Genomic DNA, 72,089 nt, shown 5'->3' with positions numbered 1-72,089 from the left:
ATCGAAGTTTTATTGGATATCTGTTTCTGTAACGTTTGAAAGCCCTTCTTTATGATGTATGTTGTTTTGTAATGAACATTATATTGGTGGATCTGGGAGCCGGATAATTTACTGTGTGTTTACTGACGTTTTATGGGATACTCATTTTTTATACGTCTTTATGGATTATATCTATCTTTTATGGTTACATTTTAACCGAATAAAGATTTATGCTACTAATGGGACTCATCATGCTGTTGCCATATCAATTGAACCAACCAACCAGTGTGTTAACTCATGAAGCTGCCACCCCTGATAATTGCCTTCTGATTCTCCTGCACTTAGCTTAATCGCTTTATCCAACCTCTTTGCCAAAATCCATGTGATGTATTTATAATCACAACTCAGCAAAGAGATCAACCTTTAAGATTCTCATTCTTGTGGATCCTTGTTAGGCTTCAAGATAAACGCGGAAGAGTACCACCCCCTGAAAATATGTCCTCCACCAATCGAGTATGCACCGGAAGGATCTCACCCTCCAGGGCTGTATACAACTCACTTGGCAAACAATCAGGGCCTGATACTTTACCTTTTTCCACTTTTCTCAACAATTATTTGACATCATCTTGTCCTATTTCCGGATTCAGGAGGACTATCATCTCTGTCTAAAACTTTAGTAATGAGTCCTCCTCTAACCATTCTTCTATGAGATCATCTACCCTCGTTCTTCCTCTGTATATAAGTCTTGGTAAGAGAAGGAGAAGAGGCCTCTTCTATATCTCCATCATTGATTTGCCTTTGCCCAGTCACCTTATCTTCTATCTCTCCAACAAGATTCCTTATACTAGCCGCATTTTATTTCCAGGCTAGAAGCTATCCACAACCTTCTCCATACACAAAGTGGGCCAACTTGCTCGCTTTCCACTTTCCACATCAGATCCCCTCCACATGATATGATAGCTACTCCCTAGACTCTCGCAATTCACTGTTCTGTGTATCACACTTCTGGGTTCCACCCTGTAGCCCAGACTGTAGCCTGGCAAATCTCTCGATAAGTTCTCAATGTTTTTTCTTAGCTACATTATTTGGCAATACTTCCAAACTCATAATACTGCCTCTTCTAAAAGCCTTAAAAGAATCCCAGACTTTATGGGAGGAAGCTGATCCTTCATTTATCTTAAAGAACCATTCAGTGTCTCTTTTTAGCTTATCATTACAAGAATCTTTATTTGGTTAAAAAAACCATAAAAGAAACATACAATTCATTGTAAAAATGTCATTAAAATCGTAATTATAAATTTCCAAATGTTAAAATATCCATGATAAGTGACTTTAAATAACAATATGTAAGAACAACTTGTCTTTAAACCATGTGAAAATATCAGAAAAAGAACTACAGTTGTCTTCCTCCTATGGTTGTGGCAAAGCTATCGCAATAATAAATTTGCAAAATGTTTAAGAGCAGCTAACACTAGCAGCTTAACATGAGCGGGCTCATTTTGTAACATAACTTATAGTGTGTGCATAATGCAACTCCCGGTATGTCCTACCATCAATAGACCATAGGAAAATGCAGAAAGGGACAACTTGCTTCTCATATGCTGCTAGTGTAGCTGTTTGATTATAATTACTTGCCCACTACTTTACGCAACCTTGTGGAGCCACAATAAATCTAACCTTCCCTTTAATTGGCACATGGCGAAAGTAACACATACGATAAATGAGAAAAAAAATCATCCCAGCAAGAACAACAATTTTCTACAGAATGTGTGCAAGTCAAATTTCAATGGAACCATGATCGCTGGACTGCAGATAATTTGGACCTTAATCTCCACATGCATAGCAGATACTGTGAGACGGCAAACACTATGGGTTGCCCAGAATCAGTTCTCAAAATCCTTTTCCATATCCATACTAATATAATAAAGAGCGAGCCCAAACCTTTGAGGCGGGTAATCTCAGGAACCACAGCACCAATCACAACACCCAATACAGCGTTGGAAAGGGCAGTTGCAGCAGAAGGACATAGGCTATGCAGACGCCCACCATGTGCATTTAAAAGGTAAAAGAACCGTGCCAGCAAAGCAGTCCCTTGTGGGCGTGTCTGCGTTGTGCTGTGGGCGTGTGCTCGGGGCGTGACAAACGCTGGGGGCGTGTGGTACGTTCCGCACTTCATGCCGTGTCTCATATCGTGTGCTAATCCCACCCTTCTCCCTTTAAATACCCCTGCACCCCATAATCATAAAACCACCCTTACGCCTTAAAATACCCCAAAACCCTATAAATATACCCTGTACTCCAAAACCCATACCTATCCCTAAACCTAAAAATACCCCTGTACCCCAAAACCCAAACCTAGCCCTGAACCCTATAAATACCCCTGTACCCCAAAACCCAAACCTAGCCCTGAACCCTTAAAATACCCCTGTACCCCAAAACCCAAACCTACCCCTGAACCCTAAAAATACCCCTATACCCCAAAACACAAACCTAGCCCTGAACCCTAAAAATACCCCTTTACCCCAAAACCCATACCTATCCCTAAACCCTAAAACTACCCCTGTACCCCATAACCCAAAACTATATCTGAACCCTTAAAATACCCAAACACTCCAAAACATATACCTCAGTACCCCAAAACATATACCCCTATACACATACTTACCATATCCGAACTTTTAAAAAAACATGCTTTTACCATTCATGCATTTACAACAAATTTTGTTGTAAATGTATGCGTGGTAAAAGCATATAAAATATAATGCCATGCGTTATAATGGCATTGCGGAGTCATGGTACTTTCGTAATGAAAGTGTGCGGAGTGATGGTTTGCAGAAAGAGAGTTGCGGAATAATGGGTATTTACCCTCCCCGGTAAGTACATTGGTGGCACGTCGGCCCACATCTCCAGCAACATACTCATATTTTTTCACCAGCCATTGGAAAAATGCACAGGTCTCTCTCATCGATGGCCAGCACCGACATACACTTTTAGACACACCTCCCGCCACAAGTTCTAGAATTGCGAACTTTAGAGCTGGGGAGCTACGCTCAAATCTCGGCATCAGCTCAACATCCTGTGATTCCAGGCAAATCGCTTTGTCTCCCCGTGCCTACCACAAATGAATGTGTTCTTCTGTAATGTAAATTGTGCTCGTGCCATGTTGTCGAGTCCGCGCTATATAATATTGCAAGGAAAAATAAAGTAGGGAAACTCGAGTTCACACACTACTGAACGCGAACTCTTAAGTGCATCAGCAGTGCACTGTGAATCTGAGCGTTTCACAGACCTGTCACAGATAAGAAATGCTATACTACTGGCCGGCTTCAATTCATACCCGGACAACGTCGGGACGGGCTGCTAGTTACTGTTATATAATCTTGTATGCCCAGGAGCCGGCAAAGTGGAAGTATCTATTTCCCCAATGTCCCCTGTAAGCAGGGCAAAAGAGCAGAACATTTTCGATGGGTTCATTGGATCCAGCACCACGAGGGCAAGTTCCTTTCCGATCCCTGTAAACTTACTGCCATTTAGAAGTAAAAGAACATAGAGCTCCCATTGCAAAATTTCAAATATAATGTCTTAGCTGATAGGGGCTCAACTTCATCAAAAAAGAGTTCCAGTTTAAAATCTACCTTAAATTCAAGAAATACAGAAGATAGATAACCTATTCCTGCTTGCCCGATGTAAGTGTCTTGTGCTGCCAGTACGAGCTCTTGGTGGCAGCCTTAGTGACCCCACTGAGGTCTGTTGGAGTGGTCCAATGATTCGCACAGCCTAGTTGGGTAAAGGATTGTTGGATGTACCTGACCCATGGTATTTTTAGGGCACCAGGTAAGCTGAGGACCTCCTCTAGGCCCTGCTGATGAGCTAATAGCTCCTGTGTCATCCACATTCTGCACCAATACAATGAAGGTCTAAGCCCTATTTTTTAACTTAACTTATCAACCACTGATTGATCTAACAATAACTTTCTGTCTAGTGTCTACCTGGTGGATTCTCCCCCTTACTCAGGGATATTTTATGCCTTATGGTTGAATGATCTGATTGATGATCTGGTAGATGAGCCACCTTCTTAACCTTGTTAATCGTCAAAAAATAATCAATTTGTGAAAAATGTCTACATTTCTTGTTATGGAATGTGAATTCCCTGATCCTGCTGACTTTTAATCTCCATATATCCAAAGCCCCGGGTACCTAATCAAAAGCCTGACCTGTGAGTGAATTTTTGAAGACCTAATTGCACTCCTTGCAGTAGATCTATCTAACTTGGGATCTTATAGTATAGTGAGATCCCCCCTACAGTTATCGACACTGTAGCTTCTAATAAGTTTAATGTAGAGCCTGCAATGGGCTTGGATGATCTATATCTGGACAGTAAATGCCTACAATTACAACCCAAAAGCAATAAATTAAAACTAAAGCCATTAGCCAGCTATTTCACTTGTACTCTACTATACTCACCAGTTTCGAGGTCTTAATAATATGGCAATGCCCCTTCTTACAGCATGCCTGATCTGTGCAGGCAAAGCTTCTAATCAACCTCTGAGCTCTAAACACTTCATTGCACTCCTTTAAGATACTGTGCCTCTTCTAATATTATGATATGGACATCTGACTGTCTTAGATACTCTAAAATCCTCCTTGTACTGCTTTTCAACCGTAAACCATTAGCATGCCCTGTAAATATGCATAGAGGATATTCCCTGTTAAGACCTGTCATTCCTGCTGTTTCCTCCTCTTCTAGAACACTTTTTCATATTTTTCTTGTGGCCTAAGCCAAATGAAGACAAAGTTTTTATTCATAGGTTTTATATAGCATTAGCTAGACCTAAAAATATCAGAGCGCTTTACATAATAGTGAGCAAGACAATAATCAGGTAGCTGATCATATGATGCGAGACATATTAGATTCAGGTACACAAAAAAAATATACAAGGAAGATGGTTAGGCAATGAGGGTGGTAATTGTAAGTGGTTAATTTTCTTTCTTTATTCCTTTATTTCGACAATTTGTTTGTCATAAAAGAGAAATTACAAACATTTATTACATCTAAAATAGTAAAAACGAGGATTAAGAATTTAAAACATTCCAACCAATCCACATACATTAAAAAGTACAAAGTGCATAATACATAATCCCTCGTACACCACAGAGATAAGAGGGGACAACCCCCTGTAGTCCAGTCAAATAACCATATTTCAAGTCTCAGAGGGTATTTAACAGTGACCTTCTCATGTTCCACATTGCTGCTAAGTACTTAGTTACAGCAAAGACCACAACCAACGAGACATCGGACTTAAGAATCCTGTATGCTTGGGCACAGTGAGTTAGCCCCAGATTTTTACATAACGGGGCAACCCACCTCCTCCTTGGACTAACCTAGGCAGGGCAGAAAAAGACAACATGGACCTCACTTTCTAGATTGGCGCTACAACCTGGGCAATTCCCAGGGAATTAAGTGCTCCACTTTGAAGTCAGCGCTCTAATAGGGAGAGAGCCGTGCCACCATTGTAGGAAAAGCTTCCTCGCCAAGGCTGGACCAATATCATCCAAAACTTGCTCATAAAAATAGCAGTCCTTTATTGCTAGAAACGTGGCTGTAAGTGTTCCCGTTTGGATGTTGGCCAGTAAACGCGCCCTTTTATTTTCCCGGTACAGCTGGACCATCTTCAATCTCGAGGTCCCTGCACATGCTTGCTTTGGGTCGGACCACATTGCCTCAAGACCTAGATTCTCAAGTTCCCCTCTGACATGCTTAAACCAGGGTAATTTAGCAGCATTGGTTAGTTGCAAAATCTCAGTTAACTCTCCCCTGTATACACTCAACTCCGGAGAGGCCCAGAGCCGCCTCCAAAAAGTTAGTGGTCTTAGGGCCAACTCTTCTTCTATCTGCCGTAAGCCCAGGTCAAGTCTTAATGGGGACCAGGGGCGTGCTTGGAGGTAGAGCTACCAACTGCCTAAGAAATCTGTTTTCAGCAATTGCAATTCCTGGAGCAACCTTGAATCCCCACAGCTCCGCCCCATAGTCAAGTCAAGTCAAGTCAAAAATGTATATAGCGCACTACATACCCATAGGGTCTCAAGGCGCTTGAGGAAGAGGAAAATTACTTGTCGAATATCCAAGTTTTAAGTTGCTTTCTGAATGCTAGGTGGTTCTGAGTAAGCCGAAGGTGAGTGGGGAGAGAGTTCCAGGTCTTGGCTGCCAGGTAGGAGAAGGATCTACCTCCCATGGTGGCTTTGTTGATGCGGGGAACAGTGGCCAGGGCTTGGTTGGAGGAACGTAGTTGACGGGAGGGGGTGTAGAAAGACATTCGTGTGTTGAGTCATTCGGGTCCGAGATCGTAAAGTGCTTTGTGTGCGTGGGTTAGTAGGAGGAAGGTAATTCTCTTATTCACAGGGAGCCAGTGGAGGTTTTTCAGGTGTCCAGAGATGTGTTCTTTACGTGGGATATCCAGTATGAGCCTGGCTGAGGCGTTCTGGATGCGTTGGAGTTTTTTCTGGAGTTTTGCGGTGGAACCGGCGTATAGGGTGTTTCCGTAGTCCATGCGACTCGTAACAAGTGCGTGAGTGCCCGTTTTTCTAGTTTCGGTGGGGATCCAGTGAAAAGTTTTTTTAAGCATGTGAAGAATGTTGAAGCAGGATGAAGAGACAGCGTTGACTTGTCTGGTCATTGAGAGTGAGGAGTCCAGGATGACGCCCAAGTTCCGTGCGTGGTCTGTCGGGATGGGTGCTTTTCCAAGGGCCTCTGGCCACCAAGAGTCATCCCAGGCGGAGGGGGAGGTTCCTAAGATAAGGACTTCTGTTTTGTCTGAGTTCAGTTTCAGACGGCTGTGCTTCATCCACTCGGCTACTTCTTTCATTCCTTCGTGTAAGTTGTTTTTGGCGGTGTTAGGGTCTTTGGTGAGTGAGAGGATCAGTTGGGTGTCATCAGCGTAGGAGATGATGTTGAGATTGTGTTGGCGAACGATGGCTGCGAGGGGGCTCATGTATACGTTGAAGAGGGTGGGGCTGAGTGATGATCCATGTGGCACGCCGCAGATGACTTCAGAGGCCTCTGATTTGAAAGGAGGGAGCCTGACTCTCTGAGTTCTACCGGTGAGGAAGGAGGTGATCCAATCCAGTGCTTTTCCTTGGATTCCGATGTTACTGAGGCGCTGTAATAGGGTGCTATGGCAGACTGTGTTGAATGTTGCGGAGAGGTCAAGGAGGATGAGGGCGACTGTTTCTCCATTGTCCAGTAGGGTTCGGATGTCGTCTGTTGCTGCGATGAGTGCGGTCTCAGTGCTGTGTTTGGCTCAGAATCCGGACTGTGAGGGGTCGAGGGATTTGTTGTTTTCGAGAAAGGCGGCAAGCTGGTTGTTGACAGCTTTCTCAATGACTTTGGCCGGGAAAGGAAGGAGCGAGATGGGGCGGTAGTTTTTGAGTTCGGTGGGGTCAGCTGTGGGTTTTTTCAGAAGGGCGCTGAGTTCTGCGTGTTTCCAGCTTTCCGGGAAGGTGGCGGAATTGAGGGAGCAGTTGATGACGTCTCGGAGGTGTGGTGCTATGATGGAGTCTGCTTTGTTGAAGATGTGGTGAGGGCATGGGTCAGTTGGGGATCCTGAGTGGATGGAGTTCATCAGACGGATGGTGTCCTCAGTGGAGATTGGGTTCCAGATGTTAAGGATGTTCAAGGGGGGAGGAGGTCCTGCAGAAGAATGGGTGGGTAGGTCTTCGGGTCGGTTGTCGAAGCTGTTGTGGATGTCTGCAATTTTGTTGTGGAAGAAGGAGGCTAGGGAGTCGCAGAGGGTTTGAGAGGGGGTGATGTCGTTGGAGTTTGCTGATGGGTTGGTAAATTCTTTGACGATGTTGAATAATTCCTTGCTATTGTGGGCGTTGTTATCTAGACGGTCTTTGAAGGCGGCTTTCTTGGCGGACCGGATTAGTTGGTGGTGTATGCGGGTAGCGTTTTTGAAGGCGTCTCTGGTGTTGGAGTTTGGGTCTTTTTTCCATGCTTTCTCGAGGGAGCGGCAGAGTTTCTTGGATTTCTTAAGATCATCGTTGAACCAGGAGGCCTTCTTGCTGTTTAGTTTGTTTTGATGTTTTTTCAATGGTGCTAGGATGTCGGCGCTTTTGGATAGCCATTGGGTGAGGTTAATGGCTGCTTTGTCGGGGTTAGAGGAGTGGACAGGAGGGGTTTGGAGGAGCGATGAAGAGATCTGGTCGATGGTGATTTTGTTCCAATTTCTACGTAGGGTGGGTTGATGGTGGTGGTGCATTGTGGGCTTATTGAAGAAAAAGTGAACGCAGCTGTGGTCCGTCCAGTGAAGAGCTGTGGTGTGGCTGAAAGAGACTTAGTTGCTGGAGGTGAAGATAGGGTCGAGTGTGTGACCTGCAATGTGGGTGGGGGACGTGACAAGTTGTTTAAGTCTAAGGTTTGCGAGGTTGTCCAGAAGGGTGGTGGTGCTGTTGTCATTGCTCTTTTCCAGGTGAAAGTTGAGGTCTCCCAATAAGATGTAGTCCTCGGAGGGGAGGGCGTGTGTGGTGATGAAGTCAGCGATATCGTCATTGAATTGCGCCCGGGGGCCGGTAGAGAAGGGTGCCTCTGAGTGTGGTTTTGGGGTCAGTGTGGATCTGGAAGTGAAGGTGCTCGGCGCTGGCAAGGTTGTCATCTGAGCTGGTTGTGATGTGAATGGAATTCTTGTGGACGATGGCGATGCCACCTCCTGTATGCTTGACGCGGTCCTTGCGGATAATCTTGTATCCTTCAGGGATGGCAATGGTGATGTCTGGGGCTGATGAGGCATTCATCCATGTTTCTGTTAGGAAGGCGATGTCTGGTGAGGTGGTGTCTAGAAGATTCCAAAGGTCGATGGCATGTCTGTGGATTGAGCGGGTGTTGAGCAGGAAGCATTTTAGGTGGTTGGTGTTGGGTCTCTGTGGCACGGTGGTGGATGGGGAGTTGGTATTGGAGCCGTCGAACTTGCAGGAGTAGCATGAGAAGGGACCATGGGTGTGTCCAGGAGCGGCTTGGGCGCAGGTAAGGGAGCGGCCGGAGTTAAGGGCTAAGAGGGTGGCGGAATCGTAAGTGATGCGAGTGGGCGGGATATTAAAGGGACCAGGGGGTCTGGCACTGGGCGCGGTCCAGGCGCGGAAGGGCGTAGACAGGCTTACCTTTGGCGCACCTTCGGCGCGGCCGTAGCGCGTGGACGCTGCGCGTGGGACCATCTGGCTTAAATGGATGGTGGAGGGGGCGGAGCGTGGGAGGGTCAGCTGGGAGGCGGGATCAGAGAGGCGGGTCAGGGGAGAGGAAAACACAAAATGGAGGGCAAAAATTAAAGTAAAAGCAGCGAGGGCACAGCACAATGATCGTCAACAGGCAGCCAAAGGCTCTCAACTCCAGCAGAATACCTCTGCCAAAGCGCCACTCACAAAACTACCAATGTTGAAAGTACAACACAGCAATGAAGTGCAAGTTATAAACACAGAGCGCCAAGCAAAATTGTACAACCAGGTTTCAAAAGCGCCAAGCGACAATCAGCTTCAAAGCGCTAATGCAGAAGCTATGCCCCCGGCTACCTGGGTCAGCTTAAGTTGTGCTCTTACTTGGTGGTGAACCCAATTAAATGATTCATTGATGGTCAACCTGAGGTAGTCAAAGGTATAGACCCTTTCAAGCTCTATGACGTGGTTTGGGCGGGTTTTGGCAGGCGGGTTAAAAATCATAAATTTGGTTTTTGTGGTGTTGATTTCAAGACCCCGGTCCTGGCAAAAAGAAACAAACCCGTCCAGAACTCGCTGAATACCCATCGGGAATTTTGATAATAACAGGGTATCATCCGCAAACATGATTGCGGGAATCCTGGACCCTGCAAGCTTTGGGGCATCAGTGTCCGCTACGGACTCCAGGTGTGCGATTACCCCGTTGACTTAGAGGCAGAACAGGGTCGGTGCCAAGACACAACCCTATCTTACCCCCCTGCCAACGGGAAATCGAGATGTTAAAGACCCAGCACCACCACATCTAACCTGGGCGTAATTTCCTGCATGGAGGCGGATCAAGATATTTAAAAGTGAGGGCGGGATCCCTAGTTCACCCAATACAGTCCACAGCTTCTGGCGTGGGACTAGGTCGAAAGCTGCGCGGAGGTCTACAAAGACTGTATAGAGTGAACCTCCACCGGCCTTCACAACCTACCAGTAGAGCATATTCAAGCGGAAGATTTGGTCTGTTGTGGATACATTCTTTTGAACCCGGCTTGATAGGGGCTCAGAATAGATTGTTCCTCGGTCCAATCCAATATGCGATTTAGGATTAGCCTAGCAAAGAGTTTTTGAGGCACGTCAATAAGACTAATCGGCCTATAGTTGGCTGGGAGCAGAGGCGACCCCTTTTTGAAAATAGGGACGATCTCTGCCCCCAGCCATGTATCGGGCACCGACATGCCTCCCCATATTGCGTTAAAAACAGATGCCAGATAAGGTGCCCATACCCCTGGTTCATGTTTTAGAAGGTCAGCAGGAATTCTATCCAGCCCCGGGGCTTTCCCTGATGGTAAACTTAGAACCGCCATCTCCACCTCCCCAACGGAAAATTCACCACCTCTAGTACTACTTTGATGAGGGGGGGCAAGTACCAGGCGCTCAGGGTTATCGGAATCATTATCGCCCTGGTAAAGAGTTCCAAAATGCTCCTCCCAAACCTCCGTGGCAATATTGGGTGAAACGGCCGCCACAGGGTCAGCCGATCCTGTGTTTACAATTTGCCAGAAGTTACGGGCATCTTTCGCTGTCAGCGATGCAACCAGTTTCACCCAATAGTCCACCTCCCACTCTTTTTTTGCGTGATAAATAAGATGGCGATATGATGCCCTTTTGATTTTAATTTGATCTCTGTTTTGGTTATTCTTCAGAGCGTGAATTAGTTCAGTTTTCGCCTTCCTGCATGCTTGGTTATACCAGGAGTGTTTTCTACCAGGCCTAGTCCCTCCTCCTATGGGGTTAAAAATCCCCTGCAAGGTTAGATGTCAAAGCCTGATACAGTGCCCCCAATTTGGCATACAAGGAAGGGGAACTGCCCCTGATAAGCAAGGCACCAGCAGCTTCCAATGCTGTAACTACATGGCCATAGATCTCAGCCAACAGCTCTAGGTGGGTCACTGCTTTATCCCATCTTATCCTTCTTCTGTTATTAGATAGGGTTGTTCGGTTGTCCAGTCCATTCTCACACTGGGGGCTAGGAATAGCATTGGTAGGGAACTGAAAAAGTAGTATTAATGCGTTGTGATCACTATCACCTCGTTCTTCCACCCTAAACTCCTTGACCCTGGCCCATGCTTTGGTCTCTACAAAGATATAGTCCAGGCACGCCTGCTGTCTAGGCTTGTTATAGGTGCACCTGGCTTGGATTTCTGGGGCTACCCGACCATTGCATGCCCTAATTGAATGAGCTAAAGTCAGGGAAAGTATTTGTACATTCAAGGGCGCCCAGGATTTTGGCGGTGGGCCCACCACCCGAGGGATTTCCCAGTATCCATCCTCTTGGGGCGACATAATGAATTGACCCCGTCCCCCCATGATGCCTTAACCGGGCCACCCTCGTCCAGCTATCTTCCCTCATACTGTCAGATACATTGGCCGGAGGAGGGTAGAAATACACCAGAGGTCGGGTCTGGATAGAAGTATTCCCTGCAGCCCCCGCCCAGTTACAAATATAGGGGACAATACCTTCTTTCCTAAAATTGACCAGAACACAGTCCCCTTTAATATTTTTAGTGGTACGTCCCACCCATGGTACCCTTCTGACCATGACTATTTCAGTCGCTTTATGTGAAGGGAGGGGCCTGTGTATATTTAGCCAGCTAATAACTTTGTTCTTTAGGGAAGGAAAGGATTCTGGAGCAGAGCCAGTAAGCTCAGGTACTCCGGTGAGTACCACTACCAAAGGGGCAGCTCCAGGGGGTAAGTTGACAACCTTGTTCCACCTCGCGTTGCCTCCCTCAGCTATGGAACACACCTCCTTGTGGTTACCCATGTCCGTACTGCCACCGGAGTTGGTCCTATCACCACCAGCCATCGCCGGGAGCACGACGGAGGTATCCGTAGTGCCACCGGAGTTGGCCCTATTGCCACCAACCGTCGCTAAGGCCACGGTGGAGATAGGGGGTGAAGGCCCCTTTGCTACTTGAACAGAGGGTCTAGGTGCAATCAAGCCCTCCCCTGTAGTATCTTTGGGCCTTTGAATACTAGGTGCTGAATTAAAATGATTCAGCATCTCTCTGGATGCCTTTTCCAAATTTTTGAGGGTGCATTCGATGTGGGTAAGTCTATCCGCCACGGGTTTGAGGAGGGCTTTAAGCGTATTACCCATTACAAGTAGTAAGTCACCTCCCACCTCCCGAGCTAAATCCCCAAATCTAAAAGTAGTAGGTGGAGTTGTCAGGTGTACTTCCAGTGCCGGAATTGAAGGATCCTCACTTAAAATGGGAATTGCCCTGTCTTTTTGAGTATCTGGAGGGAGATCTACTTCACCTCTTATGTTTATCTTTGCTTCCCCCCCCCCCCCTCATCTGTGGGCCCCGTTTCCTCTTTTGGACCGCACCTTCCCTTATACCTCGGGACTGAGATTTTGCAGAATCCACCCTATCGCTGGGAACCCTTATAGATACACTGGGAGTTATAGGCGGTGGTATTGCCTCTGGAATGGGTGGTAGTGAAGCTCTGGTACCCCTCGGACTGCTATCAAGATCTTGAAGAACGGCAGTAATAGCTTGATCAATGCTATCCAAGAGGGCATCAGCAGATCCCCCCTCCTTATCAGGCATCCTAGCACTTGCTAGGAGGCCAAGTGATGATCTCCTTGCACTATCTATGCCCTCGGACAAACGTTTCTCCACCACAGTAAGCTCATTGTCCAATATTGAACTGGCCCTTATTAGGAAACTGTCCAGAGTACCTGCAACCATAGTGCTAGAAGCCGTGGCTTTACTTCTCATCTCACGGGTAGCCATGTCTTCGTCAGCGACTGATATCCGCACTCAGGTGGTCCTGGAATCCTTGGAGTATTCAGAGCCAAGAGGGGTGGCCCGGTCCGGTCCTGCCCGGTCTGTAACAGGCTTAAACGGGCCCGCCCTTGGCTCGGGCTTCGCCCGGGCACGTCTCGCGCGCGTCCCGTGAGCGTGGTAGTGGGCGTGCTAAATAGGATGAGGTGGAGTCGGGAAGAGGACCAGCTGCGGCAGGTGAGGGGCCACTAGTCACACTGGTCCTCGCAGTCCCGTAATTGTAGGCACCACAGTGTCCGGCCCAGAAACAGTACAGGCAAGGGCACGGATTCAGCCCTCCGCCCCGTCAGCAAAGCACCCGGTCAAAGTTTACAGCGTCCTCCAATGACCGCAATCTCCAAGCAGTGACGGAGGCCGCGAAAGGTCTTAATCCTGGGAGGAGGCGGAGTCGGGAAGAGGACCAGCTGCGGCAGGTGAGGGGCCGCTAGTCACGCTGGTCCTCGCAGTCCCGTAATTGTAGGCACCACAGTGTCCGGCCCAGAAACAGTACAGGCAAAGGCTCGGATTCAGCCCTCCGCCCCGTCAGCAAAGCACCTGGTCAAAGTTCACAGCGTCCTCCAATGACCGCAATCTCCAAGCAGTGAGCGGCCCCTGCGGAGCGGGGGCCGCGAAAGGTATTAATCCTGGGAGGAGGCGGAGTCGGGAAGAGGACCAGCTGCGGCAGGTGAGGGGCCGCTAGTCACGCTGGTCCTCGCAGTCCCGTAATTGTAGGCACCACAGTTTCCGGCCCAGAAACAGTACAGGCAAAGGCACGGATTCAGCCCTCCGCCCCATCAGCAAAGCACCCGGTCAAAGCTCACAGCGTCCTCCAATGACCGCAATCTCCAAGCAGTGAGCATATACACAAGGTATATATCAAATATATATGTATTTATTACTAACACAACCCCTCTGCACTCTTTATGAGGTCAGAGTTCGAGATACAGCAGAAGTTACTCAATAAGCATACTATAAGTTGCACAAATAAAATTCTGCCCTAGGGGCCTCACGAACCATATGCTAAGTAAGTGGTATAAGAACCACTTCAGGAAAGGTGAGTAGGCCTAGGGCCTAGGAAATCGCTGGGGCTACACTGAACAACCAAAGGTTAGGAAGTAGGAGTCCCACAGGATGTGTGCAGTGTCTAAACACACAATCGGGTGACCATAGAGTTTCAATGGGAACGTAAAAGTTACAGAGTTGTAGATTTCGGACACTTCCGGGTGGACTACGGGAAAACCCTGTTAAACTAGGACAATTGGATAGTTATTACCCACGGGAGCACCGGAGTACTCGAGTTACCTCACCCAGGGAAGCCGGGTGCATAGGTGTTCTTTCTTGTCAGGTTTCGTCAATGAATCCTATGGAGAGCTGCAAGCGACCAGGAGGAAAGTGTCCGGACGGATCCAAGGGTGGATCAGAGCAGTGAAGAACCTGAAAGCAGAGGGGACAGAGTCTGGGTCACTGGAACCAGGAAGGAACCAGGCGATGTCGAGATGCAATCAGGTGAAGAAGTGAAGCTTGTGTCTGCAGTCACGAGGTCCAGGAGGAGTTGACGACAACCAGGAGCTGGAGTCGAGCTGTCCCACAACGGATCTAGCTGTTGGCGGTGTCGGTAGCCAGATTGGACCCAAACACTCCTTGGCAAATGCAATCCATGCAGGATTGAAAGATTGGCTTCTGTTCAGACCAGCAAGGTTTGGAAAGCTTCTCGTTTGCAGGGAAGCAGGAGCAAGCCCGGAGCAACCAGGCAAGTGGTGTAGTTTCAAAAGAATGTCTTCAGAGGGGCCACTGGCCAACGGGCTAGCAACCGCGAAGACGCGTTGAGCTGAAATGCAGGTGCAGGCCCCACGCAGCACTGGTGGAGTGTGGAGGGCTGAGCTTCGAGGCAAATGCTGCTCAGGTCTGGGGCTTCTCAAACCCCAATACACAACTTCAAGGGTGCCTCAGAAGCTGCACAGGTAGCAAGATTCAAGTAGTCCAGGATGTCCGGTTCCACGTCTCTCGTGTCCGCCACAGGTCTCACCTTTGCTGTGGATGTGGGTCGGAGTCAGAGAAGTCTGGAAGTCCATATTCTGCGTCACTAGGTCTTTGGGTTCCGGCGGGAGCGTCGACAAAGCAAACCAGCAAGTTACTGATGGTGCCTGTTTGCACAGGGTGGTCACTCCTTGACCACAAGGGAGATGTCTTCAGTCTTCTAGTCGAAATGGAACATTGAAGGTCCAAGAGTTCATTTCAGAGTTTCTTTCCAGGATAATCTAATGTCTCTAGACACAGCTCCTAACTTTATACAAACTAAGGGGCTGGATTACCTGCTAGGTCCCTCCTATGGGTGGAACCTGAGAAGGGGGTGGTTACACCCCTTTCTCTTTGTCCAGTTTCACACCAGAGCTGGGGCTGGAGTGCCCCAGCAACTGGTTTGAACCGGGCTATGCATGGAGCACCTTGTGTGCCCGAGGCAGTGTCGGGAAACAGCAGTTTCCATTGAACCCACCCTGCCCCAATCCACTACAGGCTGCCTGGGGAGGTGCAAGCACCTCCCTTGACAGGAAACCTATTGTCCAGGCCTCCCCTGCCTGAGTTTCGTCCAGCAGCAGGAGGTCAGACTCGTGTCTGTGGCAGCAGCATCTATTTTGTGATGCTGGGGCTCTGTATAACTTTAACCGGGTAAAGCAGTAACTACATGTCTTCTCCCTCTAAAAGGGTGGAATGCTACCCCCGCCGCCAGAACTGGCGGGGGGGGGGGTGTAGTATTCCAAAGTGTTTGACACCTTACACAACATGTTTTGATAAAGCCAACCCAAAGTTAGCATTAACCGTGAGGATTATAAGGCGCTTAAGAGTATATGGTATGGCTATATCATAGAACAGCTATAAGGACATGGTTCCGAAAGCTGCAGACAGGCTCAGCTCATGCTATAGCACCCTCTCACATAAAACCAAGCACTCTGCCTTCAGGATTGTCAAGGCCTGCCATAGGAGTGACTTATAGGTATATATGTGTCTATATATAAGGGTAGATATAGGAATACTATATCTAAGCAGGGGTGATTACACAACCTTGCCCAAGCTGAGTGTTCAGCCTGAGGTGTCAGGTTGGATGGCCAGCCAGGGGTGGCATAATTCATGCTGCAGCCCCTGGTAGGCCTTGGATGCATCAATGCCCTGGGTACCTATGGTACACTATACAGGGGCTCACAAGGTAACCCAATGCCCAATTGGATATGTACCTAAAGTACATGGAGTCCATTTTACAGAGAGAGCAGATAGCCTGGAGCCCTGAGTAGCAGGATCCCAGGCCAACTAAGTAAAAAAACAGCTAAACACTAGGCAAAAAGTTGGGGTAACCATATAGTCAGATATCCACCTTCCTACAACTGGGTGATTTGATTTTGTAATAGATTTGAGTATCATTGGCATATAGGTGATATTTGATCCCTACTTGCTTCAGGATGATAGTGACAGGTTCCATGAAGAGATTGAAGAGGGAAGGGGAGAGAATTCAGCCCTGGGGGACACCAAGTCTAACAGGTATGGGTTTTGAGGGTTAAGAGTCGATTTTGATCTGTTGCGATCAGTGTTGTAGGTAAGATGTGAACCATTTTAAAACTGTACCATTGATACCAGAGCGGATCTTCAGTGACTCCATTAAGACTGGGTGATTTACGGTATCAAAAGCCGCTGATCAATCAAGTAGGATAAGTAGGCATGGGTCTCCTTCGTCTAAGGATCTATGGATATCATCTGAGATATTGAGCATGGCAGTGAGACCATTAACATTATGAGTGGGAGGGTGATGTTGTAATTGTTCATGAATCTTGGATTCCAGTTCCGTAATTGGGACTCATTTGAAGGTTCTGGTCCACTGCTTAGGTTTATTTGTTAAGTCAGTGTGTGGTCTGACTGTGTTATCGATATTGAACAATATGAGATGGTGGTCTGACCAGTCAATGGGTAAGCTGGAACTGAGAGGGGCCTGTTTATTTTTAGTGTTGGTTTATTGCATAGTTGTTTTAGGTCATATAGTTTGTGAAGTTTCATGAGGACCTGGACTGTGGTGTCTTCTGAGTTGTTCCAGTGAATGTTGAAATCACTCATGAGCACGTCCTTCTTGTCAGTTAAGGAGAACTGAGTTAGTAGGTTAGATAACTCTTCTGCAGAGAGGGTGCAATCACCTGGGGGTTGGTAGATGGTATGAAGGTTGATAGGGGGGGGGGCTTTGCCTTTAAGTTCAACACTGAGGTACTCAAAGGTGGCGTATTCTGCGTTTTTAGAATGGATAGATGAATTTCTACTTTCTGAATTATGGCTAGCGTTACACCTGTTGTTTTTGGTCTATCATGTCTAATGATGGCGGATCCAGGTGGTGTAAGCAGGTCAAGTAAGGGTGTAGAGTAGTCATTGAGCCAGGATTCCATGAGAAAAGCAATGTCAATTTCATTACTGAGTATAGTTTCTGCCATATCTTTAGCAAGCTGTGCTGCAGATCTACAATTGAGGAGCATGCAAGATAGAGGGCAGAGATTATCCTTAGTAGATTGTAGTTTATGAACGGTGGTATACTGAGCAGGAGGTCTGGTCGAGTTTATGATGACAGGGGTTTGTGCCCACAATTACTGGGATTGTGGAGGGGGGATCTGGAACCATAGTCTGGTTTTTAGGGAGGTAAGATTTGCTGTGAGCATCAGCTTCTGGTGCGGATCAGGGGCAGTGAGCCCAATGGGGTCTGTAGGATAGATGACACAAGGGAGTAGAGGGCCAGGGGATATATTGTAGGGTCGTAGGAGAACCTGTGTGTGGAGATAGTCTCCAACTCTCAGGAGTTTGAGAGCAGGATAGCTTGGCCTGACTTGAGAGATTCTAAGACGTGCTATGTCATTTGCAAGAGAATTGAGTTTTAGCTCCATTCAGTTCAGGATCTGTGTGCTATTGATGCTTCTGCATTGAGAGTGGGAGAATACATAACAAGTCCTGAGTATGAGGGAGCAGATATTGCTACGCTATGGGGGTGATCTGTGACATTGGGAAAAGGATTGAAGACTGTGTGTGTAAGATGAGTAGGGCCTGCCATAGAAGGGAGGGGTGCATCTACTGATAGTTCAGTCGATGATGCTTTGACGTTTCAGTTTCCCTCATGCTTCCCACCCTGTGTCCCAATCACGCCCGTCCTCCTGCACTACCCACGTCCCTTCCAGGGAAACCCTCTCTAAATGCCTTCTGGGTATCTTATTGCAATCCCAATCGAGCCACTCTGCTGGTGCTATTTTAAATCTTACACAACTTTATTTGTCTATTTAGACGCTCCACCTCCTCCAGCTCTCTCATTTTGAACATGCTATTGTTCCACATGACCATTACGTTTGCTACGAATCTGAGTTGGGTGGTGGGTCCAGTTCCCTTAGTTATTTTACTAACTTACCGAGTTCCTTTTACCGGTCCTGAGTTGCCCTTGAAATATCTGATCTTATCTAAAAATGAGAGGTTGTCTGCCTTCAGAGTCCCTCCCCTTCCTTTTTGAGCCTCTGCTAAGATCTGTTCTTTGAGGAAATGTGTCTTAAAGTTCACCAATATTTTTCTTTAATGTCACAAAAGTATTGTAGGGGAAAATGGCGGCCAGCTAGGTGAAGCGATTCAGGAGCACTCGCCTGGTGTTCGCGATTAGGAGCAAGAATAGCACACATGCAGGGAAGGTGAGATGACACTAACACTCCTCGACTTACAAGTGTATTTGAAGAAGTATGCCATTTGAGAAGCTCTGTTGCCTAATGGGACTCTGAAGGTAAAAATGTCAGAAGGATCTAATGAGGTGTGTGGTAGGTGGCAGCATGGAGAGAGGCAGCGGAAAGGCTTGAGAGAGACCAACTGGCTTCAGCTTGGATCTCTTTCTGGGCGTGGCAGGCAGCATCAGCACAGGTTGGTGGCTGCCTATAGATACACTGGCATATCGAGGGGAGATATCTTCGATAGGGGATGATACTCAAGGACCAAACAGGCTTATGCAGTCAGCATAAGAGGCATGAGAGGCAGAAGTGAGAGAACACCAGCTACACCATCGGCAGCGTGTAAAAAAGGCTGGGGAAAAGGTTAAGAGGGCTTGGGGGAGTGGCCGACCTCAGGGAGGTCCCCCCGAGCAGTTTGGGAGGGGCACGGGGAGGGGGGTTGCTGGGCACGGACCCGACATTTTGTGTATTGGGCTTCTAAAAAGATTGCCCAAAAGTAGCCCAAGGGGAGCCTTACCATAAAAGGGTTGGGCTCCTGCTCCCAGCCACCATTTTGCGATTTGTGACCTGGTGACTGAGAGCTTAGGTGTTTTTTGTAGGTAGCTTAGTGAAGGGTGTGCATTTGTCCTTGTTTGGCGGCGGTTTAAGCGGCAATGGCGCAAGAAGATTACCGGGTTCTTGAAGCCCTCCAGCTGCCCTCAGAAGCAGGCCGGATGGACCTCCTAGTGGGGGAAGTGGCGGGCCTGTCGGGGCCTGCGCGACAGGCCTCTGCAGGCATGGCGGCAGCGGTGGCTGCGTGCCAGTCGCCTAAGAAGCCCAGGACTTCTCAGGGTGAGTGAGCGGGCCGCCAAAGAGGCAGGAAGGCGGCCCGCTGTGGCAGTGCTTGCAGGGATTGAGGCAGTGGCTGGGGAGGCGGGTGGGTCCAGGCGCTGGCGTAGGAAGGCCATGACTGTCTTGGGCAGCGTTGCTGGGCACTCTGGGGAGCCGAGCAGTAGGTGGAGCAGAGAAGCGCATTGCTCTGCAGGCTGCAACCGCCACAAGACACACCCTGCAGGCCTGTAGACTACTGAAGCATTGGGAGCCCTCTACCAGGGGGGTCTTCTTAGCGATACTGCTAAAATTTAAAGGGCTGTGATATCTTCCTGGAGAGGGGCCCTGTGACTGGATTTGGCTACAGAGGAACATTGGGTCGAACACCTGGGGCCTCAAAGCTAACAGCACCCTGCTTAGAGGAGTCACAGGTGCCCCTAATTTGAGGAAAAGTTGTGGGCTGCAACCACGCGGAGTAATAGATCGGCCCTGCACATAGGAAGCGGCCCGCGACAACAGTCGCTCCCTGACCTTGCCAAAGCTGGGGACCAGATTCTCTGCAGAACTACTGCGACATCTGTAAAGATGTACGAAGGCACAATCCGGAGGCCGCCTTGGACCCTCATCCTCACAAAAACAATGATGGCGACTGCACGGATCAAGAAGGAGTGATCAGTGAAAGATATGCTTACTAAGCAACCTGCCCCACACCTCGCTGAGTTGTCTGGGACCCCAGAGGACCACTCACCTAGGCCTGAGAAGAACGGGGGCGGTGCTCCATTGACTAGGGCATATATGTATTCACTCTGATCTACTCTGAGAGAGGATTTACAGTCTAGCAAGAAAGACCTGGCCCAAGATCTGCAAGGAGTCTGGAAAGAGGTGTCGGAACTGGGAGATGACGCTTCCGCCCTGGAGAACCATGAGATCACGAGAGATGAAGAAATTGAGCAGCTGAGACAAGAACTCATCCGACTCACAGATGAACAAATAGACCTTCAGTCACATTTCAAGCACCAGGAACATTGGTCCAGGCACAATAATATCGAATTTGGAATACCCCGGTGGCTGCTGAGGTGGGGAACATGGAGGAATATGTGACAGAGCTCTTTTCATAACTTCTGGGGGAAATACAGGCCTCAGACATAAAGATAGATAGGGTCCATCGGGTAGGTTTGCCTAGGTCCTCACATCTGCTGGACATCCTGGCCTGTATCCACAGTTTCGAAATGAAGGTTGCACATTCTTCAGAAAATATGAGACTCTGACCTGGTGCATTTCAATGGCCACCCCTCCAACTCTTTCAAGACCTCTCGGCCAACACCCTGCAGAAAAGAGAGGAATTTCGCCCAGTGGTGGCTTTCCTATGAAAACATAGCATTTCATATTCTTGGGGCCACCCCTTCTGGTTAATTTTCAGCTGGGAAGCAAAATCTCATCAGTTGTGCTCCTTCGAAGTAGCTTACAACCTTCTCTAAATAGACACAGCGGAGGGAGATGTGGGGAATAACACAAAAACAGGCCCTGAACCTAGTTGGTACCGGAGATAGAGTAGGAGGGTGAGGGACAGGGGCCTGACCAAGCCAGATCCAACTACAATAGCCCATGAGATGGATGCAGTTCTAAAGAGCCTAGCCGGGGATCTCCTGCAGGACTAGTCTGGTAACGAGGCCGAGGACACATAATAAGCCCGGGATCTTACGCTGCAGTAGCTGTCGAGGCCGGATGGAGGGGAGATCCCTGCTGACTGCTGTTGGCCACCATAGACCCCATTCTTTTTCTTACTCTGGACATTGCCAGGGCCGACTTCGAGTCTCCGCCCATTACAGAGACACTACAGATCTTTTGTGTTTTTCTTCAGTTGTTTTTAGTTATTAGGTAGCATTGAATTAGATCACTAGGGACTATAGATCCAGCTGACTCACTAATGACTTCACATACTTTATTACATGGTAAGGGCCCAATGCACATAGAAACACACTTTCTTAGACACAGGAGCGGCAGGAAGACGCATCACATGAGCCTATCCTTACACAACAATGACTGCTGAAACGTTGAAGATACTCTCCCTTAATATGAAGGTCCTGAACAACCCCGTCAAAAGGAAGGCTATTATCTCATACCTAGAGCACACTGAGGCTGATATTTGTCACCTTTAGGATACTCAACGTTTAGCAAATGACACACGCAGGCTTAAGACTAAAGCGATTCCACACCAGTGCTTCTCCTCCATCAGACGCAATACTGCAGGGGTAGCAATACTTTTTGGGCACAAGATCTCAGGAACAGTAGGTCCGAAACTTGTGGAGCTTAAGGGTTGCCTTTTTGGTATATCAAGTACACGTGGGGACTCGGGCCCTCACCCTGGGTTCACTGTATGCACCTACCGAAAGGCGAGAACACATAATTTGGGCTGCTATAGAAGAGACCCTCATTCACCAAGACCAGCTGGTTTTAATTGGAGGGGACTTCAATTTAGCTTTAACAACAATCTAGACTGCTCTGGCTCCAGAGGGGGAGGGTCCGGGGCTCTATCTGCCGAAGGGTTGGACTGGCTGGGGGAGATGGGGCTGACCAACTTGTGGAGATCCCCTCACCCGCAAGCAAGGGATCATACCTTTTTTCACATGCTCATAGGAATTATGCCCATTTAGATTACTTCATAGGAACCAAAGAGATACTCCCATTAATACACTCAGTAGAGATTGAACCCCGATCTCTCTCGGATCATTTAGCTTTAATCCTGGAGCTTTGGTATCCTACTCTAAGAGACTCAGAGCGTGGATGGAGGCTCAGAGAAACGATGCTACAAAGACCTGAGGTGGTATCACAAATTCACTCAGCCATACATGACTATCTACAACTCAATGAAATCTCGAATGTTTCCACATCCTCCTTGTGTAAAAGCCGCCATTTGGGGGTCTTCATAGCGATTGCAGCGGATGAAAACTACCAACGTAAGATTAAGCGGGCGAAGCTCCAGGAGAAGGTCAGGGAGATAGAGCACATGCACCAGCTTCTGGGTGCTCCGAGAATTTTGCGCCACTTAGAATCTACATGGAACCATCTTGCCAGCCTGGATTTAGACAGGGCAGAATACTTGATTCTTAGAATAAAACATTCCTTTTATGTTAATGGGAATAAATGTGGAAGGCTTTTAGGGGCCAGGCTCCGCGCCCATAGACAATCTGTTAGAGTGGACATTCTCCTCAATGGAGAGGGGAAGGAGATAGAGGGAGACAGCCAAATTGCGGCGTCCATTTGAGACTTTTATGCTTCACTCAATTCCAGGCAACCAGCTCCTTACGATGCTCCTGCTCATTATATACAGCAGAGACTGCCCGCTTGGCTGAATTCTACGCAGCCTCTTTAGAAGTAGCCATTCACATCAAGGAGGTCGTCTCCGCTATCTCCAAACAGCAATCTTTAAAGTCCCTGGGACCAGACGGCTATTCTGCAGGGTTTTAAAAGCTGTTTGCCCGGAATTAGCACCAGTCCTCACCCATCTCTTCAACAACTGTGACGAGGAGGAGGGTCCAGGCAACCCGGAAGAACAGCCACCACAGCTTGTGCTAACTCTACTCCCTTCTGGACGGCGGGGTCGCACCGAAGTTAAAAGGCCGGAAATGCCAACAGAGAAGGTGGAACACCAGGGAGGAGAGACGGAGGACGGAGAACCACAGAGAGAACAGGACGAGAAGCAAGCACTGGAGAAAGACTGTGACGGCGCGGAGCGGGAGAACGAGGAGCCAGCAGCAGAGAGAGACAACGTCGATGCAGAGAAAAACCCCGGACGAGCTAGGACGTGTCTCAAGGAAGGAGATACAGATGAAACAGCTGGGACTCTGTCAGCGGGTCCCGGCCTCAGGCAAGTGATCAGGGAGGCTGGCCGTACGGTGGTGGGGTGGTGGTGTGCCCAGGCCAGTTTCTCTGCACTGTAGGAATCACATTCAAATCCCTTCCTCCTTCTAGCTCCGACTAAACCTTAGTAAAATCCAAAAGGGGGGGAGACCCAAATGGCACGGGTTGGGGATTCCAAGTTGGGATCAGGGCAAAACTACTGACGGGTAAAACTCCTGAATAAAAGGACCCGAGGACAGTGAACAAAGGTCTAGTTCCTTTGTTTGGTAGACCCCGTACCCCAGAAAACCTGAACTCCGCGGCCTCTTATTGTTGTATTGTTTTGTCATAGGTGTTGGGAATCTGGGGTGGATCACTAATCGTCTCTTATTTTCTTTACCGAGGGCACGCCCTGCAGACCGACCCCGGAGAAAGGAAAGCGCCAAGACAGCAAGCAGAGGAAGAAAGCCGAAACCCCTGGAATCAACAGCAAGAAACACAGCCCATACGTACAGGATTCAGTACCCGAATACTTTGTGAACCCTAATAAAACATTCTTTTGCATCACATCCATGCCTCGTCCAGTCTGTGGGGCGTGGCAGTGGTGTCAGAAGTGGGATCTGATTTGAGCCACCATGCCCACTCAACGTCAAACCAGCTACTGCTACTATGATAAGAAACCAGTCTGAGCAACAAGATGACCCAACCAATCTGTTTAGACAATATGCTAACACAATTGGCCGAGGGCCAACAGCATTTACAGTTGGTAATGGAGGCACAGTCCACGGAAGCAAAGAGAGACAGGGAGCACCTTCAAGAAGCCTTACAAGCACAAGCGGGGCTCATGGTGCAAAACCAGGCACTCCAAGATTCGGCCATTCAAAGGCTAACAGATACAATTGCCAGCACGAAGGTACATCCACATTTACCAAGCTCGGCACTCCGAAAATACCGGGCAGGAGAAGATCTGAACTTTTTTTTACAAATTTTGAAAGGGTGGCCAGCACAGCGTAATGGCCCGAGGAAAGGTGGGGCCAATATATTACACCTTTACTGTCTGGTGAAATTCAAACAGCGTCGAAGGCTGCAAACCATGCTGGTACCACCCCTTATGAGACCATTAAGAAAACGATCTTGGAGCGTCTGGGATGTGATCAAGAACAGTCCCGTATGCGGTTCAGAAAGGAAAAATGGCAGAACAAGGACAACTCCAGAGCCTACTTTTACCGGATCCAAGACCTTGGTACACAATGGCTACAACCCCACTCCTCGATCAAAGAAGAGGTAGTAGAAAAAATCCTCCTGAAATAATTTGTTGAGGGCCTCCCCACAACCACCCGAGCATGGGTAAGGCAGCACCCCAACCTGACCGTAACCAACGCTATTGAACTAGCGTTCGCTCACCAGAGGAACCCGGAGGCTCGCCCCTTTACACCCAGGATCCCCAATGCTGTCATCCACCGTTGGAGAGCTGCAGCTCCGGGACCCCTAAACCCTTCCCCACGGCCACTCATAGACCCCAGGTTCTTACCACGACCTATAGGAAAAGAGGCTGCTCAAACACCCCAATGCTTCAACTGTGCTGAGTGGGGCCACATAGCCAGCAATTGCCCGCAAAAGACGCCCACTATTGAACCCATGGAAGTCGGGTACACACGGGGGAAGGTCCTATGGGCAGGAGAAGGCAAGGAGGCTTATCACTTAACCCTGGAGCTCAACAGCATCACAACCCAAGTCTTGGTGGATTCCAGCTGCAGACACGCCATCATCTCGGAGGAACATGTACAAGGGTACCAGTGGCAACAAGGAGAAAGGGTATCCATCACATGTGTCCACAGGGACCAGAAAGACTATCCAGTGGCAGTAATGACACTAGAGAATAGGGGACAAAAAGACCTGATGCGGGTTGGAGCCATCCCACGGTTGGTTTTCTGTTCTCCTCGCTAGAGCAATAGAGGAAAGAGAGGCCCAAAGCTGGCTGAAGGAAGCTCCGCTATCAGGCACAGAGATAACTCAGGGTGTGTATAAAGAGAAAAAGACCCGCAGAGTGAAAAGAGAACAAAAAAGGTTGGCGGTACTAAACGGTCAAGCTAATGTGCCTTCTACTTCCTCCTCCTCAGGTACCGACAGGGATCCTAAACCACTGTCCAGTTTTAGGGCCGAACAAAAGGAAGATCCAGCACTAGGGCACGCATGGGCCCGAATCATACCCGACAAGGAAGACCAGGTAGGACCCTGTTTTGTCACCAGGAAGGTGTTATTATATAGGAAAGTAACCAAGACTGACGAAACCTTCTATCAGCTACTAGTACCCCTTGCTTTTCGTACCCAGGTCCTTTATTTGGCCCATAATCAAGCGGGGGGTCACTATGGGAGAGAAAAACTGAGGAATATCTACTAAGACGATTCTATTGACCCGGTGTCTTTTCTGATATTCGAAGATATTGTGCTGCCTGTGCAAAATGCCAGTTGACAAATCCACCACACATTCCCAAGGCCCCCTTCTGTCCTTTACCTATAATAGAGGTGCCCTTCTCCCGAGTAGTAAGACACAATGGGGTAACCTAGTATCCCTCAGAACCTGGGCAGTATTAACAAGATATACAAATGGTTCTGTCAGGTGCGTACTATCTCTTCAAATGTTCTCATTATTCAAAGAATAAATTACAAGAAATTCAAAACCAAACCGGCTAGGGTATGACAAGAGATTTTTATATAAATTGCTTCATTTATAACTACCCTTATTTGAATATATACATGGCTGTCAACAATACATGGGTTTTCAGACAGTCTGTTGATTAAAATGAGCTGGGGTCAGGTTTGGATTTACAAGACAATTAGCCAGAAAGTGGTGTACTACTTGTGGTGGTAAAGACTCGCCTCACTGGGTGGGGCCAGGTGAGCTACTCTGAGGCTGCTGGCTCGAGCAAGGCCACTTGTAATTCTAGGTAGATTAAATGTAATCACTCCCTTATTTTGGTGATTCTACAGAAAGAAAATGGGTGTAGGAATTAGTTCTTCATCCAAGCAAAAATCTTTAAGCGATAACACGAGGTTGAGAGCACTCACCCCCCAATCTCAATGGCTCATAGTCAATGCAATCCACTTGTGTGTTTTAACATCAAGGCGAAGGAAGACAGATTATCCATGGCCCAGAAATAATCTATCAAGAGGGAGAGTGAAAAGTAATGAAACTCTTTCCCAATTAGTTGCTAAAGCATACATTCGAGCGTGGAAATATGCTGCTAAACTCTGCTCACCTCAAAGGTCCACGTATTATGTTATACGATCGCTGAGGTGCTGTGATTACTCGCTACCGCATCCACAATCGCTAGGACCAGTATATGCTAGTTGGAAGAGCGAGAGGACGCTCGGTTTGCCGCCACGCGTTGATCAGTTGCCTAGCAACCAACCCGGCGTGATAGTTTTGTGTCCCATGACGTGCCCCGCAGACCAAGGTTCTCGCCGGCAGTCAGCCATTAAAATCTGCGGGGGAAATGTAATTTAAAATTCTAACTATCTTTCCTTGTACCATGTGAAATTATTTAATTATACCATGGCAGCATGTATCCCTTTCCATGCGCTGGTGTTTAGCCCAAAGTATCAATTGAGCTAAGCGGCCAGCGTGGCACAGCACGTAGATCTGTTGCCTTACAACCAACCACGCGTTCTACCATCACATCTCCTGACATGCCCGGCCGGCCGCGGTTCTAGCCGGCAGTCAGCCATGGAATTCTGTGAGGGGATTAGGGTGGAAGTGTAGATTACTTACAATTTTCAGCAATTCTCGATATGCCATGAAAAACAAATTAATCATGGCAGCTCTTTTCATGTGCTAGCTTTTAGCAAGAGGGTTCAGAATAAAGTGACGTAGGCAGTGCATGCTGTGACACATTAGGGACACATCTTGCATAGTGTAACATGTATCAAATCATTTCAAACAATCACACATAATAATCAAGCATCCACCTGTTACCAGCGCGGTACAGGGGTTACCTTGGGTGTGAAAATCATTGCGTTTAAAAGCAGTACAAAGTAATGCCACCCAGCTCAAAACACGATATTTAAAAAAACGTTCAATGTCTATTTATCATAAGACTAAACCAACAAATTCAACAAAAATGCATACTTCGTTCTATGGTAATGCCACCTAACTACATGTTCAGTGTTCTATGGCCATTCAATTTGCAATGTGAGTATATTCACAACATTCCTAGAATGTTCTATATGTATTTTCCTAAAATGAAGTCAATCCTTGTGGAGATCTCTCCATGTGTCTGGCTGATAGAATCGGACATGTGATCCCCCTTACTGTGTCTGGGTGTGGGTCAATACTGGAACCTCGCAATCAATTTTTTGACCATTTATTGACCATGGGTCCCTAAAACAAAATCCTTTGTGAGAGACAGCATGCACATATTACAAATACTTGAAGGTCAACCCTTTGATTGACAAAACCAAATACTGGTCACAATGGATGTGTCCTCGTTATACACATCTATCCCACAAAACCAAGCAGTGGAAATAATCAGAACTACCTTGGATTCAAGACCTGGAATGCATTGGATCCCAACAACCTTCCTGATTTCACTCCTAGAGATAGCAATGAAGAAGAACAATTTCATTTTCAAACAACAGTTTTACTACCAATGTAAGGGAGTAGCCATGGGCGCCACATATGCCCCAAGAATAGCAAACATTTTCATGTACAGCTATGAAGAGGAACATCTTTACAATCAGGCTAACCCGTAACTCAATAAAATCTAGGTTTGGAAGAGATACATCGATGATGTTCTAATGATTTCGTCAGGCGAGGAAAATGAGTTGTTGGAATTCCATGCATGGCTCAACAACAGAAGTGTGGATATACAATTCACAATGACTTGCAGCAAAGAATCCATAGACTTCTTGGATCTCACATTCAAAACAGAGGATGGTCTGTTATATTGTGACCTTTACCGGAAGCCAATGGAGAGGAATACCTTGCTGATGTATGGCTCACATCACCCCCGCAACTTAAGGGATAACTTGCCCTACGGGCAATATTTGAGACTTAAGAGGAACTGCTCCCAAAGAAAAGATTTTTTCAAGGAGTCTGAAGTACTAACAAAAAGTTTGAAGGAGAGAGGATACCCGACTGGCCTTTTGAAGTGGGCCAAAAAACGAGCTTGGTACGGTCCTCGGGACCAGATACTTGAGGTCAAAGAAAAATCCAAAGAGACTAATACCATTGTTTGTGTAACAACTTTCAATACAAGGAGCAACAACATAAAGAAGATAATACAGAAATATTGGAACCTCATAGCGGGTGAACTACAAACTACACAGCAACCGTTGTTTGCTTTCAAAAGGGGAAAGAACATTAAGGACACAGTAGTGAAAGCATTTCTTGAACCACCCAAACAGCCAGACCCGAGAAATTACTTTGGCCTCCCGTCAGTGACCGGGCATCACAAATGTGGACACTGCAAAGCCTGTGATTCATGCCAAGAGGGTACGGACTTCACACGTAATAACAGAACCTACAAATTGTCACATTTCACCAATTGCAATAGTTCACATGTGATATATGCTATCCTTTGCTCTTGTGCACAAATATATGTGGGTCAAACAACACAGAAAGTCAAAACCAGGATCCTGCAACACATGAGCAGAATAAGATGCAAAACATTGGGGGCACCGTTGGTTGAACACTTCGCCACACGCAACCACACACCGGATGACATCAAATGGTGGGTTCTAGAAAATATGTGCTCAAATGCCAGGGGGGGTCCATCACCACATCACTGAACTACAAAGAGTGTAGATGGATACATTCCCTCAACTCAGTCCAGAATGGGTTGAATGAAATGGAGGAAAGTTCCAGACAAATGGGACAACTGTAGCTCTATGTAACACTCATGTCTACCTTTGGACCAGACGACACACCAGAACTTCCTTGACACCTATGCGCACTATCGCCATCTCCACCACACATATTTCCAGGATATGTGACAGCTCGATCAAGAGATAGGTGCAGGGACATTAAATTGCCAATATGCATGCACATAATGCATTTGATTTTCTGCTAACAAAAAGGATTGACTTCATTTTAGGAAAATACACATAGAACGTTCTAGGAATATTGTGCATATACTCACATTGCACATTGAATGGCCATAGAACACCGAACATGTAGTTAGGTGGCATTACCATAGAACTAATTATGCTTTTTCGTTGAATTTGTCGGTTCAGTCTTATGATAAATAGACATTGAATGTTTTTTTTTAATATCCTGCCTTGAGCTGGGTGGCACTACTTTGTACTGCTTTTAAACGCAATGATTTACACACCCAATGTAACCCCTGTACCGCAGCTTGTAATAGGTAGATGCTTGATTATTATGTGTGATTGTTTGAAATGATGTGATACATGTTACACTGTGCAAGATGTGTCCCTAATTTGTCACAGCATGCACTGCCTACGTCACTTTATTCTGAACCCTACTGCCATCTGCTAAAAGCGAGCACATGAAAAGTGCTGCCATGATTAATTTGCTTTTCATGGCATATCGAGAATCGCTGAGAATTGTAATCTACACTTCAACCCTAATCCCCTCACAGAATTCCAAGGCCGGCTAGAACCGCGGTCCACCAGGCATGTCAGGAGACGTGATGCTAGCACGCGTGGTTAGTTGCTAGGCAACAGATCTACGTGTGGTGCCACGCTAGCCGCTTAGCTCTATTGATACTTTGGGCTAAACATCAGCGCATGGAAAGGGATACATGCCGCCTTGGTATAATTAAATAATTTCACATGGTACAAGGAAAGATGGTTAGAATTTTAAATTACATTCACCCCGCAGATTTTAATGGCTGACTGCCGGCGAGAACCGTGGTCCGCCGGGCACGTCATGGGACACAAAACTATCACGCAGGGTTGGTTGCTAGGCAATTGATCAACGTACGGTGGCAAATGGAGCGTCCTTGTGCTCTTCCAACCAGCATATACTGGTCCTAGCAATCGTGGACGAGGTAGCGAGTAATCATGGCACCTCAGCGATCGTGTAACAGAAAACGTGGACCTTTGAGGTGAGCAGAGTTCAGCAGCATATTTCCACACTCGAATGCATGCTTTAGCAACTAATTGGGAAAGAGTTTCATTGCTTTTCACTCTCCCTCTTGACAGATTATTACTGGGCCACGGATTATCTGTCTTCCTTCGCTTTGATGTTAAAACACACAAGTGGATTGCAGTGACTAAGCGCCATTGAGATTGGAGGTGAGTGCTCTCTACCTCGTGTTATTTTTTAAAGATATTTGCTTGGGTGGAGAACTAATTCCTACACCCATTTTCTTCCTGTAGAATCACCAAAATAAGGGAGTGATTACATTTAACCGGCCTAGAATTACAAGTGGCCTTGCTCGAGCCAGCCTCAGAGAAGCTCACCTGGCCCCACCGCGTGAAGTGAGTCTTTACCACCACAAGTAGTACACCACTTTCTGGCTAATTGTCTTGTAAATCCAAACCTGACCCCAGCTCATTTTAATCAACAGGCTGTCTGAAAACCCACCCCCGTACCTAGTCCTGATGAAGATCCGCAATGACACTTTAAGAGGGCTTTCCCAGGATTGAAACGTCGACTTTAGAACTATCTGACCAGCGCTTTGGATTCTGCGCTGAGACTAACACTTGTGGTTCGCAGAACTATCTGAAGAACTTTGTACTACTGGCCGATTCCCCCTACTTCCCTTTCTCTTATCAATGTATACAGTACACTTTCACGAATATCACTAAGCACCGAATGACACAATTCTTTCACGTATGTTGGGCCACCATGTATTGTTGACAGCCATGTATATATTCAAATAAGGGTATTTATAAATGAAGCAATTTATATAAAAATCTCTTGTCATACCCTAGCCGGTTTGGTTTTGCTTTTCTTGTAATTTATTATTTGAATAATGAGAAAGATTTGAAGAGATAGTACGCACCCGACAGAACCATTTGTATATCTTGTTGCCTCTTCCGAGTAGGGGTGGACTTGGTTGGACCCTTAGTCACCTCAGCACAGGGGTATCAGTATATCCTGGTTCTAGTCGACTATGCGACACGCTATCCAGAAGCGATCCCCCTCACCAGCATGACCACCACTAGTGTCGCTCAAGCCATGATAACTTTTTTTAGCAGGGTGGGTTTCCTCAAAGAGCTCCTCACCGATCAGGGAACACCCTTCATGTCTAAACTCATGGCCCAGATCTGCACTTTATTTGGGGTTCAACAGATTCGCACCTCAGTATACCACCCACAGACGGACAGCCTGGTAGAACGCTACAACCAAACCATAAAAACGATATTGAAAAAGACAGTATCGGAAACAGGCAGGGACTGGGATAGACAGCTGCCTCTGACTTTATTTGCGATCCGGACCCATACCCTGTCTTCCACTGGCTACAGCCCCTTTGAGTTGGTGTTTGGTAGAAAACCCCGGACCCTGGTTGATATGGCCGCCGAAAGGTGGGAGGAGGAGGAAGATGAAAGTAAAACATTGCTTTACTATGCATCCCAGTTAAAAGATAGGTTATCAACCCTTTGGGATAGTGTCAGAAGAAACCTAGACACAGCCCAACAAAAACAAAAGAACACGTATGACCGACATGCCACTCTTCTATACTTTTCGGTTGGGGACAAGGTCCTGATCCTTCACCCTTCCTCCGACAATAAACTGTTAGCCCACTGGCAGGGACCTTATGTAATTCTCACACAGGTTATCCTAGTCACCTATAAGGTCGCTGTACCCCATACCGGCAAAGCAGGGCAGATATATCACATAAACCTGTTAAAACGATGGACTGATGACCCAAATACTGTAGTAGACCCTTCCACAAACCTGTATGTCACAGATAGCAAACCCCTGGCCATCCCATTTCCCCAGATGGACACTAAGCTTGGGTCTGAAGTCATACCCAAGGGTTCCCACTTAACCCCGGAGCAGAACACCACACTTTGTACTCTCCTCTGTGACTACCAAGATGTTTTTTCGGCAATGCCAGGAAAAACACACTTAGTACAACATCATATAGCAACAGACGTGGCCTGACCGATTCGACAAAGACCATACAGAATTCCAGAGGCAAGGCGACAGTTAGTAGAAAAGGAAGTAACAGATATGCTTCGCATGGGCATCATTGAGACCTCCCCTAGTCCATGGTGTTCCACTATTGTTCTAGTACCAAAGCCCAATGGTACCATCCATTTTTGCGTAGATTTCAGACGACTAAATGGGGTGTCCCGCTTTGACTCCTATCCCATGCCCCGATTGGACGAAATGATAGACAGATTAGGGACAGCCAGATACATGACAACACCGGACCTGACAAAAGGGTATTGGCAAATAGCACTAACCCCTAGAGCACAGGAAAAAACTGCCTTTGTCTATATGAATTTAGGGTCCTCCCCTTTGGATTGCATGGAGCCCCAGCCACCTTTCAAAGACTCATGGACATCATATCGAGACCACACCACACATATGCAGCCGCCTATTTAGATGATATAGTCATCTACAGTGCTACCTGGGAAGAACATCTCAGACACCTCCGGGCAGGTTTTTCCAGTCTACGTGCATCAGGTCTGACTGCCAACCCCGAAAAATGTCTGGTAGTGACTGACAACACCGGTATCTGGGCTATCACATCCAGGGGGGACAAATCAGACTCCAGATAGACAAAGTGGATGCAATTTCAGCATTGGAAAAACAAACCACAAAAAAAGGTATCAGAGCTTTTTAAGAACTGGTGGGCTATTACAGGTGATTTATTCCCCGGTTCTCAGAGGAGGTTGCCCCCCTCACCGACATGCTAAAGAAAACATGCCCCAATACAATCGGACCCTGGACCCCAGAACAAATCCAGAGTTTCGAACACCTCAAGATCCATTTATGTAATAATCCAGTATTAAAATGCCCTGACTTTTGTTCCCCATTTACTTTACAGACGGACGCATCTGACAGAGGCCTAGGAGCAGTCCTGTCCCAGGCCACAACAGCGGGTGAGCTACACCCGATTGTGTACCTCAGTCGGAAACTAATGCCTAGGGAGATACGTTATTCCACCATAGAGAAGGAATGTTTGGCCATTCGCTGGGCAGTCCAGGCCCTACAATATTACTTGCTAGGCCGTCCATTTACTCTATTGATGGATCATGCTCTCCTGGTGTGGCTGGCTAGGCATAAAGATACCAATGCCTGCATTCTTAGTTGGTTCTTAGCCCTACAACCCTTTCCTTTTCAGGTGGCTCACCGCCCATGGTCGATGCAGGCGAATGTGGACTTCCTCTCCCGCAGCCTGGTTTCAACATGTCAACATGGCCCAATCGGCCATGCCTGGTGGGGAGGCACTGTGACGAGGAGGAGGGTCCAGGCAACCCGGAAGAACAGCCGGCGTAACCTGGGGCCACCACACCACCACAAGTTGTGCTGACTCTACTCTTTTCTGGAGGGCTGGGTCGCGCCGAAGCTAAAAGGCCGGAAATGCCCACAGAGAGGGTGGAACGCCGGGGAGGAGAGACGGAGAACAGAGAGAAGAGGATGAGAAGCAAGCACTGGAGAAAGACCGTGACGGCGTGGAGCGGGAGAAAGAGGAGCCAGCAGCAGAGAGAGACGACGTCGATGCGGAGAAAAACCCCGGAGGAGCCGGGAGGTGTCTCAAGGAAGGCGATAGACAGAACAGCCGGGACCCTGTCAGCGGGTCCCGGCCTCAGACAAGTAATCGGGGAGGCTGGGCGTACGGTGGTGGGGTGCCCAGGCCGCTTTCTCTGGACTGTAGGAATCACATTCAAATCCCTTCCTCCTTCTAGCTCCGACTAAACCTTGGTAAAATCCAAAAGGGGGGGAGACCCAGATGGCACGGGTTGGGGATTCCAAGTGGGGAACAGGGCAAAACTACTGACGGGTAAAACTTCTGAATAAAAAGACCAGAGGACAGTGAACGAAGGTCTAATTCCTTTGTTTGGTAGACCCCGTACCCCATAAAACCTGAACTCCGCTGCCTCTTATTGTTGTATTTTTTTGTCATAGGCTTTGGGAACCTGGGGTGGATCACTAATCGTCTCGTATTTTCTTTACCGAGGGCACACCCGGCAGACCGACCCCAGAGAAAGGAAAGCGGCTGAGACAGCAAGCGGAGGAAGAAAGCCGAAACCCCTGGAATCAACAGCAAGACACAGAGCCCATACGTACAGGATTCAGTACCCGAGTACTTTTTGAACCCTAATAAAACATTCTTTGCATCAGATCCATGCCTTGGCCAGTCTGTGAGGGTGTGACAATAACATTGCCCACACAGGCAATCTACAGTCCTCAAAGCAAGAAGTGGAATTTGTTGTTATTCCCAAGCCCGGGAAAGACAGGCATCACTGTGCCAATTACCGCCCTATTTCGCTCCTGAACGCTGATGCTAAGCTCTTTACGAGTATCTTGGCGGCTCACCTGAATCCCTTCATGCAGGGACTGATAGGCCCTGATCAAGCTGGGTTTAAACCACAGAGGCAGGGTGCAGAGAGCACTAAGTGGCTGCTTCACATCATTGCTAAAGCACCCCGCAAGGAGGGAGCCAGTATGTTGCTTTCGGTCGACGCAGAGAAGGCGTTCGACCGAGTCCATTGGCCATTTCTGGACGCAACACTGGAACACTTTGGTTTGGGAGAACGATTCCGAACATGGGTTCTCAGTGGATTTAGATCTCTGACTGCGTGGGTAAGGGTGAACGGGCATGGCTCAGACACATTCCCTGTACAACTGGGCACTAGACAGGGGTGCCCTCTCTCTCTTGTCCTATTCGCCTTATATATGGAACCCTTTGCGCAACAGATGAGAGACCATCTAGATATCACAGGGATTCTGATAGGATGGGAAGAGCACTGTATCAGTCTATATGCGGAAGACATAATGGTCATGCTGAAAGACCCCCAGAAGAGCCTGTCCCACTTCCTGAGAGAAATGGAGGCTTTTGGCATGGTCTCTGGATTTCGTATGAATGTCCAGAAACCCCAGGCCCTACAGGCTGTAATAGAAAGTCTATAAAAGCACGTATGCTATGGAGTGCTCGACCGGGCTCATCTCGTACCGGGCAATCCAGTTGTGTTCCACACTGAAACGCACAAATTATCTCAATTACAGAGAACTGACAAAAAATGTGTGCACAGAACTGGAGCAATGGAAGCACTATCCACTTTCATTGATGGGCCCCATCACAGCTCTAAAATGACCACCTTACCTAGAATCCTTTTCTTTTTCTAGACAGTTCCATTGACCCCCCCAGCAGGGACAATACTGACCCTGCAGGCTGCCTTCCATCGTTTTTCGTGGGTGGGTAAGAGACCGAGGATGATTTAGGCACGCAGCTGGCTCCCGACGGTGGACAGTGGGCTTGGGATACTTTGCCTTCTTAGATATTTCCAGTCAGCCCAGTTACATTATTTAGTCGAATGGTCTAGACCAGAGTGAGAGAAGCACAGGCTCTTCATGGATAGAGCAATAGCTGGGACTTCGCTGGAGAAGGTTCAATTTTTACAACGCCGCCACTGTGCACCTATCTTATATATCTCCCCAGTCATGAACACTCTTATGAGGGTGTGGTATGCAGAGGGCAATTAACCACCTTTCCTATCCCCTGACATCGATCATTGATAACCCGGCTTTTGTCACAGGGACTGGGCCTGCCTTTTGGGTTTGGAGGAAGGCTATATGCAGTAGGGCCGGTCACTTTTTCGACATAGATGGCCCCATACCTTGTGATGTTCTTAAGAAGGATTACGCCCTCCCTGAAGGCAAACACTTTAGATACACCCAGAAAAGGCACTGGTTGCTACATTCAACCATGATAGGTGGAGTCAAGTGGAAGCTGACCCCCTTTGAGAGGTGGTTGGTGAGCACACAATCTGACAAACATCTTCTATATGAACTATATGTTCTTTTAGGCTTCAACCAAAAAACAGACAAAAGCCTTGCCCAACGTCTCTGGGAAGTAGAACTGGGGAGGCAACTTTCTCTGAAAGATTGGAGAGATACATGCCATAGGGCACGACACATGACCTATAATACAGTTACCATAGAGACGGCTCTGAAGATCAATTCATATTGGTAACTTCACACCCGTACAATTGCATAGGGGAAACCCAACCTGAAGAGACGCATGCTGGAGGCAATGCGGGGAGAAAGTCATGCTTACACACATCTTGTGGGAATGCACAAAAATAACATTGTTTCGGGATTCAGTCTTAAATGACATCGATAAGCACTTTTCAACACAACTCCCAAGGTTCTCGTCCTACATCCTGCTGGGCCTCCCCAATCCCCTAACCTACCCCCTAACGTCTCGTAGAGGTTGTCATATAGGTATAGCGCTAGAGGCTGCACATCAGACTATTCTTTCATTCTGGGGATCCATCACTATACCAACACATCTGGGCTGGCTGCACCGCTTGTGGGGGATCCTAGGGATGGAGAGACTTACCCATACACTTATGGGCAGGGAAGGCATGTTCAATACCACATGGCACATTTTCATATCATTACTTTTCCAGGAATTCCGAAAAACTGACTTGCCCCCTTTATCTGCGCATATTGATATTGATGGACCGATCCCATGCGGGACATAACGACCCACCACACTGATTGCACCCCATAGACATAGACACAGAGTCAAGGCTAGGTCCATAGTAAATGGTACTTGGAGGGTGGGGGTTAGTTGGGGGGTTTTAAGGGGGAGTTTTTTGTTTCCTTATTTTATATAATTTGAAATGTAATGTGTCAATGGATACTCCTTTGTCAGTTTCAAGCCAAAGATATGTAACATGACAATAAAAACTAAAACAAATTTAAACATAAAAAAATCTGAACAAGAAAAGTCGCATAACCATTCAGTTGGTCTTCTTGTTGCTGAGGGTCACAAACCAAAGATGGTTGAGACAATGCTGGGTATCCTATCTAATGCATCTCAGGTGTTTCTTGAACTCCGGATTCACCCCTTCTATCTGTCCATGGGTCTGTAGGTGATAGACAACAGAGCTTCCTACATACCTATGGTCATGAAGAACACTGTGCAGAACCCGGATCTGACTATGACCGGTAAACAGACATAATATCGATTCCAAAATATCGATTGGACAAATTATCGAGTAAAAAATATAGACTGGACAAAATATAGACTAGACAAAATATAGACAGCAAAAATATCGAGTAATATCGACTAGAATAGCCAAAATATCGAATCAAAAATATAGACTAGACATAATATAGACTAGATAAAATATAGACAACAAAAATATCGAAAATAAGGTAAGTTATTAATATTTAATAATATTTGTGTAATATAAATCTGTAGCGGGTTGTGGGTTTATAGGGGAATAGGGTGGGAAGTAATTTAATTATAAATAATTAATTATGTAAATGTAATCTAATTGTTAATTAAATAATAATTGGTAATTAATTAAAATATAATTGGTAATTAATTAAAAATAAATAAATGATAAATAATTAATTTTTTGTAATTTATTTTCTGTAGCGGGTTGTGTGTTTAGAGGGGAATAGGGTGGGAAGTAATTTAATTATAAATAATTAATTATGTAAATTTAATCTAATTGTTAATTAAATAATAATTGGTAATTAATTAAAATATAATTGGTAATTCATTAAAAATAAATAATTGATAAATAATTAATTTTTTGAAATTAATTTTCTGTAGTGGGTTGTGTGTTTATAGGGGAATAGGGTGGGAAGTAATTTAATTTTAATTAAATAATTATGTAAATTAATTATATTTTTAAATTAATTATTAATTGGTAAATAATTAAAATATAATTGGTAATAAATTTAAAATAAATAATCGGGAATAGTAATTTTCACCCCTACGCTATCCAACGCTTTCCCTACTGTTGCACCCACTGGAGTTGGAATAGTAATTTTTACCCCTACGCTATCCAACGCTTTCCCTACTGTTGCACCCACTGGAGTGGGAATAGTAATTTTTACCCCTACGCTATCTAACGCTTTCCCTACTGTAGCACCCACTGGAGTGGGAATAGTAATTTTTACCCCTACGCTATCCAACGCTTTCCCTACTGTAGCACCCACTGGAGTGGGAATAGTAATTTTTACCCCTACGCTATCCAACGCTTTCCCTACTGTTGCACCCACTGGAGTGAGAATATTAATTTTTACCCCTACGCTATCCAACGCTTTCCCTACTGTAGCACCCACTGGAGTGGGAATAGTGATTTTTACCCCTACGCTATCCAACGCTTTCCCTAATGTTGCACTCTTTGGAGTGGGAATAGTAATTTTTACCCCTACGCTATCCAACGCTTTCCCTACTGTTGCACCCACTGGAGTGGGAATAGTAATTTTTACCCCTACGCTATCCAACGCTTTCCCTACTGTTGCACCCACTGGAGTGGGAATAGTAATTTTTACCCCTACGCTATCCAATGCTTTCCCTACTGTAGCACCCACTGGAGTGGGAATAGTAATTTTTACCCCTACGCTATCCAACGATCTCTTTAATGTAGCACCCACTGGAGTGGTTACATTAAATTTAAACCTTTTGCTATGCTACGGTAAATATATTCTATATGTTTTATTAATAACATGTATTTATATATATATATGTATTATTATTATTATTAATTTTAAAGTTACATTAATTATGTAATAATGTTACATTTATTTAATAATTTTAACAATGTTTATATTAAATATATTTAATATTATAATAGTTTTAACTTATTTTAAAGACATAAAAAAATCGATATTTTGACAGTCTATATTTTTAACACTCGATATTTAAAACTCGATATTTTTGTACTTACCTTAGTGAAGATAGAAAGTCGATATTATGTCCCTCGATATTTTTTCATCGATATTATGGGAACTCGATATTTTGGTAGTAGATATTATTTCAGTGATCCGACTATGACCATCATTCAAATATGACTATGGGCTGACATCTGAGTAAATGTGACATGCGCTGCAGAAAGAACTGATTGGTGTCCTAAGCTGTTAGGAGGCCCTTCGCCGGCAAGAATATTTAATATTTACAACATATCAAGGACATTTTATAAGTTAAGGTAAATAGATGGGCCAGTGTGGGGATAGGGATAACATGTTCTATAACATATACCATAGAACGTCTTCTGTTATGTTTGCAGTTAGGTAACTTTTCAATGTTGTCTTAGGAGTAGAACATATACTAGCACTCCAGCTCTTTCCAGTACAGATGAGGCCTTGGAATTATTAGAAGCAACCAGTCCTACTCTTACTGAGCCAGGTCACCTGAAGTAGGAACAGGTCATGAAAAGCTTCCACCACACAATTCTAATGGAGCTGGGAGGAATGGGATCGCCATCTCATATTACTAGGACTCGTTTCTTTGCCAAACACATAGTTCCAATATTCCATTTTGATGAAGAGGATACACTGGCTTCCAGTGGACCTTTATCTGGCTCTGTCATCGGAAATCCTTGGACTCACCTAGAGAGGCGCATCCACACTGATGTTTAATGCCCAAGACAGGCACACGAAACATGGTGGTCCCCAAAAAGAAAAGAGTAAAATAGACTTAACCCAATTGAAAAAACTGTATGTGCATCATGGACATTTTGTTGCTTTTCTGAAACAAACCCCCATGTTGGTAGCTTGTTTCTCACAAGCAAAAAGAATGCTTTGCAAGATGAAAAAACATTGCACCCTTCTTTACATTTAACTCTGATGAAAGCGCAACCACCACATTGGTAGATTCACCGCCTGCAAGAAGATGCACACCCAGTAGTCATCACTTTCTAAATGTAGCTTAAGGTCCTCTGCTGATGAGACGAGAGTTGAAAGATTTCACCAATCTGGCATGCTGGGTGGCCATCCATCAATTTCTAAATGAGGCCCTTTGTTCATCTTTATTTTTAGGTCTGGTGTTAGGCAAGATCTTTTGATTTTACTAAAGTTACATATATATATAATATGCCTACTTACATGTGGTTTCAGCCTGCCCTCTTCTTCCATTGGTCTGTTGTTCCATTCACATTTGTCTTCCTGCTACCACAGCATACATCATGGTGTAATAGGTCAGCTCACTTTAACCACTGGCTCATCTTACTGTGAATAAGGCATTCTGCTTTTTCACAAGAGGCACATCCACACACCACACAAAGTAATTCCTTTCAGCCCAGTGACTGCTATTTTGTTTAGTTTTACAGAGCGCAAATTTGCCTCGAATTGGGTATCAGAGCACTTTACATAGCACCAGTTGCTTTACATGCGGACACATTCAGTTTTGGTATGCACTGGAAGATTACGTGATTTGCCCAGAATCACATGATGTTCAGCGTCATTGCCGAGACTCGAACCCAGTTCCCCAGATTCAAGGTCAACCGCCCTAGCCATTAGGCCAACTCCTCTCCCTATGACAATGTTTGGTTTGGGGTCATAGTACATACAACGGGTACTAGATAGCAGTGTCAGAGGGTTAGAGTTCAAAATATCCAGCAGGTGAGTCCCAAAAAAAATCGAAAACTGTGTCGTGGGGGCACCCAAAAATGGTGCAAGAGTTAGCATCCAAGCTTTTCTCGAAATTAATGCATTTTGGTTCTATTTTTATACTTGAATTTAGTGTGTGCTACACCCTTTGCTTCTGTACTCCTATGGTTGTGCCTCCATGTTGTATCTCTTTGTATACTTGCTGCTCCGTTTCATATGTTCCAATAATACCAAGCACTTTGAGGCTCGCAAAATGGAGTGTACTAATGTGTCTCAGACACATATAGCGATTCCCAATGGGGTTGGAAATGACCTGCCTCATGAATTACAAGGATGGTGGCCTTTTTTTGATAAAGCAAAATTTTTTTGCAAATGCAGCCCTTTTTCCTTCAAGGAAAAAGGGCTGCAAAATGTTGTTTTTCCTGCATGCACGCACTTTATGGGAGAGCACTAGATTTGTTTTACGCCGTTACCATGATCGTGTTACTTCATGTGTTTTACGTAGTGTTAACATACAATGCATGAGACTCATAGATTCTATTTCGTCTTGCTTCTAGCTATTGCCCCCGAATGAAGGGCAGACAGCCCGAAATGCATTGGACTGTGATATGTGTTATTGAAACATCGCTCAATGAATTTGACATTTGAAATGAAAGGATGTTTATGAAATGAAAAATTTGATTTGTTGAATACAATATAAGAATTCAAAACGTTACATGGATCTTTATTTGAACTGATTTGAACTTTCTCAGAGTGGAGCGCCGAGGGATGCCTCTAATGGATATTGGAGGCACTTTCTTTTGTTAACTAACTGGTCGTCCTTGACAAGAGACGCCACCTGGGCTGCAAACCTCACTAACGTTGACTACTTTCTTCACACTTGTTTGTTGACCTTAATACTGAACTTCGCTGTGCGACAAACCAATCATTTTAGTCCTGTACCTACAGTCAGGGTCAGACTGGCCCATAGGGCAATCTGGCAGTGCCAGGTTAGCCAGCCTGAAGGTTAAGTATGAGGGCTGGTATTTGGCATTGAATTTGATGGTTTTTGGGTGGGCCAGGGATGTGCCTTTATGTGGAGGGCTGTTGTATGCATCTTAATGTAATGAGTAGGATGCAGTACCAGACAGCACTGTGCAGGTGATGGTAGTTTGCAGTAGCCACACAATACCGCACTTGTTGTGTGTCTGATATGGTATGGAATGGAAGGAGTTGCATCATATCGAGGGCCACTTTGCTAATGTGCAGCGGCAGCGATGTTTGCATTACTATGGCTTTGCCGTGCTTGCCACATAATCCATCATCCGTTGCATAAACATCAAATTATAACAAAAACAATTGTTTCTAGCTGACAGTTCAAAAGTTACTAAAAGTGCAGTGTCACGTGTTGCTGCGCAGGTCACCTTTCTGTTGCTTATTGCTGTGTTTAAATTTTAAATTGGTGCTAAAGAGGTGCAACCAATGCCCAGACAGTAATTAAGAAGTGAAAAAATGACCAAATACTAGCACAAAATGTGCCGCATTACACCGCATAATTAACTTTTTTGGGTGCATAATTTACTCAACCCTGCCGCATAATTGACGAGATAGGGTGTTAATGTCTTTGGGAGGAGAGTGCCATCGGGACAGGCACACTGGAAAAGCCGGTGTGTGGGCTTTCCACTTGTGGGCCATGTATTTTACTAGACAAGTTGCAAACGGAAGGACCTCTTTTAGTCTTGCACCTGGGCCTGTTTTCTGCTCCTGTCCGACCTGGCCCACAGGTTGCGACACATTCTGGGCTCGGTTATGAAGCATATGCAGACTGTATTTAGTTTCCCTTGGAGTGTTTGTAGCCTTTTTCGTAAGTGAAAGAATTCTCTTTAGAAGAAAAAGTTGCAGGGTGAGGCCCTTGACCGCCGTGTTTACTGGGGGATGAAAAAGAGCTGAGTTGAATAGTACTGAAGGTTCCTGTTTTTCAGTATGTTTGAAGGCAGCACTCTTAGGCTGGAGAGGCATGTTGAATTGAATTGAATTGAATTGAATTGAGCTTTTATATAGCGCAACTGTCACCCTACGGGTATCCTGGCACTCAGACTTAGAACAATCATCCTACACGCATGTAAAGGGATTGCTTATTGTGCCCTATCCCTGCACCTGCAGAACACTTTCAGTTCCATGTTGTTAAGCATTTACCCCAAATCTCTCTAACAAGCATATCCAAGTTGAGGGTGTTGGTACTTCTTAATAACATGGGTACTGGGTTATTGATCTGCGATTTACAGTTCACCTTCCAAGCCCAGCTCTCCCTCGTTGATGAGCAGTCAAGGCATACCTAAACAAAGTGGTTAAGTGTTAAGTCCAAGTATAGAACAACACAATGATCAAAGTTCAGGAAAGATGTGAATGTCCCAGCCAATGTTGTGTGTTTTAATAAAGGCAAACGCGTTAATAATATCTCAAAATGTATAAATACATGAACAGGGAAACACAATTCAGTTATCAAAAAATGCACAGAAATCACAACTCATAATAAATGAGTAATACAATGACCCTCCAGTGTTGTAAATAGTGCCCTTGGCTATACACACCACATACAGTGTGTGACCGCAAGTTACAGGAACACTGGAAAGGGAACTAAGATTGGCTCAGAGTTGGAGAAAGTTAAATAAAGAAGCCTGGAGGATGCATTTAACTCCCGTTTCTGGTACGTGGTAGTGGTTGCCATTAAATGGCAACTTCTCACTCACGGGGGACCTTAGAGGGTGGAGGTGAGCAGCTCCACACTGAAGCAATCATTATGAGTGTAACGGTAACCCCAATGCGGGTAGAAATATGAGTTTCTAACTCAACTGCAAGACAGTAAAGTGTTGAGGGGAAACTACAACTTCAGGTTTTTTCCTGTGCACATTTCAGCAGAAAAATACCTGGTGACATTTATGCCGGGAAAAGGGTTTTATAGTGGGAGAAAAAGCAGCAGGAATAGACGCCCAAACATAAATTCCTGTGCTAATTTACCATTCCTGAATAAAAAAAAAATCGAATACATTGGTAATTTCATATAGCCCGAAATGTTCATACTCCACAGATTTGGTAATTCTGGCTGCAGAATTACTGATGCCGTTGGCATGCTTCACTAGTGACTAGGGCCTCGGAGGGAACGAGCCCTGATGAGTCTGTGCCCCACTTGTCAAGGGGTACGAAGCAGGGCCATTTAATCCCCTCTTAATCTGGATACTGTGCAGGACACCCGAGAGATGGACATCTGCAACTAGGGAAGGGTGCAAAGGTCACAAAACAATAAATAGTGCTGGTGCAGAAGTGTCACCTTGCTGAGCTGTGCTGTGTGAAAGGGAAAGGGCAGGAATGCGCCGTTATTAACATTGTATGGCACATTTGTGTCATTTCCCAGCGCTGCGCACAGGCACATATTTATGAGAGTCTTGCTTCACGTTTGCACCACGCAAAGTGGTACCTGTGGGACGCAAGCCTCTAAGTCAGATTTATGGAGCCTCGCAAAGCTACATTGCGTGGCTTCGAATGGCCTCATAAATCTGGAGTAATGCAATGCATCGCAAATCACTGGTTTGCTTTACTCTACGCAAGGGAGGCGTGCCATGGGCCTTGCTGTGGGTGTTCCCACGCAACTCTCGTGGTTTTTTACGCTTTCCCAGGTTTATAAAGACTTGCAAACCTAGGAAAGTGTCAAAATCTTACGAGGAGAAATATCTTTATTTCTCCTCATTGTTTCCTCTTTCTAAGTGTACTGCACTCTGCAGCATACTTAGAAAGAGGAAACACCTCTATGGATTGTTTTTGTGGGGGTAGGTGCCCTTTCCTGCACAAAAAAAGATCGTGCCTACAGCCATAGGCATTCTTGCACCATGGTACAAGGGTGCCTGCGTTGGTGCGAGGCTGCAGACACTGCACCAGTGCAGGGTGAAAGCACAAGAATCTACTGTATTGGATAAATATGGTGCATTCCGGTCCTTTCTCTGTGGCGAAGGCAGAGCAGCAAGGTAACTTGCTGTGCTGCCTTGTGCCATCATTCCCGTAAGTATGCCCCACAATGTGCTCCTAATGTCAATGCAGGCACTCTTGTACCATGGTGCAAGGGTGCCTGCATTGTAGGCAGGATTGTTTTTGTGCAGGAAGGAGCACCTAAGAGGCATTTTCCTAGTTATATGTATGCTGGAGAATGCAGCACAGTTAGAAAGAGGAAACAACTAGGAGATATTTCTCTTCGTTGTGCCTCTGGTGGAGCGGCATACAATTGTGGTGCACTCTGAGGTCTACTAGTCTTGAGAAATCTGGGAAGTTGTAAGAATACATAGGTGGATGCATGGGAACACCCACACTCTACCCATGTATTGCCCTCACCATTCAGTGTGACACAAGGCAGCGCCTTGTGATGCCTTGCGCCTGGCATTACACTAGATTTACGAAGCCACGCACGGCCGCGGAAGGCTTGATAAAGCTCTTTGTAGGTTTTGCGCTGACCTGCATCGCCTTGCATGGCGCAGGGCAACACAAAACCTATGGTAAATATGCCCCCTTGCATATTGCCACAGCCAGGCCTGATGTCAAAGAAACAGTAGAGGAATGAATTTGAGATGACCTTTAATAGACATTATCTGCTCGTGGCATCCATCAACCAAAACATCACTCTCACAAATATGAAGACGTGAATTGCTAGTAATTGCACACTGTGTTAATGCACACAATTGTTTGTATTCACATCCATTATTGAAAAATCAATGTACGTAATGTTCAGGAGCATTACCAATTAAACAAAACATAATTAGCATGAAGGGCTTGCATCTGTCTAGGCTATTGGACTAAAGTGAAACAAAGAAGCCAGATAGGTATCACCCGGATGTAGCAACAACACTTGAGAGCCTATAATATTGCAATCAGAAAGTGCCTGCAAAGTACATATTAAAAAGGGCTTCCCCAAGAGTACGGGGCTGAGGAACAAACGAAGTCTCTCTATCCCTCACAGTACTTCAGAGGCGTCTCTGAAGAAAGTACCGGGGCCGTATTATACAAAATACCCAAGGGAGCACTTTGGTACCTCAGAAGGGGCCATAGACAATTGTGAGGCCCTCTCTGTAATACAGAAGGTGTTCCCTCACTTGCATGGGGGTGTGGCCCCATGCAACTGAGGGAATCTCTTTGCCTCGCGCCATATTATAGATGCGGGTGCATAAGCAACGAGGCTGTCAGGAAGCAAAATGTCAGTGCGCCCCCTCATGGTAGCCCTCCAAAGGGGGTCCTATGGACACCCTAGACACCGCTTGCAGGCGGGTGCAGGCACTCACTGCACCCGCCTGCAAGGGTATCTCTCACCCCTCTTAAAATGCAGGCAGGTTGCCACCTGCATAGTGAAACACAGAGGGGCTGCTTCAAAGCTGGGTCATATTGCACTTGAATGCGCGGCCTCTAGGGAAGCACAACTTCGCAGCTGCCATGGGGCAGTGCATTAAATGTAATATGGCACACTCTCTGTGTTTGCACAAGGCACACCTTTTGAAAGGTGCACCCAGCGCAAACAAGGAAAATGCACCATATAGTGTAACACAGCACCAGATGTGCAGTTTGAGGGTCCCTTGGTACCAGGTCTGTCACAAACTGTTGTAAAAAAAGAGGGCATTGCGAAAAACTTTAAGGGCAAAGAGAAAATGGTGTGGATGTTGCAGCTGCTCAGATGGGCAGGGACTTTGAACCTTACTCGTAGTAAATCATCTTTCTTTTTTTTTTCTTTTTAATCATCGTCATCAAGAATAACCAATCATTACGTTTTACAGAGCAAAATTAATACACAAAGTTTAAACAATACATCATTATTTTCAGTTTGAAGATCAGCAGGAAGAAAAGAAAGAAAAGCAATGGAAAGGAAGAAATCCCTCCAAAAATAACAGCCTGCATGCATACATGATACATGATACCTTGATGTTATACCAAATCCTATAGGATTACTTATTAGAACATAGCAGTAACCCAGCCCTACCCCTCCCCTACCTCTCTTCTAGCCTCTATTTCCATTCTATAACTGAGGCCCAGATCCTTCTCCCGGCCTCCTTTCTCATCCTTCCCTTTCTTTCATATAATGCTTTCTCTAGTGTGTATATAGCCAGTAATCGCGTGATCCACTGTTGCAGAGTTGGTGGGTTTAGGTCTTTCCAAATCGTAGCGATGCATAGCCGACTGAGTGTCATTGCTAAATATAAGAATTCATGATGGGGAGCTTCAATACCCTCCCTTGTTACCCCATGGATCATGACTTCGTCTGTTAAAGAGATAGAGATCCCCAAAGCCTTCTCGAAAAATTGGTCCAGTGATCGTTTATATACATCTAACGCTGGGCATGAAGCAAACATGTGCACAGTGTCAGCTTGAGTAGATTGGCATCTCGGGCAGGTTACCCCACTTGTTCCCCCCAATCGTGCTATTCTATGCGGTGAGTAATATAATTCGAACATGGTTTTATATTGTTGAGTTTGAAGATCTGCTACCCTCAATACTGTGTTTGATAATTTAAGCGACTTCTCAGCCTCATTCCCTGATAAATCTAACTTAGTTTGCCATTTTTCAATGGTTTGAGCGGCAGACCCTGATGCAGAAGTCTAGCCCGGGACCAGAGTTCAATTCCCCGCCTCGGCGGGTCTTGGGCTCAAAATTCCACAGACCTGATAATTCTCGCCTCGGTGCCAATTCCAATCATGGAGTCCCACTCTGCAACTCTCGGCAATAGCTTGCTTAATCTCCACAACGGCCCCCACAACGCTAAGGATGCCTAGCCTCCATCTTAGGGGTGCCCAGGAGTGGACGCCTCACAGGGAAAGCCAGGATGGGTTCCACAGCGGTATTCGTACAAGCGCCTTGAGACCCTTGCGGGTGAGTAGTGTGCTATACAAGTATCAATTTACATTTTACATTTTAATCATCCTCTTTATGCTTACAAATTTCACCGTACAATTGCGAAATAAAACACCCTGCCTCATCTCTTAGATATGCCATAAGGTTGTCTCTTTTGAAGTTAACATCGCCTCCCTGTTTTTTTAGTAAGACTGACCTTACTTGCAAATATTTAAAAAAGTCTCTTCGCTCTAAATTATACAACTGTTGTGCTTGTTCGAAAGTTATTAAGCCAGCCAAGCCTATAAGATCCCCTATAATTGTGACCCCTAAGAGATCCCAGCCCTTTATTATTTGGTCATGAAATACCACGGGCAGTGATGGGTTCCTGAATAGAGGGGTATAATAGTTCATACTCCCTAATTTTATTTTCTTCCTGATCCCTGACCAGACCGACATTGCTGCCCCTAAGGTCTTAAACCGTACTTTCTTATAGTAGCTTCTTTCACTGAATGAGAGAAGCCACTTGTTAGAGTCTTTAACTAGTAGTTCATATACGTCCAGGACCCCCTCGCCCCTCCATCTATCCCTGATGTTCCCACCTAACAGCCCTCTAATATACTGTAGGACAGTAGCCCAGTAATAAGCTTTAAAGTCTGGTGCCGCTAGACCGCCCGTTCTCTTGACAAGGATAAGAATTTTAAGCTCCGAAGTGTTTTACCTTTTGCCCAAATAAATCTGTTCGTGACTCCCTCTAGCTCACTAAACCAGCTATTATTGAATTTTAAGGGGATAGTCCGTAATAGATATAACACCTTTGGCAAAAACAACATCTTTATTATGTTACACCGGCCTATTGTTGTTAGATGCAAATTATTTAGCCTTTCAAAGTCAGTTTTAGCCTTTTTTATTACTGGGTTTAAGTTCTTTGCCACTACCTTTGATAAACCAGATGTTATTTTTATCCCCAAATAAACTGCTGTCTCCAATATCCTTTGATCTATCATGACAATCTTTTGATTAATTACTATTTGCGTTTTATTCTTGTTTAATTTATACCCGGAAAGATTCCCATAGACTGTTGCTTCATCTTCTATTTCCACTAGAGCCAAGACTGGGTCTCTCGATGTGATGGCGAGGTCATCAGCATACCCTACATTTTTTGTTTCATATCCATTTAGCACTACTGGCAGAATACTTCTATTTTGCTCTATCCTTCTTATGAATGAGTCTATATAAAAAGCAAAAAGTAGGGGGGAGCAGGGGCAGCCTTGTCTAGTTCCACGTCCAATATTTATTATCCCGCTCATCTCTCCCATGATTCTTAGTCTTATCCTTGGATTGTGATATAATGCCCTTAAGGCTCTAACACAGCCATCCCCCGGGTTAAGTTTATTTAATGCTGCCCAAAAGAAGCCCCACGAGACCCTATCAAACGCATTTTCGGCGTCTAACAATATTAACGCCATAGGATCTCGTGAGGCTGCCGTGCCATCAAATAATGTAAGCACTCTTCTAATATGCTCTGCCGTGCCCCTACCAGGAATAAACCCGTGTTGTCGGGGAGAAATGACCATACCTATTACCATACTCAGCATATTGGCCAGCATCTTAGAGAAAATTTTAGTGTCTCTGTTCATTAGACTTATTGGTCTATAAGACCCAGGGTAATTTGAGGGCTTGTCCTTTTTAAGAAAAACCACCATACTTGCCTCCCCCCAGGACTCAGGGGGTGCCACCCCCTTTGTATATTAATCATTAGTTTATGAAAGTCCTCTTCTACGTAAGGGAGGAATTTTTTATAAAATTCCAATGGAATGGAATCTGGGCCTACTGCTTTCCCCGCAGGTAAATCCTTAATTGCTCTCTGATTTCTTCCAGAGTAAAAGTGCTTTCCAGAAACCCTTTATCCTCCACTGTTAACTTCTCTAATGTAGCGCTCTCTAAGTATCCCTCTATTTCACTACTGTCTGCCCTTTCATCAGGATTATATAATTTCTGGTAAAAATCCTGGAAGATTACACATATCTCCACTGGTGTTGTTGCTATGACCCCTGTCTCAGACCTAATCTCAGATATATCCCCTTTGGTAGCTGCCTGACGAGTTCGGATAGCTAGTATACGGCCAATCTGCTCACTATACACGTATTGATCTTTCTTCAAGGCCAGATATTTCCCTGCTGCCTTAGACGCAAATACCTCCCCTACTGCTGCCTTAGCTATAGCTAGTTTAAGTGTTATTCCCGTGACGTCCCGCTTTGCCCTAATTGCTCCACTAAGTTCTCCTTCAATGATAGGAACTGCCCTCAGCTTTCCCTCTACCTCCTCTTTCTCTGTCTTACTCCATTACTCTTATGCCAGCCTTCAGAGTATCCCACACTACTGCCTGGGAAGCAGTCCCTCTATTTATCTCAAAGAACATTTTAATCCATTCTTTCATCCGGTCGACATAATTAGGATCCTGTAGCAGGGCTCTCTCAAATGTCAAGTTTGTTACTTGTTTTTGATAATTTTGGTATAAATACATCCAAAGTGAGTGGATTGTGATCTGATATCACCCGTGGAAGCTTGTTGACTTTAACTATGGATATTATCGAGGGTGATACCAAAAAATAGTCCAACCTTGCTAGAGCTTTATGTGGAGCAGAATAGTAAGTGCTACCCCCCCCCCAATGGTTTTTTGCTGTTCCCATATGTCAACTAGCCCATTATCTTGCATCAGTTGTAGCAGTGCCCTATGGCTTTTCTTCTTTCAACCTAAGAATCTTGCTGGATCATTTTTCCACAACCCACTCAAGCCATTAATGTTCAGGTCCCCACAAACTATAATTGGAAAGGGCCAGTTTGTCATTTGTGTATTTATATGATCGATGACCTCCGGATAGTCCACTGTGGGGGCATAAATCGAACAAAGAGTAAAACAAAATCCCTGCACCTGACATTCCACCATAACCCACCGGCCATGGATCTACTTTCTGTCTATTTGCTACCACGTACCCTCTCCGTGCCAGTACTGCGACCCCCTGCGTCTTTGTACCTTGTGTTGTAAATGCTAATAATTGATAGCCCAGTTGTTCTAGTAAGCCCTTTTGTGATACCTCAATGTGAGTTTCCTGCATGCATATCAAATCGGCATGCATTGTCCTCAAGTACTCCTTCAGATCTCTTCGTTTTTTCGCGTCATTCAATCCACATATGTTCATTGTGACTATCCGCATAAAAGTGTTTTTCCTACATTCACTCTTCCTCTTCCTGCATTTGTCGCTCTAATCTTTCCAATATCTTGATGTGATGAAGTTTTTTCCCCCTTTTCTCCCCGCCTATTCCCCTCACCCCCCTCTGCCCCCCTCCTTATTGAGCCCTCCCCCCCTTCCCCCCTCCCCCCACGTATTGGAGCAAGCAAACCTAAGGTCTCTGTGATGGAGTCTGGCCGCCAGCCTCCCCCTGCCAAGTGTCAGATTCTGTGCCTGGTGCATTGTTGCCAAAGAGACCACCCCTGCTGTTTCCACATACCCCCTATCTCTTACACGTTGTATATGTTTCCCAATAGAGTCTCATGTCCTTACCCCGCCCCCCCCCCCGGAATTTGTACCGTGATTACCCCCAGTTGCCCCATGGTCTTGTTTCACCCTTTGTCCAAAAATATCCAAGTGTCTACTCTACTATCTTTCATGCAGTCATACATATACAGCTACTTGATAAGACCATCATTGATTATCGCCAGCTGATCCACTGGGTCTTAATGTATCCATATAGGCACTGGCTTGAATCTCAGACATGAAGACTCTAGTAGTATTTTTATATATTATATTATATTATTTTCAATCTCGCTGGGTTCATTAGATACGCTTGTAAGCCCATCTGATGACATGGATCCAGTAGTTCCCTCAGTCTCCATCGTCTTTCAACTGTACTGTGGCAATAATGCGGTGTTGTGAAGAAGGTTTGATTCTCGAATGACCGTCTAGCATTAGGTCGGGCTTTAGCATATACCTCCTCTCTTAATGAGAAATTGCCGAAGTATATCAGTATGGCTCTCGGTCTCTGCTCTCCTTCTGGAGCCTTCTGATGGTTTTTCTTCTTTAAAGTCATTGGGAATCTATGCACTCTTTGGACCACTTTTTCCCACTCCCAGTGATTCAGCTCTGGGAATGCCCCTTTCAACATCTTTAAGACATAGGCTCTGATGTCCTCTCCTTCCACTCCTTCCTCGATGCCCAAGATCCTAAGATTATTTTGGCGCTGGCGGTTCTCTAGATCTTCCAGTTTCCATTGGACATCTTCCATTTGTTTCTCATAACCACTTAATTTAGCTGAGTCCTTTACTTGCTGGTCTTCCAGGGTGCTAGTGCGGTCCTCCAGATGAGTCACCCTTACATTTGCATCTGTACAAATTTTAGCAACTTTTTTAATTGCCCCTTGTAAATTCTTAGTGGCGAGTCGATTTTTCTTCCCCTCAATCTTTGTTGCATCTTGTAATTGTTTTATTGAGTTTAATATCAGTTGTAGCATGGATTCTTCCGCCGCTGCAGCACCCTGTCCTGTTCCCTGATTCTCCGTGTAGCTCATCCGGGTAGCTGAGTAGTCCCATCTCAGAGCTGCTTCTGTCTCTACACTTGCCACACTGACTCGCCTTTGGCCACTGGCTTCCTTCTCCTGCGATTGTGAGTCTCTCTTCCGCCTTGACCGCCTTTTCTTCCTTGGAGCAGGGTCTTTTTCTCCCGCCGATACTTTATCATTCCATTCGGAGCTCAAAACCAGACTAGTGTCTGTATGGGTCCCTCTGCCGTAATTGGAGCCGTCAGATCCATCCGTAACTGAGAAAAAGTTATCGGCTATATCCTGATTGTCTTGCACACCACTTGGCCCACTGCTTGCAGTGATCTCTTGTACCAGCAACTCTGTCAGCAACTCTGCCTCTGATACCGTTGCCGTGTCTGGGGGACCAGGCTCAGCCATTCCAAGCTCTGGCATATCCTGGGCTTCCATGATTTCCCCCCATTCAGCATTGGGTTGGGAGTCAGGTTGACCCACATCTGCGCCTGTTCTGCTTTTGGGGGTAACCACCTTCCTCTCAGCATTCTTTTTGACTATATTAGACTGGTTGTCAGGGGAAAAGTAGCCCGTGATATCCTTTGCTGTTGAATTTGACACCCCCTGCTTCTTTCCTCTGGTATTGCTCCAAGCGCCAGCGGCTTCATCACTCGTGTTCTTAGTGCCTGTCACCCCACTTTCGCCTCCACACTCGCTAGGGGTCTTGCCATTGTCCATGTTCTTAGTTGACTCCTTCTGAGAGGCAAGTAGCTTTGGAGGGGGGACTTCAACATCTGGCACTTTCCCCTTCCCTTCACGCATAGTCTTGGGTGCCATTCTATCAGCCTCTATGTGGAAGCTCTCTTTGCCTGATTTCTTATACCTCCGGGGTCCTCTGACCCGTCTGAACCACCTGTGCAATCTGCCACTACCTGATGCGCTACTACCAGGCAACCCCATCTCGTGGACTCCAATGTCAGTGCTGATGGTGGCTGGTACAGAGGCCCGTACAGTGATACCGCTTTCTCGTGTTCTTTTTGTCACAGCGGAAAATAGGCAGCTTGCTTCCTCAGAGGCATTCAGCCTGCCTCAGTTCCTACCGCTATTGCCGCCGTAGCTTCTCCAGGTCCCTCGGCCACCGCCGGTTTTGGAAGCCGTGTGATTCTCTGTATCCGTCTCTCTGCGCTCCGCTAGCTCGTCTGACCTGTCTGACCCGTCTGAGTCGTCTGACTCCGCAGGCTTTGCTCCACTCAGCAGCTTTGGTTCCGCCCACGTCAACAGCACTATCGGCAGCCCAACCTGAGGACCAACTGACTCGGTGTTCACGCAGCTCCACAGACTCAACAAGCCTCACCACCGCAGCCGCCAATGTGATTTTCATTTGCCAACGCGTTTCGAGTCCCAAAGACACTTCTTCCTGGGCAGTTAAATGAAATGAGATGCAAATTCGTTTCCCATGTGTTTCAGTTCCTTTATTTCAGTATTAAGCCTTCTGATTGGCCTTGCTCATGTGCTTGAGCCACTTTGCATACTGGGATTGGTAGTCCTTGAAAAAACGAGCTGCACTTCATTTTGCATATTTTTAACATTATTGTCATTTTAAATCCTTTGAGTAAGGTGTGGAAGCCTGGTGCAAGTTCATTATTGATGGCTCACTGCGCTGTTTGTTCACCAAAAGCAGTTTCTGATGACAGCCTCCCTTTCCAGTAGCAGGGATTGTGCCCCTCCCCACGGCTCAGGCAGCCGTGTAGAAATGTCATACAAAAGCCTGAAGCTTAGGAGGTCACACACAGCTCACCTTCCATCCGGACTATTAAATCACCTTGCAGCCACTCTCCCAATGTGATTTTCATTTGCCAACGCGTTTCGAGTCCCAAAGACCCTTCTTCCTGGGCAGTTAAATGAAATGAGATGCAAATTTGTTTCCCATGTGTTTCAGTTCCTTTATTTCAGTATTAAGCCTTCTAATTGGCCTTGCTCATGTGCTTGAGCCACTTTGCATACTGGGATTGGTAGTCCTTGAAAAAATAAGCTGCACTTCATTTTGCATATTTTTAACATTATTGTCATTTTAAATCCTTTGAGTAAGGTGTGGAAGCCTGGTGCAAGTTCATTATTGATGGCTCTCTGCGCTGTTTGTTCACCAAAAGCAGTTTCTGATGACAGCCTCCCTTTCCAGTAGCAGGGATGGTGCCCCTCCCCACGGCTCAGGCAGCCGTGTAGAAATGTCATACAAAAGCCTGAAGCTTAGGAGGTCACACACAGCTCACCTTCCATCCGGACTATTAAATCACCTTGCAGCCACTCTCCCAATGTGATTTTCATTTGCCAACGCGTTTCGAGTCCCAAAGACCCTTCTTCCTGGGCAGTTAAATGAAATGAGATGCAAATTCGTTTCCCATGTGTTTCAGTTCCTTTATTTCAGTATTAAGCCTTCTGATTGGCCTTGCTCATGTGCTTGAGCCACTTTGCATACTGGGATTGGTAGTCCTTGAAAAAACGAGTTGCACTTCATTTTGCATATTTTTAACATTATTGTCATTTTAAATCCTTTGAGTAAGGTGTGGAAGCCTGGTGCAAGTTCATTATTGATGGCTCACTGCGCTGTTTGTTCACCAAAAGCAGTTTCTGATGACAGCCTCCCTTTCCAGTAGCAGGAATGGTGCCCCTCCCCACGGCTCAGGCAGCCGTGTAGAAATGTCATACAAAAGCCTGAAGCTTAGGAGGTCACACACAGCTCACCTTCCATCCGGACTATTAAATCACCTTGCAGCCACTCTCCCAATGTGATTTTCATTTGCCAACGCGTTTCGAGTCCCAAAGACCCTTCTTCCTGGGCAGTTAAATGAAATGAGATGCAAATTCGTTTCCCATGTGTTTCAGTTCCTTTATTTCAGTATTAAGCCTTCTGATTGGCCTTGCTCATGTGCTTGAGCCACTTTGCATACTGGGATTGGTAGTCCTTGAAAAAACGAGCTGCACTTCATTTTGCATATTTTTAACATTATTGTCATTTTAAATCCTTTGAGTAAGGTGTGGAAGCCTGGTGCAAGTTCATTATTGATGGCTCACTGCGCTGTTTGTTCACCAAAAGCAGTTTCTGATGACAGCCTCCCTTTCCAGTAGCAGGGATGGTGCCCCTCCCCACGGCTCAGGCAGCCGTGTAGAAATGTCATACAAAAGCCTGAAACTTAGGAGGTCACACACAGCTCACCTTCCATCCGGACTATTAAATCACCTTGCAGCCACTCTCCCAATGTGATTTTCATTTCATTTCATTTTTACATCTTATCTGGTTTATAGTTATTCAGATTTCTTATAAAGTAATTTATGTAATTATTAGGCAGTTCGTAAATGTAATTCACAGTTCTGCATATGTATTTTTGTTTTGATTTGGCTGCATGAGCTTCATAGGATTTTGCCACTCTAAAGAAAAAAGGAAACAAGTAAATGGTGTAAATATATATATATATATATATATATTCACTGAAAAAACCATAGGTTTTACACCAGTTATAGTTAGCCGGGCAATTTACTCATACAAAACCATTAAAATTCCCACGTTATAGTTAGTTGTACTCACTATAACTGCCGCGCCCGCTATGCACTGCTAATGACGTCACATATTACATCACTCATGACATAGTCAGTGACATCGCTCATGACATCACTGATGACATCTCAAATGACATCACTGATGACATTCACTGATGACATCATCCAGTGAATGTGTGTCTTTCTGAAAAAAAAATATGTTTTATATATGTGTACCTAAACGTCGATGGAAGAACAAATGGTTAAATAAGTGTCTAAATGGATGTTTTTTTTAATTGATTGTATAACTGACTTATTAAGTGTATCTTACTAAATACATGTATTAGCAATTATTGTTTAAATTTGTAAATATCTTTATCAATGTTGTTTTTAGAAAAATAGGTTGGGTACGTTTCTGTAGAAGTAAGCGTAGTGGTGTATGTATAGCTGTATAAGCAAGTGAATGGTTGTTTTATAATTTATTTGCATGTGTGAGTATGTGTGTGAGTAACTCTAAGGATGAGTGTCGGTGTGTAACAAAATGTATAGGTGAATGAGTACATATGATGATTAAGTATGTGTATGAGTAACTATATAGAAATGTTGGTGAATGAGTGAATGTGTATGTAGATTTTGCAATTTCTGAATAGGTTGTTGTAACTGGAATTAGTTTCTCCATTGTTTTGAAATTTTTTTATTCTATTTTTCACAGTGTGTATCAAAACTTATATTACACTGAGAGAGGGTCTGCCACTCCTTCACAAGTTGATGTCATCAGTGATGTCATGAGTGATGTCACTGACTATGTCATGAGTGATGTAATATGTGACGTCATTAGCAGTGCATTGCGGGCGCGACAGTTATAGTGAGTACAACTAACTATAACGTGGGAATTTCAATGGTTTTGTATGAGTAAATTGCCCAGCTAACTATAACTGGTGTGAAACCTATGGTTTTTTCAGTGAGTTTCAAAGGTTTTTTAAATGCTAATTCCTATGGCCTGGATACCCGTCACCCCCTCCCAACACAATCCCCAAGAATGGGAAGACGGATACAGTTCTTGAGCTTTTGGAAGGCGGGAGGGAGTTACCCTCCCGGCCGTATTTATTAAAATATGAAACAAAATTAAAACATTAAAATAACAGTTTCATATCATGTACAATTTCATTTATACATTACGATGTTTATTGGCTAACATTAACATATCTCTAATACAAAGGTTCTCCTAGCCGATTCTAAAACATCCTGTAAATGCATTTCTCAAAATTCAAATTGTACATCCTAACATTACGGGCCAACGGCAAGGTCGTAACCGGTGTCAGATCCCTAATACCAGACTCCCCCCCTTACTTGTGAGGGGCGGGTGCACAGAGGACTGTACCTCTGTGCCAAATTCCAATTTCCCTTGTCTTAACGGGGGCCCATACTTACTCGACGCCATCTTGGTGGTCGTCCGAGGTCTCGTGTGAGGTGTCTAGAAGGTAGCGTAGACCCCCCTCCCACCCCACACTGCTTACCACATCTGCCGTCGCGGATGTCCTGGCCCCGGGAAATTCCAAGGAGGGGACCCGTAGCCCCTCCTCCCCAGGGAGGGGTCTTGACCGCCTTCCCTTTCGGCGGTCCCATCCTTAGAAGGGTACCGCCTCCCCGTGTGAGGGGCCAATGGCCGCCTCCCCCCGGGCGCTCCCATCCATAATGGGTGGCGCCCCACCTCTAGGGATCTTCCAATTACTGCTCACCGATCATGACCTTACCGCCACAGGCCGGATAGTTGACCGGCTATCCGGACCCCCCACAAAAGCTCCTACGAAAGGTCATGGCTACGTAAACTCTTTAACCAAGCTATGAAGTCTCCTATGAGTAAGTAAAGAAATATCAAGGAGTAACCCTTTCAGAGAAAAGGGATAGGGTCATTACATGCTCAAAAAACAACAAAAATTCCCTTTTCGTAAGTTTTTTTTGGAGAGGGAGGGCTCCCTCTGAGGGATTTTCACTCAACAAGTTAAGGATGGGCCATATGATATATTTACGGTTGCATAGAAAATAACAAATTTACACAAGTAACATTATATAACACCCGTGTCCTAATGAGAATATGCACAATACCAGGAAAAATTTCGTTAAAAAGTCTTTATTGGGTAATTTTACCGACCAATTGGTTAAAAACAAAATCATTTACATTTATTTATCAGAAACATTAAAATCTTAAAAGGGCTGAAAAAGTGTCGACGCAGCGTTTCGGTGATGTCAGTTGTCACCTTCTTCAGGACAATATTTCACATATTAAAATCACTATTAAAAAAATACATAGATTACAATTATTTCCATTCTCTAAAGCAAGTTCAGTTTTTCACACATTTAATGGTACGGTAAATCCTGTGTCAGAATGCATTGACCGTTATTCATGTCTATTTAAAAAACCCTTTGTGCATATTCTACATGGTCTCCCCCCTTATCTATTGGGCCTTTATTTATACATCACAATGTGTTTGGGCACAAAAAACATTTACTGTTTAGTAAACCCACCGATCGCAACACAATGCTGCACTTTGAAAGCTACCATCCTGCATCTCAAAAAACCAACATACCCTTTGGCCAATTCCTAAGAGTCAGAAGGAATTGTACTGACAGAGAGGAATTTGAAAAGCATGCCCAAATTTTGACTAACAAATTTTTAGAAAGGGGCTACCCAAAAAAAAGCCTATAAAAGGGCAAAATACTATAATAGAGAAATCCTGTTCGAGCCTAAAACCCAGGGTACAAACACACAAACACAAGAACAGAAATTAGTTTGTGTCACCAACTTTTCAAATATAAGTAATAAAGTTAAAAACCTTATAAATAGAAATTGGAATCTGTTGCAAAATACAGGACAAATACCTTTCCCAAAACCTATTTTTGCATTCCGCCGGAATAGAACAATTAAAAACTGCTTGGTACACACCTATCCTGTAGAGAACAAAAGAAATAGGGTAGAAACCATAGATGGAAGAAGACCGATGGGTAACTTCCCATGCGGGTCATGCAAAAACTGTAGCCTGATAATCAGAGGTGACAATATAAATTACAATGGCATCACTCACTACCAAAAGGAATTAGTAAATTGTAGAACCCATAACGTAGTCTACATGATTCAGTGCCCTTGTAAAAGAGCATACATAGGAGAGACTGCAAGAGAAATGAGACTCAGGTTAAATGAGCATAAATCTTCAATTAGAACCAAACGAACCAATGCACCATTAGCGGAGCATTGGGAAAAGTACAAACACACTGTAGAAGATCTAAAATGGTGGATAATTGAGGTAGTTAAACTGAACAACCGAGGCGGAGTGCCTCACGTATGAGTGGCCAACGACCCACACCACTCTTTCCTCAGCCGGTGATCTTTGACCGCTGGTCCCCAGGTGTCGGGTCAACTGCACAGTCCGCCCCGCAAAGCCTGCTCGCGAAACTGTAAACCAAACAGAAAAACAAGAAGCGTGAGTTCATGACATAGGCTTCACAACATGTGCAACCGCACATACCTTTTATAACAGTTCGAGGACCAACGCCCCAACTGTTTCACCTTTTCAACACTCAGACCCCTGGCTGTAGCCTCTGTCGCAGCCCCTATCCGGAAGGAATGGGTCCCAAAATCGCTCGGGTTCAAGCCCGCTGCCGCGATTGCCATTGATAACACCCGCTGAAATTGAAACCTAGTCAGTGGGGTGGCGTCGGTGTGCCTCAGCAAGCTTCCCCCCCATGATGCCGCCCTCTGCGCTAAATACTCCTCTACACATTTTACCGGGCACATGGGAGATCCCGGAATCCGCTGGACTACCACACTGTCCCCGATCGCTCCCTGATCGGTCTTGGACCTGGCTATAGAGACTACCATTGTCTCCCCCTGTATCCGAATGTGTTCTCGACACAGACCTCCCCCCGTATCCTGCTTGTTCCTCGCTACCAGTTCGCTTACCCGCATGGCCCCATGGAATGCTAATGCAAAAGCGGCCCGGAATAGCACCGTCTCAGATTGAGATGAACATGTCGCAGGGAGTACGGACAGTAACAAGGACAACCTTTCTAAACCTATCGGGTGCCTCTCATCCACTCTACGGCCCTCAATGCGTTGCCACCCACGCAGGGCCTTTTGCACCAGAAAGGACGATGTGGGGTCCTGGATGCCATGAGCCCGTGCCATGAAAGAAATGGCGGCCCGGTGCCTATTGGCTGTAGCCACTGATTTGCCTGCCTGATGTAAAGATACCAGAAATTTCAGGACATACTCCTCCTGCCCCCATTGCTCTCCCCTAGCTGACCCTAAAAAGGACCAATAAGAACGGAACGCCCCTTCATATGCCTTCCTTGTCCTGGGTGCTAGACTCTCTCCCACAAGGTTTTGTAATCCGGGGCACCGAGAGACCAGAGAGCTTCGGGAAATGGTGCCGCCACCGAGTCCGCTGTGGGCAGAAAACCCCGGAAGGCCTGCATATGGGAACGAGAGAGCGCATCAGCTGCCTGGTTTAGTACCCCTGGCACGTGTCTTGCCCTAAAGTGGACGTTTAGTCTCATACATAGCAGGACAATTTCCTTCAGCAATCTCAAAATCCATTTGCAGCGTGCTGCCTGACTATTGATACACTCAACAACGGTCATATTATCAGACCAGAACACCACAGAGCGATCCCGAAACCCCTCTGGTCAAGTTTCTAAGGCTACCAGAATAGGGAACAGCTCCAGAAACCCAATGTTAGCAGTGAGTCCATTATCGTGCCACCACTCAGGCCAGGTTCGTGCCGACCATTGATTGCCGAATATGGCGCCAAAACCTACACTCCCAGCCGAGTCAGTCCACAACCCCAGTTCTTCCGAAGAAACTGGGGAGTCGGTCCACACGACACGACCATTGAAATCCGCCAGAAATGCCAGCCATATGCGCATATCCTGGCGAACCTCTGCTGACAATTTTGTGCGGTGGTGCCCTTCCTTGAGGCCCACCATGGCTTGTGCGATAGAACGGGAAAATGGGCGAGCCATCGGTATTACTCTCAGGGCAAAGTTAAGCTGACCCACAGCCTGTTGTAACTGATGGAGAGTTACTTTTCTCTCGCCGAGACATATTTTGAGCGAGGCCCTGAATTTCATCACCTTCTCTTTAGGCAAGCGGAAGCATCCCTCTACAGAATCGAGCTAAATTCCGAGAAACTCGAGTGTAGTAGATGGCCCTACCGTCCTACCTGGTGCCAGTGGCACACCAAATACCTTCATAAGATTACAGAATTCCCTCAAGGCCTGTGCACATTCCATCTCCCCGGCTGCCCCCAGAAACAGAAAATCATCAAGATAATGCATAACATGTGTAAAACCTGTGGCTCTTGTGAAAGCCCATTGCAAAAAGCTACTGAATTTCTCAAAATACGCACAAGAGATGGAGCAACCCATTGGCATACATTTATCCATGTAATATCATCCTTGAAAGCTAAAACCTAGGAGACGCTGATCGTCTGGGTGTACCGGGAGCAACCGGAACGCTGACTCGATATCTGATTTAGCCATCAGCGCTCCGGGCCCCAGGCGATTCAAAATGGCGACGGCCTCATCAAAAGATGCGTACCGCACCGAACAAACTCCCGGGTCAATCGCATCGTTCACCGAAAGACCCCTAGGAGCCGACAAATTGTGTATTAACCTGAACTCCCCCGGGTCCTTTTTGGGGACCACTCCCAAAGGTGAACAAACAAAATCGCCAACTGGTGGTGTGTCATACGGTCCAGCAACCCGACCTCGGGCCACTTCCTTCCCAATCTTTGCCTGCACCACCGCCGTATTCTGCTGAACCGATAGTTGGTTCTTACATTGTGCTTCCCCCCGAAAATCCCCCGCCGGGATGCGGAAACCATATGAGAAACCGTCTCGCAACACCCCGGCGGAGATATGGTCAGGGTATTCGTTCAGCCAAGGGATCAGTGCCATGATATCAACAGGGGTAGGTAATGGCGCCCCTCGGTCCATTTCAGACCTGTTTGGCGCCTCCCCTACCTCCCGTATCACCAGTCTTGGCTCTGCACGTATTCTCAGGGTGCGAAGACTGTCCACACCCTGCACACTCATGCCTGAACTTGCAGGCTCCCTGTGGCCTAGAACACTTGCCTCTGTTAAAGCTCCAGCAGACCCCTTTCTTACCCGGGTTGCCATTATTCTTTGTGTTCTGATCACTGTTTGTACCCGCCCGAAAGGGCGCCCCAAATGAAGGGCGGGAAGGCTCAACCCCGTTCCCGCCTAAAGATGGCGACTTCGCCGTGCTCGACTTCTCAATTTTCTGCCAGGAAATGGAGTCGAAACAATCCCACGTCAGAGATGAGTCGTGCTCCTTGGACTTACGAAATATGCTATCATAACAACACCATTGATTACCCCCGTACGTTTCATAAAATTCCATGATACGTGTCTGATAAACAGGGAATTCCACCAATAATTCAGGCCTACGTTCCCCCATAATTGCAGTGAACATTCCAAACGCTCTGGCCCAATTGGCGATCGTTTCATCTACTCTGAAACCCGCCATCTTTGCGCGCCATACACTAGGATGCAAAAACTCTTTCTGGTTTTTTACATGCTCAATCTCATAGTGATCGGTCAAAAAGGAAAACATGTTCACATATTTATCCGCCCAAATCCTTTCTTTCACCTCAATCGGATTATGTTGAACGACTTTTTCCCTCCTCGAGGGGACCGATCCCTCCCCCGCCATCGGCAGTGGTTGCTTACCTGAACCGGTAGCTGTGACCGTTGTTGCTGCCGAACCCACGCCCGATACTGGTTGTTCCACGGGAACCTGCGGGGGAACAAGAGGACACGGTGCTTTCGCGGCATCCTTCGATTGCCGCAACTGCTTCATTATCGACCTGGCTTCATCCGCCGTGGCCCCCTCATTCTCTCTGCCCAACCATGCCGCCAACTGGGCAGCCAGCTCAGGAGGCATATCTTCCCCATTCACAGGAGTGACTACCAAGGGAACGGTTGTCCAGCGTTCGGGACCGGAACTGGGGCCTCGGTCAGGGTGACCGGGTTAGCTGGAGGTGCCTCGGGAACCGGGGCCTCCCCACCCGATGCCCCCTTCTTGGCTCTTCTACCTCTCCCGTTAGGGACTACTCCCGGCAATGCTGGTCCAATGACTCTCTTTGGTCCACCCGCACCATTCATTGCCGCCATCTGCTTCTTCATGTCCGCCATGTCCTTCATCAGCATACGAAGCATCTGGTCAGTTCCAACCCTCTTTCCGACCTTCCTGCCCGGCATCGTCTAGGTCCGAAAGCTTCGACTCGCTGAAAGAAGAAACACAAAAATTAAATTCTTCAAAATTGGCTCTTGTTCCGTCAAGGGCTCACATGCAACGAGGAGGTGCAGCTTCCAAGCACAGGAACAAGAGGATGCTTCCTTGGATTGCTGCTCCATTTATTCTTCTCCGGGAGGGCGTGGACCCTCCTCCGACCGCCTACAGGGCGTGGCCAACGGTGTAGGTGTCTAGGACAGCCTCCTCTTGGGCGGGAAAAGGCGCGCCCCGGCTACGCCGCTTCGGGCATACCAGCCGTGACACGCCTCCCACCCAAAATGGCTTCCCGGGGGGATCGAGGCACCCGACCATACGTTCGGGGGGAACGAGTGGTCGCCCCTTTCCATAAGTATAACGAGTGTTAAACCTATGGTTTTTTTCAGTGAATTTCAAAGGTTTTTTAAATGCTAATTCCTAACTATAACGAGTGTTAAACCTATGGTTTTTTCAGTGAATTTCAAAGGTTTTTTAAAAGCTAATTCCTAACTATAACGAGTGTTAAACCATGGTTTTTTCAGTGAATTTCAAGGGTTTTTTAAAAGCTAATTCCTAACTATAACGAGTTTGTAACCTATGGTTTTTAAAGTTAATTATTACGTTTTTTTTTAATAGCTATTTTTTATTGCTATTAATTAGTATAATTTTTTTTAAATGATTTAAATAATGTATATTATTCAAACTTCAATTATTCAATGTATTTTTCCTGTGTTTTATTTTTTTAAATGTTTTAACCCCGGAGCGCTCAGGGTACGCGCAACCGTAAACGCACCCGTAAACGTAGCGTAAGCGCTATTTTCGTGAGCGAAAAAAATTTATGTATTTAAAGTAAATAATAATGCAAGACATTCAGTTGCATACTCATAAAAGTAGTATTTTAAATTTTAAATACCCATATTTTAACTTTGAACACATTTCCGAAAATCTAGCTAAACGTCACTTAGACACGGCGCGTAAGCGCCCCCGGAAGCGCCTACCTACGTGCCGCGTAAGCGCCCCCGGAAGCGCTCCGGCGCGCGTAGCGTAAGCGCGTCAAGTCATGTGACCTTAAAATAACACTTTTCATTGGTTCATAACAGTTTTTTTCCACAAATATTGAAAGTCCCCACCCATATCCCTCACTACCTCTTAGCAAATTGCTAAGAGAACACCTCTTGCCTACTTCTGCATCTAATTTTGGAGAGATGGCTGATTTGCACAACACTTCCTCTGATTCTTTTGAGGAATTTCTGCCTGAGGATCCTCCTACCAGGAAAGTGAACGAACACTTCATTTGGAAGTTTTTTACCTTCCCCGAAGGACAAAAAAAGGTGAATGCAGCAAAGGTGTGATGCAGAATTTGTGGCACCACTTTATCATGTGGCAATCCTAATAAAAAATATAGTTTTGGAAATGCCACTTTAATTAGGCATGTGCAGAGAAGACACCCGAACAACTGTTCCAGGGAGAATGTCAGGGACCTGGCACGCAATGCACCGAGAGATGGGACCAGCACTTCGACTGGTGGAACAACAGCTTTGGGAAGACAAGGTGGAAAAATTATCCCGAACGTGCAGCCGGTCTTTGCACGAATCAAAATTGTATGCTTGGACTGCGATGAACTACTCTGTTATGGGGAGCAGAGTATTGAACTGATTGTTCGGAAGAGAGAGGAACACCGCTGCCCTCCCCAGCCCTAATTGTTCCCCTTTTTTTGCTCCTTTTGAGCAGTTTTGGAATCCCTGGTTTTGTTTTTCCCCTGAAAAAAATACAACAAAAATATATAAAATAGTTATAAAAAAAGAAGAAAAAAAAAGTTCTTTTCAGAACTACCTCCAATTCTCCAAAAAGAGCTATATTCTTTATATATTTTGCAATTCTTTTTTTTTAGACAATGTGTACTGAATAAATGAATGAATGAAATGAGTGAATGAAGGGGAGAAAGTGATAGAGGGAACAAGTGACAGAAGAGGAGTGAGAGAAAGTGAGATGTAAACAAGAGTGAGTAGAAGTGGAGTGAACGAAGGAGAGTGACAGGGAGTGACGGAAAGAAATGAGTCAAGGTGAAAAAAGGGGATTGATATTGAGGGAAAGAGGGTGAGGGAGGATAAAGTAAAGAGTGCCCCTCACCCCCTAGACCTTCTCAGGGGGTCCCAAAAGGATCTGTTTCTGCTTTCCTGAGAGACTATGGTATGAGTTCCATATACCACAATAACTTGCATTACAACATGCAAGATATCTACAGAGGAGACGGTGTACATTTCGCAGATGAGGGGAACAGAGTCTTTCTCTTGAATTTTAGACTTTGCATCGGTACCTATTTGTAGGTACTTAAATCACCCACATAACACAACAGCTCTTTTTAGAGCTACTCTACCTCTAAGCAATCCAAATTCTTATTTTACACTATTTTCTTTCACTGTTTTTCCCTGTGGTATGCTCTGGGTACGCGTACATGGAAACGCACCCAGTGTTACCCCGTGGAATTTAAAAAAATAAAATAGTTTTTTTGACCCTTTGTGGTCCTTCTAGGCCCCCCTCAGAAAACCTAGGGGGTCAGGGAGTGTCTACCCTGCCCCCATTTAATCATTTCCCCCCTTTTTTTTCACCACTTGTGTCTCGATTCTACCGAGACACAAGATGGCGGACTCTCCGGACTGTTTGGAATGTTGACAGACACCCGACAGCCAATCAGCTTTCCGTTTGCGCACTTCCGTGTCGCGCTGGGTGCGCTCCCCGGTACGCGTACCTGTAAGCGCTCGAAGCGCGCATATAGATATATATGTGTTTTTGAAGTTACTTTTCGTAAAAACCACTGGAGCAATTTTCACCAAATATAGAAAAGGCACTTCTGCGTACCAGTCCCTACAATTTTGCCAAGTTTGGTGTATTTCCATTCAGCCGTTCGGGCTGTAGCCGTGTCTAATCATCCTATGGAAATTAACATGGGGAAAACACGTTTTGGGACCCCCCTTTTTTCTCAACCCCCGCATGACGATTCCCCCCAAACTTCCAGGGAAGGAGCGGAGCGGAGCTGGCCTAAATTTTGGAAAATTACACGCAAATTCCTCAACCAGCGCCAAAGTTATTCCCAATAGAATGTTGCGGATTTCCTATGGTAGCTAGGTCCTAACTATAACTACCTCTGGCGACCGCCAGTAGGCAATATATATATAGATATATTACCTACTGGCGGTCGCCAGAAGGTAGTTATAGGTAGGACCTAGTTTCCATAGGAAATCCGCAACATTCTATTGGGAATAACTTTGGCGCCGGTTGAGGAATCTTCGCGAATTTCTCAAAGAAGATGGCCTGCTCCGCTCCGCTCCTTCCCTGAATATTTTGGGAAGATTCGTCAAGTGGGGGCTGAGAAAAAAGGGGGTCCCAAAATGTGTTTTCCCCATGTTATTTTTCATAGGACGATTAGACATGGCTACAGCCTGAACGGCTGAACGGAATTACAAGAAATTTGGCAAAATGGTAGAGTCTGATTCGCAGATCACGCTTTTTGCTTAGATGGTGTAAATCCCTCCAGTAGTTCCTGAGAAAATCAAAAGGAAAAATCTATATATATCTATAAGCGTGCACCGTGCGCGTACGGTGGCGCACGGTGCGCTCGATACGCGTACCCTGCGATTTTTCGAAAAATAAAATTTTGTTTTGGGCCTTGGGGGTCCTTGTGGGACCCCCTGAGCAGGACTAGGGGGTCAGGGTGCTTCTACCCTGCCACCTTTTTGAGTTCTACATGTTTGTTTTTCTGCTTTCTTGTGTCTCAGTCTACAGAGGCACAAGATGGCTGACAACAATTTCTGTTTTGGAGTGTTGACAGACAGTGGCAGCCAATCAGCATGCCTTCCCGAGAAAGCTGCATGCTCATTGGCTGTCAACACTTCAAACCAAGAAGTGTTGGCATCCATCTTGTGCTCAGTAGACCGAGGCACAAGAAAGCAGAAAAACAAACATGTAGAACACAAAAAAGGGGCAGGGTAGACACACCCTGACCCCCTAAGCCTGCTCAGGTGGTCCCACAAGGACCCCCAAGGCCCAATTTTTTTTTTAAACCCATCTGTTTTTTTTCAAATTACCCCCCGGGGGGGACCAAATCGTAGGGGCATAGTGATAATGAAGTATGGGGGGTCCCCAATCCCCCACACACTGCCCTGGGGACCGCCACCCCGGGGGCAAAGCAACGCAGCCCCCTGGTGCATACTGGAGGCTCCTGGTGGGCTAGTTGGCCCCCAGGGACTCCCAGTATGCAAGGGGAATTAGTTCCCCCTCTGCAAACACGCCAGGGGGCTGTGTTGCAGAGAGGTGTAAAAAGGGGCATAGCCTCATTACACCTCTCTGCAATGCAGCCCCCTGGTGCATACTGGATGTTCCAGGTGGGCTAGTTGCCCCCCAGGGACCCCCAGTATGCAAGGGGAATTAGTTCCCCCTCTGCAAACACGCCCGGGGGCTGCATTGCAGAGAGATGTAAAAAAGGGTGTGGCCTCATTACACCTCTCTGCAATGCAGCCCCCTGGCGCATACTGGGGGTTCCAGGTGGGCTAGTTGGCCCCCAGAGATCCCCAGTATGCAAGGGGAATTAGTTCCCCCTCTGCAAACGTGCCAGGGGGCTGCGTTGCAGAGAGGTGTGAAAACATTTTTTTTTCAATTTATACAAAAAATATGTAATGTAATTAAAAAAATAGAATATCTAAAAATAAATAATTTAAAATAATGTTGTAAATCAGTATAAAAAATATAAAAATTAATACATTTAAAAATTATCATTTACAAAACCATTGAAATTCACTGAAAAAACCATGGGTTTCAGCCACGTTATTGTTAGGAATTACCATTTAAAAAACCATTGAAATTAATTGAAAAAACCATAGGTTTCAGCCATGTTATAGTTAGGAATTAGCATTTAAAAAACCTTTGAAATTCACTGAAAAAAACATAGGTTTCACACACGTTATAGTTAGGAATTAGCATTTTGAAAACCTTTGAAATTCACTGAGAAAACCCTAGGTTTCACACCAGTTATAGTTAGCTGGTCATTTTACTCATACAAAACCTTTGAAATTCCCCTGTTATAGTTAGTTCAGCTAACTATAACTTGCGCGCCCGCAATGCACTGCTGATGACGTCACATATTACATTACTCATGACATGGTCAGTGACATGACTCATGACATCACTTTGCCGGTAGCTAGAACGGTTGGAGAACGGTTGGAGGAACTGTAGCTCCTCGACACAAAAGGAGGATACATAGACCCCTCATTGACCAGATCAAATTCTTGAAAAGCAACATAATCCCAATATTCCGAGAACTGATCAGCTAGTTGTTTCAAGATCTATAAAAGGGGCAAAAAGGAAAAAAAGAGCGCCATTGGATTAAATACCCTTTTAAATATGGAAAATCAGTCAGCAAATGATCAAGATAAAGAATAATAACCTTACAAAGAGAGGAGGACCTTACCCACAAGATAATGTAAATCTCGCCTCTGCCTCTACCTAAGACTTTGGAATATGATGATAACATTCTTCAGAATTGTGCACTCTATAAGGTCTCTATAGCAGATCAAAATTTCTAGCACCGACAACTGGCAACAGAATAGCTAGTTTAATGAAGTCTGTTCAGATCCAGAAGAACAGAGTATTCTAGTTGACTGGATATCGTCAAACATCGAGTTGCAGCCATAATCTACTCCAGTAAAGATCACATATACCTATATTAAAACCACTGGTAAAGAAAAATCCTGAGGAAGGCAACTTGCTGGCGCGTTGGTGGTAGCTGAACATCATTACCAGTGATGACATCCATGAACTGATAAACTGTGTTTTAAAGTTGTTGTAATAGTTGTTGTAACCAAGGCATAGAATCTGTACTAAATGTATCAGTTTTAGACAGGATAAATGTGTATAGGTGTATATAGATGGTGGAATTACTGAATTGGTTGTTGTAACTGGTATGGGTATCTCCATTTTTTTGAAAATGTTAGTTTCTATTTTTGAATATGTGTTTCAAGGGTTACATTACACTGAAAGGAGGTCTGTCAGTCTGTCACAAGGATGGTGTCATCAGTGATGTCACTGACCATGTCATGAGTGATGTAATATGTGACGTCATCAGCAGTGCATTGCAGACGCGCAAGTTATTGTGAGTCCAACTAACTATAACGTGGGAATTTCAATGGTTTTATATCAGTAACATTTCCAGCTAACTATAACTGGTGTGAAACCTATGGTTTTTTCAGTGAATATATATATATATATATATATATATATATATATATATATATATATATATATATATATATATATATATATATATATATTTAAAAACGCATTTTTATTATTTTCATGTACAACTTAAAGCAAACATAGGTGCCCAAAGAAATAGTAGTAGCATCCCCTGAAGTGAAGGTAGCTTCAGTCGGATATCCTTGCATCCTTAACCTTCCTTAACATTGTCAGACCGTTTTTATACATATGCTTAAAAGCTGGATTTTGGACTTTGCAACATGCCCTCGCTATAAAGGTTATTAAATATATTCTTCAATGGAAAACCATTTTTTCAGTTATTAGCCTTTCTAGAAGTTATCTGGGAGGCACAAAGAGAGGAAATACTGTCTAATGTCCAGAGCTGCCTACCTTGGAACTGAGGAACTTGGTTCGACTACTGCCATCCGCTTCCATCTGGAGGTTCTGGACAAATCACTTTGGGCTAGATGTACGTACAATTGGTCTCAAAATACCTGTTGTCAATATTTTACAACCAGTCTGTAAATTTGTGAAGTGACCTATATATTAAAAAGGTGTTTTTGAAAATTACCGATTCGTAGTGGGATTATTCAAACTACCTCATTAATTTTAATGAGGTAGGTCGTAATTATGACCCACTAGAATTTGTTGTGCTCACATGGATTGTGGCCTGCTAGGGTCAGCAGACCACCATGACTGTGACACAATATTTTTTTCATAAATGCAGCATGTTTTCCGTAAAAGGAAAAAACAGGAAGCACTTAAAAAAAGAAATGTTTCCTTTTTATTTTTTAAGAGTGGGCAGTAAAAATAAATGTTTCCTTTCTATTTTTTAAGAGTGGGCAGTGGTTGTCGGACTGCCTGCTCATAAATTTTTTTTTTTTAAACATTCTCAAAAGGGGATGTGTCTCAAGGGGACTCCTTTTCATTTTCAAATGGGTAAACCAAACACGAGTTGGTGGTAAACACCACCAACTTTGAGTTAGTGGCAAAGTAAAAATGTTTTGTGACCGAATTTCAGTCGTAAAACATTAGTGCATGCTGCCATGATTGGTATTTGTAAGGGACACCCTAAACTCGGCCCTTCAAAAAACAGAATAGTTATTAAGTTGCAAACCTAAATTGCAATTTGGTAGAGTCTTGCCGAATTGCAAGTTGAGTTTGATACATTAGAAAAGGCCTTTTTGCGTTCAAAAACAGCCGCATTCTTCGAATCTGGCCGTTGCTTCTGCAGAAAAGCTTCATACATCAAGCCCCTTATCTCTATGTGTATTAAAATATGACTCTGAGTTAGTGTAATGTAATCTTGTGCTCATGAAAAGCACTCTAATGCCCTTGGCCAAGTTTGTGCTATATAAACAAAGAGATGGACTTGGTCTCCGGCACGTCACAACCGTTCCCTAACAGAACAGTAGGAATTGCTAGGAAAGCTGGGGAGAGATCACAGAACTTCTCTCAGGCACAGTATAGATAAAACAAAGGTTGCTAACACAAAGCAGCACTGTCTGTGCACACACAGGATGTTTATATCATTCTTACAGTTCCTTTCACTAATTTAGCCCTCACTGCCTTCATACGAGAAAGGATATGTGAACGCAAATGTTTATGTACAGAAAAAATTCAGGCTGTGCCACGTTATTTAGTTTGTAGAATGCCCCCTTAACGCAAAGTAGTTGAAAGCTCTTTTTGAGCTCAGAAAAAGACACATATCCAGTGCAAAATCCCTCTTGCGCTGGAAAATATATACCAATAGGTTGCATTGTGTCACTTTGCAATGGCGCAAATCCATGAAAATCTATGCATCATTGGCGACCTTCACTCATATTGACTCTGCAGTATCAACTATAAATATGTCGATAAGGTAAGGAGGTATGAATTGAAGAAGAATTATTTTATACTTCTGTTAAAAAAAAATAATATATATATATATATATATATATATATATATATATATATATATATATATATATATATATATATATATATATATATATGTATATATATATAGCATGACTGAAAATAAAATATTAATTTGCGCACACATCTCGGACCGTGCCCATTCGTATGGATATATATATATATATATATTTTCCAGGACAATACGATATAGGCGCTGATAAGATCCAGACAGCAAATACGGACACGGACTCAAAAGTAAGTGTAAAATTGATTTATTCCTCAGTGTTCCTAGTCGTCATGACGCGTTTCGCGCTTCTACGAGCGCTTGATCACATGACACAGCTCTTGCAGGACATTGGTTTAAATACATTTGAAACAGTCGGTCACATGTATTAGCCTACGCTAAAAACAGAGGAGTTTTATAGTTTTCAAGTGCACACTACAAATACATTATCCAAACGTTTCCAAAATACATCAATAGATCGCTGTAAATATTACATAGCTAAAAACATGTGCAAAATAGTTGTATTGATAAATAGTTTAAAACCATATCCTGATAAAAAACGGTGAATAGTGCAATAGCGGTGTGCAAAACATGGAGATTATTTACATAAAATCGTAAACAAAGCAGCGCTACAAATTTAGTTAGTTGCCTTTGGGCAGAAAAGAACCCCTTAGTTTGGCAATGGAGCCCCATTGCTCTCTGTAAGTTTTTTGGGGGTTATTTTACAACTTAACGTCTATGTGTGCAACAAAGCGTATGGTGTGGGGGTTTAGCAGCAAAGTTGAAATATCGGTATGAATACCAGTAGAGACCCGGGATGTTTCAAACTCTCCCTCTCTGACTGTGGTGGTATGATTTTAGAATGACGGTA

This window comes from Lissotriton vulgaris, chromosome 5 (genome assembly GCF_964263255.1).
Source record: "Lissotriton vulgaris chromosome 5, aLisVul1.2, whole genome shotgun sequence".
Lineage (NCBI taxonomy): Eukaryota > Metazoa > Chordata > Amphibia > Caudata > Salamandridae > Lissotriton > Lissotriton vulgaris.
The sequence above is the reverse complement of the archived record's forward strand: the minus strand, read 5'-3'. Positions refer to the sequence as shown.